The 72,089-nt window shown below is 38.6% G+C and overlaps 3 protein-coding genes across 3 annotated transcripts in view; all 3 read left to right on the top strand.

Moving 5' to 3' along the window:
- Positions 1 to 388: 388 nt before the first annotated feature.
- LOC109239397 lies at positions 389 to 8,295 on the top strand. Its single transcript, XM_019405955.1, has 10 exons — positions 389 to 834; positions 3,179 to 3,276; positions 3,356 to 3,401; positions 4,072 to 4,154; positions 4,281 to 4,345; positions 5,212 to 5,273; positions 6,407 to 6,466; positions 6,672 to 6,704; positions 7,515 to 7,580; positions 7,656 to 8,295. The coding sequence occupies exons 1-10, from the start codon at positions 442 to 444 to the stop codon at positions 7,698 to 7,700; spliced, it is 951 nt and encodes a 316-aa protein (XP_019261500.1). The 5' UTR covers positions 389 to 441; the 3' UTR covers positions 7,701 to 8,295.
- Positions 8,296 to 53,521: 45,226 nt separating this feature from the next.
- Positions 53,522 to 64,874, top strand: LOC109239396 (acetolactate synthase small subunit 1, chloroplastic). The gene is made up of 12 exons (XM_019405954.1): positions 53,522 to 53,835; positions 55,052 to 55,265; positions 55,930 to 56,013; positions 56,565 to 56,633; positions 59,042 to 59,125; positions 59,535 to 59,687; positions 60,767 to 60,850; positions 61,288 to 61,392; positions 61,486 to 61,608; positions 62,242 to 62,394; positions 62,995 to 63,060; positions 64,448 to 64,874. The coding sequence occupies exons 1-12, from the start codon at positions 53,588 to 53,590 to the stop codon at positions 64,529 to 64,531; spliced, it is 1,467 nt and encodes a 488-aa protein (XP_019261499.1). The 5' UTR covers positions 53,522 to 53,587; the 3' UTR covers positions 64,532 to 64,874.
- A 5,410-nt stretch (positions 64,875 to 70,284) lies between these two features.
- The window catches only part of LOC109239395 (protein arv1 homolog), a 5,208-nt gene continuing 3,403 nt past the window's right edge, over positions 70,285 to 72,089 (top strand). The window contains exons 1-6 of the mRNA XM_019405953.1: positions 70,285 to 70,445; positions 70,543 to 70,681; positions 70,920 to 70,967; positions 71,079 to 71,168; positions 71,285 to 71,330; positions 71,906 to 71,988. Of these exons, the coding sequence (XP_019261498.1) occupies positions 70,559 to 70,681; positions 70,920 to 70,967; positions 71,079 to 71,168; positions 71,285 to 71,330; positions 71,906 to 71,988 (390 nt within the window). The 5' untranslated portion in view covers positions 70,285 to 70,445; positions 70,543 to 70,558. The remainder of the gene's footprint in view (positions 70,446 to 70,542; positions 70,682 to 70,919; positions 70,968 to 71,078; positions 71,169 to 71,284; positions 71,331 to 71,905; positions 71,989 to 72,089) is intronic.

Here is a 72,089-nt window from a genome sequence, read left to right as displayed (position 1 = left end):
CGAGCTTCCAACATAATGTGCTGGAGTTCCAATATAATATGCGTGGAAGTTTATACGTAGGAGCTCCATAATCCAACATATTATGCTGGAACTTTTCGTGTGCTGGAGTTCCAACATAATATGCTGGAAGTTTATACGCAGGAGCTCCATAATCCCGCATATTATATTGGAATTTTTCGTGTTTAAGCAATATAGTAGCTATTTTTCACGATTTTACAATCGCCGACCATTATTCAATTATCACTTCAAAAAGTGGCTAGTCCGTACTATTTTCTCGATTAAAGTGTATCACTGGAATAATACTAGACCAAAAGTGAGTGTTAATTTCAAGGGCAAATCTGACAATTTAATTTCCAATTCCCTTAGACCTCCAAACTTTTGGTAATAAAATATCTTCCCCAGTGTTATCATCTGTCTACGAAGAAACAAACACACAAAACAATGGCTTCCCTCTTTGTATGCACTCCTTCTTCTTCTACTTCTTCTCCTTCAAATCTCTCTGCAATTTTCCCAAATTCCTCATCTTTCAATCCCCAAACTCCACCTCTCTTCCCAATTCCAACTTCTTACTTCAACAGAAAAAATACACACACATTATTTTGCTCCGCAGCAAAGCAACAAACAGGGCCTGTGAAAAAACAACGTACCTCTCCAAATAATACCAAAAAGAAAAAGAAAAATGTTTCAAATTTCGAAGATGAAGTGGATGTTGAAGTTGAAGATAAAGAGGCAGAGCGTTACGTTCCTTTGCCGCTACCTAAACCGCCAGCTGGGTTTGTTTTAGATGAGCAGGGTAGAGTTCTCATGGCTTCCAATAAGCGTATTGCTACAATTGTGAGTTTATTCTTACTGCTAATATTTTTTGTATAATGTATGCTAAAGCTGCTATAGTGCTATACTTTGGAGTTTAAGTTTTATGCATTGACAGTTATAAAAAAAACTGTGTTTACAAAATTAGGTCATTTAAAATCGAATTTCGTAACATGGGTCAGTAACTATTACTCTATTTGTTTCAATTTATATGAGTTAGTTTGACTCAACACATAATTAAGAAAAAAAAAGTGACATTTGAAGCTTGTGGTCTTAAAAGCTTAAAGGTAAAAGATTTGTGGGGTCGTGTGGCTATAAAAGTTTCTCATTAAGGTTAAAATGGAAAGCTTAAAGTTAAATTGTTTTCAAATATAGGGACGTGTCATTCTTTTTGGAACAAGCTAATAAAGAAAATGTATCATATGAATTAAAACGAAGGGAGTCAAAGAGGAATGCACTTCGAATTTTTTTGATAACCGAAAAATCCCGGCTAGTGGAAACGGTTCGAAACTCAGGTGGATAATGGACCTTTCTCCACTTAGATACCAGTCTTTTATCTGTAGTAACAGCAAGGTTTGAACCCTGTTGTGCGCTTAACCCACACATCACTGCGCTCTTACCACTAGACCAAAGCCCTGGGGCTCGAGCAGGTTGAATTGCAATGATACTGTAAGGATTTACATTGTCCGTGCACATAATTTGCAAATGGCCAAAGTACGTGATACATTATTTAATACAAGAAGGACAATTCTGCCCGTAAATGCCAGCATAGGGAATTTGTGGAATTCTTTTTCAGTTCTGTTTTCCACATCTGTTTTACTTATAAATTTTGGGATCTCGGGATTAGCATTCTGCCGTTTTCAAGAAGTGATGTATTGCACATCCTTATCTAGAAAAAGGAGAAGTGAAGGTGATGTATGTCGCATGAGAAGCAAGAACCACTTAAACGGAGGAATCGATTGTATTTCGTCCTTTGTTCCCCATAGCAACTGGGGATCAAAAAGCACTTGATGACTTATTAAGGGAAAGACGAAGTAAGAGCGACCCAATACCTGCTGAATGGGAATTGTTTGACGCTTGTGGTCGAAATTCTTCCACAGAGAAAAAAAGGAACACATTAGAGCAAACCAAAAATGTGATATTGAAGTTGTCTAAATGGAATGTGATTTCTAGTTGCAGTCTCGTAGAAAAGCAGCATATTAGGAACTTAGACAATTTGCAGCTACAACTAAACACTCAAGGCACACTCCTACTACAGAAACTTGACGGATGTTGACTGATATATTCATTTTTTATTCTCACGTACATTGGAAATTTGGTATGTCAAATGCACACTGGATAATTTTTCCTTCGCCAGAGAACAAAAAGGGAAGAATAAATCTCAACAAGGCAACCTGTCTATGAGCCTAAATTTGAGAACTTTTACCATTGTTATATCAATTCATACTTTCCATAATCGTTGCTTTTCATGTTGCAACATGTTGCAGAAATTCCTTTCTGCAAGTTGAACTTTTGGATACCTTTTTACTAAAACCTCATACAGTGGCTAGGAAAACATATTTAATTGATCTAAAATCTTACCTTGTCGAAAAAACATATTGAATTGATCTATTCTCAAAAAAACATATTTAACTGATCTAACAAGATAAGGGCAATTTCTAGATAACAATCAAGTAAAGTCATTGTAGTAGCCTTGGAGTCTTCAATTAAACTGAAAAAGGGATATAATACACCTTGAATCTGGAGAAAACTCAGCATGCAATTGCTACAGTACATACCTTTGACACTCCATGTCAATATGAGGAATGCAAGAGTTTATTCAGGGAGAAAACTGATGAAAGAAAGCAAAAAGATCATCCTCTCTTTTATCTCTTGCTTCCTTTTGTTTTTTCTTTTGAAGTAAGAAAAGTAAGAGAGCTGGCCAGGTCAATTTCAATTTACCGAAGGTTTAGCAGAGTTCTAGGGATTTGCCCAACTTTAGTGTGCTGGAACATCATGTAGGACAGTATCACATTGAAAACAGCTCATCTTTTCTGAGGTCCATGTCCGGTTTCTTATAGGATTTAGTAGCTTCTCACAAAAAGGAGGAGAAAATGTATGTATAGAGTGCTTGGTTTTTAATTTCCTGAAAGTTGAAAGCGACTTTGCAGACACATAACAACATCTCTGTTACCTCTTAATCAGATTTCACGTGTGCAACTACCTAAGTTGACGTTTCATAGGTGCAAAATCATCTCCTCAAATTTGACTTGTATGATCAACTTGTTCAGTCACTTCTAAATTAGTTCATCTACTTGTGTATTTTCTTTTGTATTTTTCGTTCTCTTTTATATCTGCCAATTTAGTTATCTAAAGGGCTCAGCAACAGGTTGATTCTACCAACAATTTTCCACTGGAATGCATCATCAGGAGGGTTTTTAGAAGTTCACGAGAAGATGAATGTTTACTACTCTGCCCTGTTGATATGTAAGTGAAGTTTATAGTTATCATTTGATATCTTATCCTTTTCTGGCGGTGCATTAAATAGATGTATTTGTCTCTGCAGGCCTGTTCAGATTTTAAAGAGCACAAATGTCGAGGGATGGTCTGCTGTATGTCTGAACTAAACTTGATTTTCTGTTATGTTTGTGGAGACTTGCCAAGAGAGTCTTGATTGTCTATCTCATTTCTCTTTCTTAACCAATGATCATATTCAAATGGATCTAGAATATATTAATTTTTCAACTTACCTGCTTCCTTCCGTTTGAGAACTCAGGAATTGCTTGCTTGAGGATCCCATTGAAAAATTTTGGGCTGTCTTGTAATGTTACCCGTTGTTGATAGTGTTCATTTGGCCCCCCTTCTCTCTCTCTCTCCCTTTTCTTTTTTGTTCTTTTCACTACTAAGGTGTTGGGATGAGAGCAGATTACTTTGAAACCCTATGGTTTTCTGTCAGTCATTGACATTTGGAAAATGCATATTGTAACCAATTAACTTATAAGAAGCAAGGAACACCGGTACGCCATTGTCAGTGTCCTCTTATTCTTGCATCTTTTCTGTACCCTTTATTCTGTTGCATAATACTAGTAATTACTAGTATGAATAATGTTTTCCTAAGTAAGTCAGTCACCTTTAATTTTTTCATATGAGGAATTTTGACCTGCTTTTCTCCCTTCATGCACCCACTTGTTAGAAATTGTGAAAGAGAAAGAGGGAATAAATAGTTTTTACATATTATAAATCATATCGCAATATATTATTAATTTATACGCCTGTTTGTAGGTAAGCGATGAAGAAGTGGAAGCTATCCTACCAACTGCAGCCTATGCTCTAGCCAAGATACACATGCATCTTGTGTACAGTGGGTACAATCTCTAGACCTTTGATTTTAAAGTATGGTTGTTCTTTATTTCAATTATCCTCCTCCCTGCATGTATCAAAACTGATTTCATTTTTATATGTTCTGATGTTGTCTAGCAATTTTCTATCAGATTCTGTTACACAGCACGAGGAGGATTTTGCTACACGGAGGACGACATATTTGAATTCAGAACAGGCAATGCTCTCGTCTTTATAAAGCTGCGTCTTACTGCAGTCAATATTGTTACTACCTCCGATCCATCTTAATGTTGTTTTAGCCTTTTAAATCTGGTCGAAAATAAGTGGTTTTCAAAATTGGATCTGATTCATTAGCTTTTCCTTTTATCCTTTAGCTATTAGTTTCCTAGTTGGTTTAAAAAAACTTAGGTCATTATATCCTCTTTTGATTTGGTAGCACTTTGTAACAAGTCTTTATAGTCTAAGTTAGACGAGGATTTATGTTTTTCTTGTTCTTATACAGGACGAGATGCTAGCAATAACGTAATAATTTCTTGTCACTTGTGAAGTTTTGCCTTTGACTTTTAAGATCTAGTGAAGGACTTTACAGTCTATCTTGGATCAACAATAGTCTGTAGGTGTTTCTTGAAATAGTTCATTGGATGTTGTATAGGTGGCAGAATAATCTATTTCAGGACAACTGTGGGGAACTATGGATGTACTTACAGCTGAAATAAGTTCTTCAGGTTTCAAAGGACCATAGTCCAAGGCTTGAGTTCTTTGTGGCCTGTCTTTTTTCCCCCTACTGATTTGGGCGTTCTCCAATTCTTTTTGGGGATGGTAGATGGTGTGGAAGGAATTAGGGTCCATGCAATATGAGCTAATGCCTTATCCCCATGGATTTTTGATTTTCAAGTCATTGCATTGTGGACTTTCACCTGATCAATTCTTTGTATTCTTATCTGGATCTGTCAAGATGGGTCATAGTTCATTGTATGTTAGAATGAAGCTTGTTTGTTTATGTCCACAATGTCTCTTTTGTAGTTCATAATCTCTTTTCTGGATAATATCCAACAGAATTCAACTGTTTCTAAACTTTTTCAGATGATGGTGACGATGTAGATGGGTTGCCAAGTGAAGGCATAGAAATCACATGCTTCCACACGGTAAATAATCATTTGTCCATTGTGTTAAATGATCATTATCAAACTGGGATAATAATTAAACAATAATGTGTTCTCTTGGTGTAACTTATGCACTTCAACTTGTGGACAACTACTGCTCCTTTTTATCTGTCTTGATTGCTGGTAAAAGCTCATTTTTATCCCTTTGCTATATGTTATCTTCAATTTGATTCTGTATTAACTGATTGCATAAGAACCTTCAAGTTTTTGAAGTTGCTCTTTTGTTCAAATTGATAATGGAAATTTGCAACTCAATCTATTGGTTCTAATGATTTATCAGTTGGCCAATTTTTTTCTATTTTTTTGAAAACCATGTTAAGGGGCATTAAAGATTAGAATACAGTTTGATTTTGTCTTTGGGAATATTGTGTGCTTAAACTTGGTCTTGGAAATAATGTGTGATTGAGTGAAACTTGGTTCTTTGTTCCGATTCTTTTTTTTCACAATAGTAATTCTTGTAAATGACACTATGTGATGTTCTCATGGCTACTAATAATAGATAAAAAATGACGCAAACTACTGGTTAATTTACCTCGCTCTTTACTAGTATAATGCATTTATATCAAAGAATAGCTGTCAGTGTTGTCGTCATCATGTCAAAATAGTATCCCTTATCCTCATTGTATTTTTTTTTGGATAAGGTAAATCATTTTATTAATAAATGGAAAAAGCTCCCGTATACAATAGGTATACCAAAAAGTAGAGAATCTACATCAATACATGATTCTCTACCAAAGATACCCAATCATCTATACAAATAGGAATCTCATGGGTGCAAAACATCTAAGACAATAAGCTATCCTTATGGTACATTTCTCCATGTTTGACACTCTATTATTGGAGTAAAATTATCTATGTTGTTAATATTTATTTTACATTGGAAATTATGAAAATTTTCTGCTTGTAAGATCTCCATGTTCTAGCTTCTTTCCTCCAAGTTAGTTCTTATTTTTATTATCAGTGTTCATGGTTTTCAATGAAGTTCTTATTTTTATTATCAGTGTTCATGGTTTTCAATGAATTTCTTAAACAGCTCAAAAACTGTCTTTGTGTGCCTCATTTTAAGCAGCCCAAATGTTGTCTCATGTATCTTGATATTGATTTCCTCTCCACAGGATGGTTCCCACTACATGATTTATACACCTTCGGACCCACTTCTCTTTGTTGCAGTGAAGGTAAAGAGTCATCTCTCATTTGTATATAGAAGCTCTGGTTTTCAGCTCTCATGGTAAAAGCTAATTCATTTTTTGCTATGTCCAGTATGCTTTGCTGGTTTCCCCTTCTGTTATTTCCATTTGTTTTAATTTTGATAATTTTCATTTTGTTTCACCTCGTTCTAATAATTTTATGAGAATTCCATTGTGTAACTTATTATTGCAGGGCAAAGATGGTCTATTGCAGATAGCTGACGATGTAAGCATTGAAATTCCCCTCATGGCCTATTTATATCTTTTCAATTGCAATTTGTGCTATAAATTTGATTTTCTTGCTAAGTAGAGATATACATATATGAGTTATCTTATGTTCACTCTTATTGGACTTCATCACACTCCGATAACGAGCTCCGTTAGTTCTCTACTAAAATACCAGAAAAAGGTTAACCATCTCTATTAATCTAAACATTTCTTTAGAGGATTTTATATCAGAAAGTTCTGGGTTTCTGTTACTACAGAGTTTGTTGAAGAATTGTGATTTCTCTTTTGGAAAGAGTCTCGTCTTTTTTGCTCATTCATTAAAAAGGTTTGTCATATCTTAAGTTGCTAAATTGGGTTAAGGTATATCAAGGTCAGTGGCGAGATATATTTTGTGTTCCCTTTTCGAACAACGCTATTGTCAACCTGGCTCCTTTGGGAGTCTCTTTGCTAAAGATATGTGGAGAACAAGGAAGTCCTCACTCTCTCTATCCGTCATAATAAGCAAAAGCTATATTTTCAGATGGCCCAAGTTTTGGGAGTCTACTGTTTCAACAGTCACGGCTTTATTGCACCTGATCAATTTGGCATATAGTTGGGGGACTTGGCAGAATACTATGGTGGTAAAAGTTGAATGTCAGAAACTCATGCTTTTACTGCATATGAGCGCATATGAACAATCTTTGTTTCTTGGTGCAGCTTATTTCTATCAGCTAATTGCTGCCATTGTTTCTTGTTCGTGCACTTTTCTCTTAGCTTGATTTTCCAGTTAGGGTGTATGTTACAGCGTCTGTGCACTTTCCTGCAACAGGAACTCTTGGAAGACCCAGCCATCATCAGCGCCATAGATGAGGAGACTGAATTTAATGCCTTAGTGGTATGTACATTATACTTCAGTTAGCATATAAATTTTCAACTACTGAATGCTCTAATTCGATCTCTCATTTTGCAGGAAGAAGAGGCTGCTCTTCTTGAATCATTGTTGGGGGAAAGATGATCAGCTCTCTATATTTCTTTAGGTTTTGAGATTTTGCAAATTCTCTTGGTATTGTTTTTCGATTTGTGTATAGTAGTAATGTAGATCTTTAAACTGTTAGATGGCCTATTATGTCCCTTGATGCCCTCTGTTCTTTTGTGAAAATTTATACTTGCTCTGGTGCTCTCCTTTTCCGGTAGTTACAGTGCCAAGAGAAGTATCATATTGGAGCAATTTATGCAGAGTATTTTACTGTGCGCTTTGTGCATTACTTATGATGCATTAGAATTGCTCTACTGAGATGATTTTGGCCACGAGAATATTCCCGATTAGTTCTCCTTTTATTGAAGGGACATTACATTGTTGATCAGTCTTATTGGGTGGAGAATCACATTCGCTAATAGAGCTTCCTACTATCGCACCCTACAAGAGTGCAAACTTCAAGTTGAATGGTCTGGTTTCATTCAGTAGTTCAAATCAGCAAGACTAGCAGTCGGGGTTACCATTATATCATCACAAAAGTTTGTAACTGCACTTATACAGAGTTTGTATAAGATCTGTAATGAAAAAAGTCAGCATTGAAAGAAAGATAGAATAAAATTGTGGAATTTTTTTCTGATTGTATTCACTATTCAGACCCCTATTTATACAAGTAATTTCTGTAACAATATAAATGAAAAATAAAAAGGAAAAGAATATTCCTATACACTTGTACTATTTCTATTGCATACTTGTATAACCTCCTAACAGATTTTATTCTCCTACATGTGCTCAGCTTTTTATTATTTGCCAATTCGGCTTTTCTCTTTATGCATTAAACAGCTGAGTTTTATTCTTCAATAATGACTCTTGTGCTGTGTGATGTTGACACGTGTAGATACTTATCTACACATTTAGAGGCATAAGGATTCTGACATAGTAATGTCCAAAATCTCTAACTCAAAATCAAACTTCGACCTTTTTCCTTTCTCTCAGAGATTGCTTCTTCCTCATCTTTCTTCTGTAAATTGATATGGGGCTTTTTATCTTCAACATCCCCCTTCAAGTTGGAGGGCAGAGAATGGACCCCCAACTTGTTCAGAATGTGTCGGTGTGAAGCCCCAGATAAGGCTTTAGTGAACAGATCTGCTAGTTGACGCTCCGATGGAAGGAACGAGAGAATGATTAGCCTAAAAAGGAACTGCTGATGAACGAAATGGCAGTCCTGCTCGACGTGCTTAGTCCGTTCATGGAAGACGGGATTGCGAGCAATATGAATGGCGGCTTGGCTATCTGAGTGAACAAGCACATGTGAAGTAGGGGGTGCTGATAGATCGACAAGCAAGTGGACTAACCAAGTTATTTCTGCAGTTACTCTCCTCATAGACCTGTATTCCGCTTCTGCTAAGGATAGAGGAATGGAAATTTGTTTCTTTGATTTCCAAGATATTGGAGCTCCACCAAGAGTGATGAAGAATCCGCTCACTAAACGACGGGAATCTCTGCACGCCGCCCAATCGGCATCACAAAAAACAATCAAATCGAAGGAAGGATTTGCAAATAAGAAAATTCCTTGGGAAGGGTCTGTTCTCAGATATCTCAAGACACGCAAAGAAACTGTATAATGTGAAAGGCATGGTCTTTGCATGTACTGACTTAAACACAAGACAGCAAAGCAAAGATCTGGTCTTGTGTTGGTCAGGTAGTTCAATTTACCAACCAAATGTCGATAAATAATTGGATCCTCTAGTGGTGGCCCTTGGTCTGCCTGTAATTTGGAGTATGGATCCAGAGGAGAAGACACTGCTGCTCCTGAGCAATCAAATTTCTGCAGCAACTCTGAGGTAAATTGCCTCTGACTGATGATGAAACCCTGCTTTTCCCTTAGAATTTTCATGCCCAAAAAATAGTGTATATCACCTAAATGCTTGACTTTGAATTCTGTGTTCAGAAAAATGCAAATGTGATCAATTTCTGTTGTGTCGTTGTCTGTAAGTAGTATATCATCAACATAAACAGTTAAAATGGAAATTAGTCCATCTTTCTGTTTGTAGAACAGGGAGTAGTCATTGAGAGAGCTAGAGTATCCTTTGAAACTTAGAGCCCCGGCAAGCCTAGAATACCACTGTCTTGAGGCCTGCTTCAAACCATAGAGAGACTTCCTTAACACACAGACTTAATTAGGCTTAGGGGGAAGAAGACCTGTAGGGAATCTCATGTACACTTCTTGCTGTAAGTCCCCATGTAAGAAAGCATTGCTAACATCTAGTTGAGATACTTTCCAACCTTTCTTTACCGCCACTGTTAAAAGACATCAGATGGTAGTCATTTTTACCACTGGTGAAAATGTTTCAAAGTAATCTATGCCTTCCCTTTGAATGCCCCCCCTCACAACTAACCTAGCTTTTAATCTCTACACAGTTTCAGAATTGCGTTTTACTTTATATACCCACTTGCAAGGTAAGGCTCTCTTTCCCTGTGGCAAGTCCATTATATCCCAAGTGTGGTTAAGTTCAAGAGCAACAATCTCTGCATCCATAGCTTTCCTCTAACCTGGATGTGTAGATGCTTGAGCATAACTGTTGGGTTCTGAAATAGTAAACAATGACTGAATGATCTTTTGGTTGTTGAGGGAAAGAGCACCAAAAGAAAACACACTAGGCTTGGAGGGTTGAGTGAAGCAAGAAGAGGTAAGATCAGAAAGATTGATAGTATTGCAGACATAGTTATTCAAGTATATAGGCTTCTGAGTAATCCTTTCGGACTTCCTGATTGGAGGAGGTGGAATGGGAATAGAGCTGTTAGGCAAACTTGGGACTGGAGTATGAACATGTGCCTGTCTATCAGTGGGGAAGGGAATAGCACTACTGTGTGAGTAAGGAGAGTCTGAGTGAGTAGTACTAGGTGACTGAGTGATAGGAGTGGCAGGAGAGTCTGAGTGAGTATTACTAGGTGACTGAGTGAAATTAGTGGGTGGTGGTGCTGTGGGAGAAACATGTAATAACTTGTCTATTGAATTTGCTTAGTCAACAGGTGTAGGATAAAAAGGAAGCTCAGATGGTAAGTCTGATGTGGTGAAAGGGAAGTAATGCTCATGAAATTTTACATCTATGAAAACAAAAACTTTCCTGCTGTCCATATCTAAAACTTTATACCCTTTTTGGTTGTGAGGATAACCTAGAAACACACAACTCTTAGCTCTTGGTTCAAACTTCCCTCTGTAGTGAGCTAGAGTGGAAGCACAACATAAGCATCCAAAGGATCTTAGACATTTATACTTGGGTGGCTTGCCAAACAGTACCTCATATGGTGTTTTCTCTTTCAGAACCTTTCAGGGAAATCTATTGATTAGATAGGTGGCAGTTGTCACAACCCAAAATCCATCAAAGGTCGTGATGGCGCCGGACACCTCGGTCAGACAAGCCAACATTGAGTAATTAATTAAACTCTCATTTTAATATTTTAGGAACCATAATTTCCTTTAATTTAACTAGTAAAAAGGTAATGAATAAATAAAAACGTTTACAACTTTTAACATTAAATATTCCATAATCATCCCAGAACCCTGTGTCACAAGTGCATGAGTAATCACTAGGAAATCAAATGAAGTACAATAGCTGTCCGGAATACAGATTTGGGCAGAAAGTAAATACAATACACTGAAAGAGACTATGCTGGCTGCGGATCGCCTCGAGAGATGCAGCTCGCCTAAATCTCTGTATCATCCATGCTGCTACGCTCATTAGGCCGTTAGAGGTACATGTGCCTGTGCAACAAAAATACACAGCAAGTGTAGCATGAGTACAAAAATAACGTGTACTCAGTAAGTATCCCGTCTAATCTATGGGTGTTAAACAGGTAGGCCGGGCCAGGCTGGGTTGGGATTTATTGGACCCGTACGGGTTATGGTCCGGGCCGGTTACGGGTTCATCCGGGTAAAAATTGAACCGTAAAGGTTACGGGTTGAGGGGGCCGGGCCGGGCCGGGCCGGGTTTAGTGTATTTTTTTTTGTATTTTGTATAACTATTGTAAGTTATATTAATATAAAGTAAAAATATAAAGTATCCAATGAAGATGGGAAAAATTGCACTTATAAATTGCAAGTGCTACATTTATTTCAAAATTCAAACTTACAAATTGAAAGGTTTACATTTAACAACAAGTAAATTAACCAAAAAAGAGTAAATTCAAACTTTCAAAGGTTTTGCATTGCCTTAGTAAGTTCGTCATAATCAATATGAACTGAGAGGCCTTCTTCTGGAGTGTTAAATTCGGATGGGTTACCATGTGTTAATATATCTCCAAGTTCCTTGTCTTCTTGTCTATCAACATCTTCACGTCCTTGATTTCTTCGTTCCGATCTAATCCAATCTCTGAAACATACTAAAACTTCCAAAGCATTGCTTCCCAATGAGTGACGGGTGTCTCCAAGTTGTTGTCTTGCTTGGCTAAATGCACTCTCTGATGCAACAGTTGAAATTGGCACATTCAGCACGTCCCGAGCCATAGCGGAAAGAACAGAAAATTGCTTTCCATTCTCATGCCACCATCCCAATGGTGAAAATTCCTTTGTGCGAGGCTCTTTTTGCTTCTGCAAGTAAAATTGAAGTTCATCAATGTTCCTGCTACTGGTTTGAGTGTTAGAAAATGTAGAAAAAAATATTACAACTATCAAGGCCTTCTTCATCATCAACAGTAGTAGAAGTGGTACATTGCATAGTGGGATTAAGATTGCCTACATTAAGCGCAACTTTATCAATTATATTTGCATATTAAACATATAATTGCTGTAAATAATCATTTAGCTTGTTCATAGAAACATATATATTTGGGGTTTCAGTTGGTCCAATCTCCATATAAGTATATAAAGCATTCATTAATTGGTGAAGAATGAAGATTGAAGAATGAGAGAATATTAGAATTGAGATTGAGAATTGAGAGAAGAGTGAAAAAATGAGGAAGGGGGGGGGGGAGGGAGGTATTTATAGTTTTTGAAGGGGTGGGGGGGGTTAATTTTTTAAAAAAAAACCCAAAATTGGGCTAAATTGTGCAATTCACCTGTTGGGCAACGACCATTTTCTGAAATGGACCGTTGCCAACGGTCAGATCTGGGCCTATAGAAAAAATAAAATAAAATTTATTTTTTTTTACCATTATACCGGTCCGGGCCGGGCCGGTTAACCGGTTTACGAACACTGTTCACCTAGGGGGTTGGACCGGTCCGGGTAACCGGTATTCCAAACGTAAACGGAGCAACCCGCGCGTCCCCCCTAACCCAGTCCAACCCAGCCTCCTTTAACCAGTCCGGGACAGTTCCGGTTTTAACCGGTTTGGGACGGTCCGGAACCGGGCTGACCCAGCCCGTTAAACACCCTTAGTCTAATCTCAAAGGAATAGAGACGAGAGGTCGACTTCGACACTTACTAGTGATCCAATAATAATATACCAATAATTTAGTAAATCGAGGATTTTCATAAAAATGACTGTAACTCAAATGGCATGAGGCAAGCAAACAATTCTTTCGTTTGTAGGAAATTCCCAAATTCATTTTCATCATTTATACATTTATCTCAGGCCAGGGAGAAACAATTATCAACATCTATGAATTTCAAGGCAAGCAATACAAGCATGCGCAGATCATGCCGATGTCGTACGGCCTGATCCAACAAATATTTAAACTGTGCACTGCCAGAGGGTCGAATAGCGCGAACCATAGATGCATCTATTTAATCTAACGAGGCGTTCGGACCGTTCCACAATAGATAAACACATTCAAACAGTCAAATCAAGAATTCATCAAGGAGCAATTATTCAGGAAAAGGCAAGCTTCTCTTTTAAAAGTAAAGAAATGATGTCTAGCCTTTTAGAAATTTATTTATACGTTCGATATGTTTAAAACATTTTTTAAGTTGACAACAAGGTTGCAAATATTACAAGTAAAGCATGCTTTTGGGCCCTAGACTACCCGGTCTTAAGCATAATAGTAGCTACGCACGGACTCTCGTCACCTCGTGCGTACGTAGCCCCCACAAATAGGAGCACATATCCAATTAATTCACCTATGGGGACAATTCCCTCTTACAAGGTTAGAAAGGAGACTCACCTCGGTCCGAAGTTCCATAACTGGCATTCCACACCCTTCCGAAGACTCAAATCGATGCATAACGCTCTAAAACTAGCCAATAATTATGCAAACCCATTAATATATGCTCAATTACTCACGATAATCCAATTTATAAAAATTCCTTACCCCGATCGAAAAGTTGACAAAATCGCCCTCGGGCCCACGTGCCCGGATTTCAAAATTTTTCTAAGATAAACTTTACCCATAACCTCACGAACTCAAATATATAATTTACTCTCAATTTCATGCCCAAATTCGTGGTCAAAATTCAAAAATACCAATTTCTAGGTTTTCTACCAAAACCCTAAGTTTTCATTAATTTTCCATGAATTTCCATGTTAAAAAATATATATAATCCAAGTATTTAACTTGCAATATGTGGGAATCACTTACCTTGACATGGGTTATGAAGATGGAGCTCCAAAATCGCTCCTACATAGGCTCCCATGGAGGAAATGAGATGAAATGAGCCAAACCCATTTTTGCAAACTTATACACTGCCCACGCGATCGGTCGTCGCGTTCGCGAGCCCCCCCATCGCGTTCGCGATGAACAAAATTCTCAAAAGTCATTTCCAAACTATTCTCAGACAGCCACTAGTATAATGGCCATAACCTTTTATACAAAACTCCAAATGACAAATGGTTTAGTGTTTTGAAAACTAGACACCAAGATCTACAATTTTCGTATTTCGATCATCTCCCAATTCCTTATAGATTTTGAGATATAAGGTGCCAAAGTCAGCCCTGTGCAACACAAATTTCTTCTTCATCTTCCCGGACAGCCTGTAATGTACCAGCCATAATTTTTGTACAGAAATGCAAATGATAAATGGTTTAACTTTCTGAAAACTAGACACAAAGGACTACAACTTTTATTTTTGGATCATCCCCAATTTTTTTTATAGATTGTGAGATATGAGCCTCCGAAGTCAGACCTGGTAACAGAGATTTTCTTCTTCGCGAACACGAAGAACAAAATCCTTGAAGCCAAATTCTTCTTCGCGAACGCGGGAGGATCCTCGCGAACATGAAGAACAACACCAGACACCAGCATCAGCTATAACAAAACAACCCGAAATGATCCGAAACCACCCCGAAACACATCCGAGGCCCTTGGGACCCCATCCAATCACACCACCAGTCCCATAACATAACACGGACCTGCTCGAGGCCTCAAATCACATCAAACAACACTAAAACCATGAATCGCACTCCAATTCAAGCTTAATGAACTTTAGAATTTCAAACTTCTACACTCGATGCCGAGACCTATCAAATTACGTCCGATTGACCTTAAATTTTGCACAGAAGTCATATTCGACATTACGGACCTACTCCAACTTCCGGAATCGGAATCCGACCCCGATATCAAAAAGTCCACTTCCAGTCAAACTTCTCAAAAACCTTCAAATTTCTAACTTCAGCCAAATGACTCCAAAATGACCTACAGACCTCCAAATCCACTTCCAATCCCGCTTCCAATACCAAAATCACCATACGGAGCTATTCCTAGACTCGGAATCCCAAACGGACATCGTTAACACTGAAATGCACTTCATCCCAAATTTATGAAATTCTCCCAATAATGCTAACTTCCATAATAGGCGCCGAAACACTCCTGGGTCATCCAAAACCCGATCCAGACATACGCCCAAGTCCAAAATAATCCTACAAACCTGCTGGAACCTTCAAATCCCGATTCCGAGGTCGTTTACTCAAAAATCCAATCTTAGCCAATTCTTCCAACTTCAAGCTTTTGAAATGAGAATTTTCTTTCCAAATCCAATCCGAACTTCCGGAATTTCGATTCCGACCATACATACAAGTCATAATATCTGAAGTGAAGCTACTCATGGCCTCAAACCGCCGAATGACGCGCTAGAGCTCAAAACGACCGATCGGGTCATTATATTCTCTCCCACTTAAACATACGTTCGTCCTCGAACGTGCTGAGAATTGCGCTGGAGTAGTCTGAAGTTACTGTTTAACACCTCTTTGCACCTACCCGTGCTACCACAACTCAATTGAGCACATTAGCTCGATCAAATCTGAAGGTATTCTCTTTTATTTGGGCAAATAAGCCTTAGAGCCCAGTTCTAACATCCGAAATTCTTTGCCAGGCCTGCTTCAAACATACGAACACCGTATCAATCACCACATGATGTGCCAGAACATGAATGCATACCTTTGATGAATTCACACCATGCACCACATCATTCACAGGCCCATAATAACACTCTCTGATCATAATAGCCGACATTCCCCGAGTTTGATGCTCACAATGCACCCCATGACATATATGAGTCCTGTTCTAACTCTTACAATACCGCCACGACAGAAGAGGTGTGTAGAAGTTCATAACCAATTGACGAGTCGACAAATCATTGAGTCTATACTCCTGACAAGAACCATTACCTTATTCTGAACCAAATAGTGGTATTTGCTCTTTGATATACTTCACACAATCCGATTGCACTGACCCTAGATCCAATAATCTCGTCTCATCCAGTACGAACTGTTCAGGCAATAATGCACCCAAGACATGACCAAAAGTCTCATGTGATGCCACAACGTGCCAATAAGCTACAAACTTGAACGTGATACATAAGAAAAACGAACCCTGGAGGGGACTACTCAACTCACGCAACTAATATGAACTTTCCTCAGAAAATGGGAAGCAAAACACACAAAAATACAATATAGGGGACTGTACTCAACATCACACTGTTGCGGCTAGGGGTGGGCATAGTTTGGGCAAACCCAAAATCCAAACCGAAATCCGAATTTTTTAGATTTTTGGTTTGGATTTTCGGATTACGGATTGGATTTTGGATTTAATTTTTAAATTTTTTTGGATTTTGGATTGGATGTTGGATTTGGTACTTTTGATTTTTGGATATCCGAAAATCCGAAAAGTTTATACTTTATATGTAATCCATTATCTATATGTCAATAATAATAAGTTAAATACCCTATCCATTAGATATTATTTCATATATGCAATATTAATTACTAAGTTACTGTCAGAATACTTTCTATTTGGACATGGTTTTACTATTACTACTTCTTATCGGCCGTATTAATGTCTCTGTTGCATTTTCTTGATAGTAATTTCATTACTTGAATGCTTTATTTGGATGATTGCGATGAGAATGAGTAACTTTTCAGGCAATTTAATATGAATACTTCATTTGGATATTCATTTTTGTAAAAAGAAGAAACATGTCAACTTATAAGCTCCAAATCGAAAATCCAAAATATCCAACCCGATTAATCCGAAACCGAACTTAAAAAATCCGATCCAATCTGAGCTTATTTGGATTGGATTTGGATTGTCATTTCTTCAATCCGAAAACCAAAAATCCAAACCGAAATTCTATATTTAATCTGAACTGCCAGAACGCCCACCCCTAGTTGCGGCGTGCAAACCGATCTATACAACATAATCAATAAGGAATTACTTACCGAGCAAAAATGCTCATACTTGTAAAATATCTGAATATCGGCCACAAGCCCCCAAGTGCATAATACCATCCCTGGGGAGACAGATAGCGCCATACGATACAAAACTCAAGCACAACTAAGGAGCGATATATGATATGAATCTCGCGAGCCATCCTGCTCACATAACACCATTGCTACGCGGAACCTCAACACCTAGGAAGATTATCAAGCCGTCTCACAACTCATATGACACAATATAGTATTACATGAAATAGTCGACGACGAGGTAACATCCAATGTCCGAATACTCCTCCATAAGGAGTGCTATGCTGAAATGAACACATCTGGCCTGATATAGAGCCCATATTCATATTTAAATCCACCCACCGACCTCGAGCCGATTCTGACCGCACCGTACTAGGCTAGCCTTTCAAGGGTCCATAATAACCCCTTTTTCCCATGACTCACAAGAACAATCCTCATATCCGGAGTAAACCTCCACAGTCCACAACCCAATAAACCGAGTGCCCTCCAGGCATAAATTCTCAAATTAGTGATATTACCACAATCTTCATGCTTGGTTTAAATCTTCAATCAATCAAGTGACTACATGTCACACTTATACAATCTTCCCGTGAGATACGCTCCCACGACCTCCCGCACCAGGTAACAAGTCTGCACATCCTCACCACCGGCCATACAATGCTTTAAAGCAATCAAGAATCCATAACCAGGATGCAAAGCCTCTTACACAAACACCAATCTCAGGTGACGCTGAAGACAATACCAAATTACTCTAAACATCCAAGCCCCTTTCCTGCTCATCCGAGCTCGTGACATTCTTGCCAACACCGAACCGCAACCTTGATCCTCACTTTCAAATTTCATACCGCTCACTACACTTAACATGCCAATGTGCGATAGTACAAGAATTTTATCATAACTCCTGAACCACTAATAGGGTGAACACTTCATCATACATAAACTTTTTACTTAACTCGTTCCAAGAGAACCATAGCAACACTCGAGTGAATCCTCATAACCGTAGAACATGCAAATCCTCAAGTAGTGGTATAAACCACTATAACCCTTCCGGGATCCGCCTACACATAACATGCCATAATACTTAAGTACTTCCAAATAAAACCAGTTACGACGGCCGTCGAGCCTCGCACGTACCGCACCACTATGCCATTCAACCATGACTAACCAATCTAACTTCTTCTAATTCATCCTTAACTTTCCTTACAGATAATAATATCTCCATTCTTTATATCACAAATCTAAATCCACACTCATCCTGAGTGACCCCATTCCACGAGACCACATTGTCTCCAAACCCATGGACCAATTCATACCCTTCTTGCACGCACATTCGCGTCTTCAACTGATACACCCACTCCGATAATTCCCCTACGAAAGTCATTTCCTCTTTTTCCTCCCAATGCTACACCGCAAGTTGAAAATATCATAGAACCTTCTGAGCCTCCTATCATAATCTATCACAAAAGCTCGATTCTTAATCATACTGCGGGCTTGAATCCTTAGGCACCGAGTAACCTTTGAATTTACTAGGACCATTGTTCAGAGCTACCCGCTTTGGCTTGGTCCTGAATATAATCAACTTCAAGGCTCTGCTGGCACATGAACACCGATTTTAATGAAGCACCCGATTGAATCACTTTCCAAAGCCTGAATATGAGTCAGTAAGGCCAACTATAACACACTTTTATCAATTTGTTTGCTCAAATTACCATTTTTTGTTCTTTTCCCTTAGCTGGAATGACTCAGTAATATGTCGATAACCCGAACCTCACAAGTAGATAACCATGAAACCCAATCGTAAGCGGTGGGACTCTCCCACTTAGCTTGAAGCCACTATTACACAACTCTAGAACCCACCAAGATTCTTTCTTCATTGTTGACCTGATCTTGCACAACTAACCCACCAAATTCCTCGAAAGCTTCTTGTGAACCATTCTATGAACACTCTGAATCACTAGCCGCGTTTACATATTCTACCTCTCACCGGATAGCCAGTAGAATTATTTGTAGAAACTTTGTCAACCACGCGGCCGCTGACCTGCTCACAGGAGATAACCCACCTGGGAAAATTACATGCCGATATCTTCCAACGTCGCTGCACTGGGTACACTTACTGCAAAATCAGTAACCCATCCAAAGTCATGTTTTAACCTTCTTCATATCATGCAACTCCTCTCTATTGCACCCAATTTCCCGCCGTATGACAACTAATATTTCAAATCAAGCCTGTTGACCCAGTCACTGACCAACGTGAATCCCAATTCACTCTAAACTCCTCCCAAGGCGTGTAGTCATCCTACCACAGAACCCATGTGCTACTCTGCCACTCTCCCACTTTGGTCAAGCTTACTCCTTTAAGCAACTACTCAACTCTTGTCTCCTACACTTGGCCTTCCAGGAGTTTAATCACCACAAGACACTTCCCACATGTCCATCCCTATCTTTCGCTGCCCAGCCATTGCCTTAACTCAAAATATCTCTCTGTAGCACTTGAACTAATAGATCGTTACTCCATCAACCCAAACCTGAACATTCATGGTCCGATTGTCTTTTCTCCGCCAGAATAAAACACTGAATCTCTGAATCATGCATTGAGTAAACCGCCTTCCAAGTCAACCACTGCTCCAACACATAGACAAACATCCTACCATTACATCAATACTGTGCGGTAACAACCCATGAGCATCATAGTAACCTGTGCATATCCTCAAAGCTCTCAGAAGTAGAGCTACTGAGCTGAAATAACAGAATATACTTCCACACGACGACGACAATAGTCTAACCACATCTATAGTACCATTACAATTCCTTAAATTCCCGATTTATAATAAGCGCTTCGCATCGCATTAGATTGAGTAGGAAAGAAACAAAGGCATAAGCCTCAAGGGAATCAAACCGCACAATGAGGAGTCAAGAAGGGAAGTGCTCCTAACACTCCTGTACCTCTCGAAGATAAGTACAAACGTCTCCGTACCGATCCGCAAGACTCTACTAGACTTGCTCATGACTAGAGAGACCTACGTGAACCTAATGCTCTGATACCATGTTGTCACGATCCAAAATCCATCAAAGGTCGTGATGGCGCCGGGCACCTCGGTCAGACAAGCCAACATTGGGTAGTTAATTACAATCTCATTTTAATATTTTAGGAACCATAATTTCCTTTAATTTAACTAGTAAAAAGGTAATCATCATTGAATAAATAAATTTTTTTACAACTTTTAATATTAAATATCCCATAATCATCCAGAACCCTGTGTCACAAGTGCATGAGCAATCACTAGGAAATCAAATAAAGTACAATAACTGACCGAAATACGGATTTGGACAGAAAATAAATACAATACACTGAAAGAGACTATGCTGGCTGCGGGTTGCCTCGAAAGATACAGCTCGCCTAAATCTCCGTATCATCCATGCTGCTACGCTCATTAGGCCGTTAGAGGTACATGTGCCTGTGCAACAAAAATGCACAACAAGTGTAGCATGAGTACAAAAAAACATGTATTCAGTAAGTATCCCGTCTAATCTCGAAGAAGTAGAGACGATAGGTCGACTTCGACACTTACTAGTGGTCCAATGATAATATACCAATAATTTAGTAAATCGAGGATTTTCATAAAAATGACTGTAACTCAAACGGCATGAGGCAAGTAAACAATTCTTTTGTTTATAGGAAATTCCCAAATTCATTTTCATCATTTATACATTTATCTCAGGCCAGGGAGAAACAAATATCAACATCTATGAATTTCAAGGCAAGTAATACAAGCATGCGCAAATCATGCCGAGGTCGTACGGCCCGATCCAACAAATATTTGAACTGTGCACTGCCAGAGGGTTGAATGGCGCGAACCATAGCTGTATCTATTTAATCTAACAAGGTGTTCGGCCCGTTCCACAATAGATAAACACATTCAAACAGTCAAATCAAGAATTCATCAAGGTGCAATTATTCAGGAAAAGGCAAGCTTCTCTTTTAAAAGTCAAGAAATGATGTCTAGCCTTTTAGAAATTTATTTATACGTTCGATATGTTTTAAGCATTTTTTAAGTTGACAACAAGGTTGCAAATATTACAAGTAAAGCATGCGTTTGGACCCTAGACTACCCGAACTTAAGCATAATAGTAGCTACGCACGGACTCTCGTCACCTCCTGCGTACGTAGCCCCCACAAATAGGAGCACATATCCAATTAATTCATTTGGGGACAATTCCCTCTTACAAGGTTAGAAACGAGACTCACCTTGGTCCGAAGTTCCATAACCGGCATTCCACGCCCTATTGAAGACTCAAATCGATGCATAACGCTCCAAAACTACCCAAAAATTATGCAAACCCATTAAACATGATAATCCAATTTATTAAAATTCCTAACCCTGATCGAAAAGTTGACAAAATCGCTCTCGGGCCCACGTGCCCAGATTCTGAAATTTTTCTAAGATAAACTTTACCCATAACCTCACGAACTCAAATATATAATTTACTGTCAATTTCATGCCCAAATTCGTGGTCAAAATTAAAAAATACCAATTTCTTGGTTTTCTACAAAAATCCCAAGTTTTCACTAATTTTCCATGAATTGCCATGTTAAAAAATATATGTAATCCAAGTATTTAACATGCAATATGTGGGAATCACTTACCTTGACATGGGTGATGAAGACGGAGCTCCAAAATCGCTCCTAGGTCGGCTCCCAAGGAGGAAATGAGATGAAATGAGCCTCCCTTTTTGCAAACTTATACACTGCCCAGGCGATCCTTCTTCGCGTTCGCGAGCCCCCCATCGCGTTCACGATGAACAAAATTCTCAAAAGTCATTTTCAAACTATTCTCAGACAGCCTCTATTATAATGGCGACAAATTTTTGTACAAAACTTCAAATGACAAATGGTTTAACGTTTGAAAACTAGACACCAAGATCTACAACTTTTATGTTTCGGTCATCTCCCAATTCCTTATAGATTTTGAGATATAAGCTTCCAAAGTCAGCCCTGTGCAACACAAATTTTTTCCTCATCTTCCCGGACAACCTGTAGTGTACTAGCCACAACTTTTTGTACGCAACTCCAAATGATAAACAATTTAACTTTCTGAAAACTAGACACAAAGGACTACATCTTTTATTTTTGGATCATCCCCAAATTCCTTATAGATTGTGAGATATTAGCCTCTGAAGTCAGACTTGCGTAACATAGATTTTCTTCTTCGCGAACACAAAAACATCTTCGCGAACGCGAAGAACAAAATTCTTGAAGCCAAATTCTTCTTCGCGAACGCGAAGAACAACACCAGACACCAACATCAGCTATAGCAAAACAGCCCGAAATGATCCGAAACCACCCCGAAACACACTCGAGGTCCTCGGGACCCCACTAATCACACCAACCAGTTCCATAACGTAACACGGACCTGCTCGAGGCCTTAAATCACATCAAACAACGCTAAAATCATGAATCGCACTCCAATTCAAGCTTAATGAACTTTAGAATTTCAAACTTCTACATTTGATGCCAAAACCTATTAAATTACGTCCGATTGACCTCAAATTTTGCACACAAGTCATATTCGACATTACAACCCTACTCCAACTTCCGGAATCGAAATCCGACCCCGATATCAAAAAGTCCACTTCCGGTCAAACTTCTCAAAAATCTTCAAATTTCTAACTGCAGCCGAATGACTCCAAAATGACCTACAGACCTCCCAATCCACTTCCGATCGTGCTCCCAATACCAGAATCACTATACGGAGCTATAACCAGACTCGGTATCCCAAACGGACATCGTTGACACTGATATGCACTTCATCCCAAATTTATGAATTTCACCCAAAAATGCTAACTTCCATAATAGGCGCCGAAATGCTCTCGAGTAATCCGAAACCCGATTCGGACATACGCCCAAGTCCAAAATCATCATACGATCCTGCCGGAACCTTCAAATCCCGATTCCGAGGTCATTTACTCAAAAATTCAATCTTAGTCAATTCTTCCAACTTCAAGCTTTTGAAATGAGAATTTTGTTTCCAAATCCAATCCGAACTTCCTGAATTTCGATTCTTACCATACATACAAGTCTTAATACTTGAAGTGAAGCTACTCATGGCCTCAAATCGCCGGATGATGCGCTAGAGATCAAAACGACCGATCGGGTCATTACAGCAGTCAAGACACATTCTCCTCAATATTGAATAGGAACTCTTGATTGAAATAATAGACCCCTGGCAATTTCAAAAAGATGCCTATGGTTCCTCTCTACAACACCATTTTGTTGTGGAGTGCCAACACAGGATGTTTCATGTAATATACCATGTGAATCCAGAAATATAGATTCTTGTGTCCCCTTCCCAATTCCAAAGCATTATCAGATCTTAGCTTCTTGACCTTCTTGTTAAATTGTCTCTCCACTATAGTAAGAAAGGACTTCAAAACTGAGAATGCACTAATTTTTGTACTTAACAAGAAAGTCCAGGTTGCTCTACTGAAATCATCAACTATGGTTAGAAAATATTTGTATCCATTGTATCTAGTGGTCTTAAAAGGTCCCCAAGTATCTATGATAGGTTATGCGTCTTTTGTTTTGATGATTTGACAAACTTCATGAGGGAACCAGATAAGGAACCTAATACAATTAGTTCCCTTGCATTCAAAGTAACTAGTTAGATGTCTGGTTCAATTCTCAATGAAATCAAATAAGGGAACATCAGAGGGAACATATATGGATCAGTTTTCCTGGTCGTCGTACAGCCAACTCTACAGTTGTAAAAGCTGCTGCACTGTACTGTCTAGCAGCAGTACAGTAGCACAGTTGTAGCTTGCTAAGGCCAACCTAAAGGACACTTTATTGAATCATCCTTGATGACATCACACACATATATTATCAACATGAGGCAAGGGATTTCATCTCTCCAACACTTGAAAATCAAAAGACAATATTCTCTCAAGTGCTAGCCACCACATCTCTCAAGAACAAAGCTACTGCAACTCAAGGACCAGATCCAAAGATTGACGATATCTTAAGTCCTTAGGTTTGTTGAGTCTTTGTTATTTTGTTTTTCATTTGTGATTCCTACTTAGCTTAGTTAGAAGCACTGTGTAGGAAACCTTTATAAATCATAAACCTTTGTGTTTGTGTCTTGGCTAGAGTTAGTCGAGTTGTAAAACCTTTGTGATAGAGTTATTACAAAGTGGCTTGTAATAGAGTTGTTACAAGTTAGTGAGGGATTACGAGGTTAATTCCTAGGTTACAATAGGTTGTAATCTAAAGATTGCTCAGTAGTGAAGTTGAAATCCTACAAGGGTAGGTCGTGGTTTTTAATCCCGTAAGCTGGGAGTTTACCACGTAAAACTCCATTGTGTTATTTATTTACTGCCGATTTACTGTGGGAACAGATAGAGAACCTGGTTCCCTATACTGTTGGGTTTTACAGTCTATTGCTTACTGTGGGAACTAATAGAGAACCTGGTTCTCTATACAGTTTGGTGGGCTCTTAGTTTCTATCAATTGGTATCAGAGCCACTTTCTTTCTAAAAGGTTAACACCTAGAAAGGATCTACATGGCTGCTCCACCAAACTTCGAGGAAGGACAATCAACGTACAGACCACCAAGATTCAACGGCCAATACTATGGTTGGTGGAAAACAATAATGCATGACTTCATCATGGTTGAGGACTCAGACTTGTGGGATGTAATCTGTGATAGACCTTTTGTTCCCATGAAAACTGTAGGCGAGGGAACAATTATAGTCCCAAAAACAAGAAAAGAGTACAACGATGCTGATAGAAAGGCTATTGAAAAGAATTTCAGCGCAAAGAAGATTGTTTGTGGCATCGGACTAGATGAATACAACCGCATCTCAGCTTGTCAGTCTGCTAAGGAGATCTAGGAAGCTCTTCAAACTACCCATGAGGGAACTACTCAGGTTAAGCAGTCCAAAATTGATATGTGTCACACCTAATTTTTACAACCCCCGGAAGGGTATAAGGGAGTTTTTTCCAACTTAAAGTGACAATCGAAACGAGATTCATTTTATTAAAAATTCAGAGTCGCCACATGGAAGATTTATGGTGTCCCAAGTCACCGGTTTAAATCCCGAATCGAGGAAAAGATTGACTCTGTTACACAGTCTGCGAACACAGAAATCTGGGTAAGGAATTCTGTTAACCCGGGAGAAGGTGTTAGGCACTCCCGAGTTCCGTGGTTCTAGCACGGTCACTTTGATCATACTTGGCTTATTAAATTGTTTAATTACTGATTTTAGAACCTATGCATTTTCCGCTTTTAATTAAAATTATCTTGAAACGGGTTACGCGTACGTATACCCATTTGTTTGGCACGTCAAAATCGTGTCACGCGAACGTGTCCACAATTAATAATGCTTTATTATTATTAAGAAAATTTGGCCGAAGTTGCGCGAACGCATACTCCGGTTTTGTTTTTAAAATCGTAATTGTGTTACGCGGACGTATACACAATCATAATTGTGTTTTAAACGGCCCTAAAGGCTTTTCTACGAATATTAATCATTTTTAATATCTAGGTTATGAAATTAATACGAGGGCCACGCAGTTATTATTTTGTTTGGCATGGCGCACCTTGACTATGTAAAGATGTTTCTAGACTTAACCTTTGAGGGCCATAGATTATAATTGCCGAATATGGCCCGCTTCAAACCTAAACCAAAGTCCAACTGACTAGCTAAGGCTTGACATGATTCGAATTTTAAAATAAACAGACGCATAAGCCTGCCTTGAGAACCAAAAATAAGCGTGAACTCAACAGTGGGCTGTGCGAGAAGCCCAACTGCCATGAAAAGGTCCCAATTGACATGTTCACTAGCCTGTTCGCCTAGAACCCCCAAAAATCCAGGCCTGAAAAGAGCCTGTAACTGGATCATCAAAATAGCACTGGGCCAAGGCTATAGGGCCCAGTTTTGTGATCTAACTGGCCTACCATACAATAAACCAACTGCTGACCACACATAGCACATATCAACAAGGATTACCATTGCTAGCTTTTTTTTGGCTTAATACGACTATAGCAGTTGAAGGCCAAACATTGTTATATTAATTTGAGATTCCTTGATTAATATCAACAAATTTAACCCTGAATTTGATTACTTAAACACAGAACAAACCAAAGAAACCAATCTGTATAGAAATTAACACCTGGCAAACAAATCAACTTGTGGCTATCATGAATGTATGAATGAACCCTTCCTAAAGACCAACTTGCATTTAACAAAATACCACAACACTTTTAAAACATAATAAGCTATCATTATGACAATTGCTCTAATACAGAATACCATTCAAACGAAATACCTATTTTACCAATCTTAAAGCTAAAGTCGCATATTGAAGAAATGACATGCTGAAGTTCTTGACAGTCCCAAATGTCACGACCCCAATTCACCCTCCATGAACATGTCGTGATGGCACCTAGTTCCTACTACTAGGTAAGCCTAACAGTGCGGAATAACAAATTAACATTTGCGGAATAATTAATTAAAACTGAGCATACGGAAATAACAACTGTATATAAGGCCACTCGGCCTATACAACTCAAAAATATGCGGAAGTCCACAACTAAATCCCAAACCCGGAAACTCACGGGAAACACAGGCTAATAGAGTGTAGTAATCTTCTCTACGCCAGAATGTCAACACAACATGAAAGGAAAGAAAGGAACTATCTGCTAAAGCCGGAATAGAGTAGAGACTCCTGGTCTGCGGACGTAGCAGATATACCTCAAGTCTCAGCTAGGACTCTCCACCACGAGGATGATACGCCTGGGAGGAAGTACCTGGATCTGCACATGAAAAACATGCGCAGAAGAGGCATGAGTACACCACAGCGGTACTCAGTAAGTGCCAAGCCTAACCTCGGTTGGGTAGTGACGAGGAAGGTCAGGGCCCTACTGAGATAAAATATAATAAATAATGAGATAACGGAAGCAGTTTAAATAAAGTCTACAGCGAGAATCTAAGCCAGGTAAATAAGGAAGAACAATAATAGAAAGCAAAGGTAACAATACAAGGAAAACTACCCTCAACAAGGAATAATAGCCGGGGGATCTCTTGGTATCCGAGGATCTCTTGGTATCCTCAATAAGTAAGTCGGGGATCTCTTGGTATCCCGAGGATCTCTGGGTATCCTTAATAAGTAAGTCGGGGATCTCTTGGTATCCCGAGGATCTCTGGGTATCCTCAATAAGTAAGCCGGGGATCTTTTGGTATCCCAATATATATAGAAACACATGTGCCAGGGATCTCTTGGTATCCCGCACCCTCGGTCCAGAATATCTCAAGTACAGGGGATCTCCCGGGAAGCCGTCCCGTAGTCCCAAATTAAACACACAACAACAACAACCCATAATCTCAGAATAAATGCTAAAATCAAGACAAGTAATAGTAAATTCTAACCTAACATGCTTCACAGAGTACAAATAGTACAGCTAAACAAATAAGCAAGTAAGCCAGCTAAACATGCGTCTCTAAGCTAGCACAGGTATAAACTTACTGTCTAAAATGAACAAGTAAACAGGAAATCTCAATTTAAATACTTCAAGTAGAAACGGGTTTACAACAATTCGCTCAAGTACGCGCTCGTCACCTCACGTACGAGGCATTCAAATATTCAAAGATCATGTCCTAAGAGGAAAGGTCCCCCACACAAGGTTAGACAAGCCACTTACCTCGAACCGGCTCAATATCAACTAGAAACCACGCTCTTGCCACGAGTATCCGACACCAAATGGCCCAAATCTATTCAATTCAATTACACATTGTAAATAACATCGCAAACACCTGGTTTTGCTATTAAATTCAAAGCTACAGCGTGAAATTAGGTGAAATGACCAAAATGCCCTTCAGGCCAATGCCTCGGAATATAATAATTTTCATATTTCCAGAACCCTCGTACTCTCACGAGTCTAACCATATAAAAATATCCCAAATCGGAGGTCAAATGCTCACTCAAAACCCAATAGTTTCTCCTAAGAAGTTTTAACTAAATTCTTCAAATTTTAATCCCAAATTCGAATTTTAATGATGGATTTAACTACAAAATGATGAAATATAACTAGAAGGGATTAAGAAAACGTTACCCAATGATCTTCACTTCAAAAACCCACTCAAAATCGACCCTCTCCCGAGCTCTCAATTGATTTTTCCAACTTTTGAAACTCAACCCTCGAAATTCCCTTTTCTGAACAGGTATTTCCGCTTCTGCGGACAAGGGACCGCTTCTGCGGTNGATAAACCAACCTAAAACTAATTCCTCCTTCTAAAATTATGTACAATTATAATACAAAAATATAAAACTAATTTTAATTAATTGAACTAAACTATATATATTTTTTTATTTTCAAGATTATATAAAAATAATGATAAGGTACTATTTTTGTATTTTTTTAATTTAAATCTACGAAAGATACGTAAACTAAAATATTTTTGTAATTTTCATTTTTCTTGTAATAAAATAAAGTAAAAGAGTAAAAATGAGTTGAAATAGCTATATTAGGCCTAAATTAAATATTTACGTGCTAAAATACGAAAAATCTTGGGGAGGGTCAAAAATCACATGTCTACAGCTGCCCCTCTTTGACTGGAAACGCGAAGAGTTTTCAGACAAAGAACGACTAGACAGGTTTTTTGACCCGGCCCTTATTTGGAAGAGACTAACACTGAGAAAAGGGGAATGTGACTGAGCCCTGGTATTTGAGCTGCCTACATATCCTTGGCTATAAAGGAATCAGGCCACGTGTAGTTAAGAAGTGAGTGAGATGATGAAGTGTGTAAAGAGGATGAGGGTCGAGTGAGGTTCCGTCCGAGGCTCCGGTCCACTGTCCCGTTATTACATCAAAATATAAAATGAAAAAGACTAACTAAGCCTATCAGCTACGAGTTACAAGATTCTTATCTATGAGTCTTCTGAAGCTTGGTCTTGAGTCTTGGTTGGTTCTTCATGCGGACCCTGATCTGAATCTTGATGCTTGTTAGACGCAGGTGCTAGTTCATTCTTCTTCAGATTTTCAAACCAAGACGGGACATGCAGAGCTTGTGACATCAGCCCTGTCTTTAGCAACTCACATCTTTCATTAACTACTGCATTTGGATTCACTTCTTGTTTTTCTTTTTTGTTTTTTTTTCTTTCTTTTTATTCTGGATTGTGACTAACTTCTGTTGATCATATCCGACTGTTGACTCGCATTTTTGCTGCGAGCTTCTTTTGTTGCTGCCTTACATTGCATTCTGAAGTGAATTCCCTTTTCTCCAGGTAGGCGCATGATCGCTGAACCCGAACGTCTTCTCTTGTTACTTGACATTGTTTTCCCTTGCACCATGAACCATTTTCCCTTGAAACTTGAATTGTCTTCCTTCAAAATTGCTTTCCTTTGAAACTTGAGTTGTCTTCTTTCGAAACTGCTTTCCCTTGAAACTTGGGTTGTCTTCCCTTGTTCTCCAGGTGGGTGCCTGATTACGACAAAAACACAAAACAAAAGAAAGTTTTTTCTTCCCCAGTTTGCATTAGGAAGATTTGTGAGTTGTTAGCAAAATGTAAACCACTTATACCATTAATGCAATGATGAAAGTAAACTAAAGAACAGACGAGGAAAACTATAAACTAATCTTGACTAAAATAAAGACTGACCCTATTCTCCAGGCGGGGACCCCTGATTTCAAGAAAACTAAAAATTGACCCTCTTTTTTTTTAAAACTCCAGACTTCCCTTTTTCCTTTTTTTTCGAATTCAGACTTCCTTTTTTCAAATTATCCTAGGAGAAAATTAGTCAGACTAGGTTTTCTATCTTAGGAGAAAGATTTATCAGATTAAGACATTTATCCTAGGAGAAAATTCATCAGACTAGGTCCCCCTTTTTTCTCTTTTTTTTTTCTTTTTTTTTGATTTTGTTTTTGGTATCTTAGGAGAAAGATTCATCCGACTAAGACGTTTATCCTAGGAGAAAATTCATCAGACTAGGTTTTCTATCTTGGGAGAAAAATTCATCAGACTAAGATTTCTATCCTAGGAGAAAGTTCATCAGACTAGGTCTTTTTTTTTTGTTATCTTAGGAGGAAAATTCATCAGACTAAGATTTTTATCCTAGGAGAAAATTCATCAGACTAGGTCTTCTATCTTAGGAAAATAATTCATCAGACCAAGATTTAGATCCTTGGAGAAAGTTCATCAGACTAGGTTTTCTATCTTAGGAGAAAGATTCATCAGACTAAGATTTTGATCCTAGGAGAAAATTCATCAGACTAGGTTGTCTATCTTAGGAGAACAATTCATCAGACTAAGATTTAGATCCTAGGAGAAAATTCATTAGACTAGGATAAAATGTGAAAAACAATGGCAGCATTTGTGCATGCTAACAAGCCAGGCAAGGGCGAAGATTTGAGAAACTTCCCTTTTGTCGGTTGTCCTCTTCTTCCTTTTCTTTTCTTTCTTTTTGTTCTTATTGTTGAACCAACTTTCTTGCACTGCTTTGTTCCTGTTTCAAATAAAGGAAACTTGTGAGTTTAAAATGTGGTGGTTAGTTTGTGTCCTTGAACTTTGAAGGCGGCTGCTTCCTCATTTGCCAAGATGACTGATTTCCACTCGAAGACCTTGCTTGTTCCCGATATTCTCTACTTGTTGCATTGCATGAACTGGCGTTCCCCCAACCCTTATGTCTCATATGAATCCCAAAGCACGTCTATTGCTTCCACTTCGTGTACATGATGTTCTTTCTTGACTTAACCACTGGCCTCGGCCTTGAAGTTTATTGTTGCTTCACCCGCCTTGATAACTGATTCTCACTTGGAGACCTTGCTAACCACTTCCTTTGTTACCCTTAACGCAGAAAATACCTCTGATCCGTCCACCAAACACCCTCCATCTGATATGTACCAAACCTTTCGTGTTTTACCGAAAATACCTTTGATCCGTTCACCCCAAACACTTCATTTGTTGCGTTGTTCATGAATTGACAAATACCAAGCCCTTGCATTTCACAAGGATCCCAAGGCATGTAGATTGTTTCCAACTCAGTGTGCCTGCTGTTTTTTCCTCACTTATGACGATTTGATATGCTGGCCAGATCATGTTTTGTTCAATTGGAAAGCTTGATGGCAGATTTTGAAGTCATTTCTCACTTTTTATGACCAAGCAGACTCAGGAGGAGGAAGTAAACAAGACAAAAGGAACATAGTAGAAGGAAAATGGAAAGAGATGATTCCTAACAAGAAAACTACAAGAGAAACCTATCGGATGTGGATACCGACTTTGATGACCTTGACATGCACCTGCAGCCTATTCTATTAAGCAAATCTGATGTTCAGCTCTTGTTGCACCTTTTCACCGTGAAACTGGGCTTTAATGCTCTGCTTATTCTATTTAAATCACAATCCTCTTTCGACTTGTCGTGCCCGAAGGGTTTTCACCATCAAGCCTCTCTCATTTTGGTCTTTCTCTCACCTCACTATCGCCTTATGGTGCCTGTGAAGGTTTTCACCAATAAGACTCTCTCCTTTTGGTCTTTCTCTCACCTCACTATCGCTTTATGGTGCCTGTGAAGGTTTTCACCAATAAGACTCTCTCATTTTTGATCTCTCTCAGCTTTCATCGCCTTGTGGTACCCGTGAGGGTTTTTATCATCAAGACTCTCTCATTCTTCATTTCCCTTGTTTGGACCGGAGTGTTATTCATAGCATAAATCTCCTCTTCTTGCTCGACTTGGCATTCTATGAAGACTGATCGGAAGGTCTTTCTTTGGACCGTAGTGCAGGCTTTTGGATGGGGTTAGAAAGGAAGGGTATAAAGGCTCTAAAACAATTCAATATGGGTTCACAACTACAACTTTCGGAATCAACTTTTCTTGCACAACCATAACTGTTGCCCCAGTTTTTCGTGGGGACTTTTGGACTTTTATTTTGGTGTGACTGAACCTCAGAGAGAGGCTGCCTACGTACCCTTTCGGGATCAAGTCAAACGTAGTTCAGGTCATAGGCATTACTTTGTTGTTGCAATCTTTCCTTTTCTTCTACTTTCTTTTCTTTCTTTTCATTTCTTTTTCTTTCTTTTCTTTTCATTTTTCTTCTTTTTTTTCTTTTTCTTTCTTCTTTTTGCCTTCTTTTTCTTTTTCTTTTTCTTTTTCTTTTTTTTTCTTTTCCTTTTCTTTCTGTTGGACTGTGTTTTCTTGCTTCTTCACTGATTTTCCTTGCTCGAGCTTCCGAGTTGTTATTGATTCCGAAAGAGGGGTACGAAAGAAAGTAAATGAGGCTCAAAGGGATGACAAAGGATAAAGTGTTTGGATAGCAGAACAAAATGCCTTCATCATTTCAATCTCAAAAATATGCCAAATACAATAAAGTACAAATAAACCAAGAAATCATACATAGTATCGCTTGACTGCATCAGAGTTGATAGCCATTTATACATATTTTCCTTCCACATCTGTCAAATATAATGCGCCATTGGACAACACTCTGGTTACAACAAATGGCCCCTGCCAGTTCGGGGCGAACTTTCCTTTTGCCTCAGCCCAATGAGGTAAGATACGCCTCAACACCAATTGCCCTACTTCGAATTTCCGCGGACGCACTTTCTTGTTATATGCTCTTGCCATTCTCTGTTGGTACAACTGACCATGACATACTGCTGCCAATCTCTTTTCATCAATCAAACTTAGTTGTTCCAGGCGGGCTTTAACCCATTCAACATCATCAATTTCCGCCTCGGCAATAATCCAAAGGGACGGGATTTCAACCTCTGCGGGTATTACTGCCTCAGTGCCATACACCAGTGAATAAGGAGTCGCCCCTACTGAAGTGTGGATAGTAGTGCGATAGCCTAAAAGGGCGAAAGGTAACTTTTCATGCCATTGCCTGGACCCCTCTACCATTTTCCGAAGTATTTTCTTGATGTTCTTGTTAGCTGCTTCGACCGTTCCATTCGCCTTAGGACGATATGGGGTGGAATTGCGGTGCGTGATCTTAAACTGCGGACATGTCTCTACCATCAAATGACTGTTGAGATTGGCCCCATTGTCCGTGATGATTACCTTTGGGATCCCAAACCGACAGATGATATTCGAATGCACAAAATCGACCACTGCCTTCTTGGTCACAGATTTGAAGGTTTTTGCTTCAACCCACTTAGTGAAATAATCAATAGCTACCAGAATGAACCTGTGCCCATTTGATGCCGCTGGCTCGATCGGCCCAATGACATCCATTCCCCAAGCAACGAACGGCCATGGTGCCGACATTGTATGCAATTCAGATGGTGGAGAATGAATCAAATCTCCATGTACCTGACATTGATGACACTTGCGCACGAAGCTGATGCAATCCCGTTCCATAGTAAGCCAATAATAACCCGCTCGGAGAATCTTCTTTGCCAATACATATCCACTCATATGAGTTGCGCAAACTCCCGCATGTACCTCAGCCATGATAACTGTAGCCTGTTTAGCATCCATGCATCTCAATAATCCAAGATCTGGGGTTCTCTTGTACAACACCCCTCCGCTGAAGAAAAAGCCGCTTGCCAAGCGTCGAATTGCTCTTTTTTGATCCCCCGTAGCCTGTGCTGGATACACTCCCATCCGGAGGTATTCTTTGATATCATGGAACCACGGCTCACCATCAAGCTCTTCTTCCACCACGTTACAATAGGCATGCTGATCTCGGACCTGAATCTGTAACGGGTCCACATAAGCCTTGTCTGGATGATGCAACATTGACGCCAAAGTGGCCAAAGCGTCAGCAACCTCATTGTGAATCCTTAGAATATGCCTGAAATCTATTGATTGAAACCGTTGACAAAGTTCATGCAAATACTGCCGGTACGGTATGAGCTTCAAATCTCGCGTCTCCCATTCACCCTGAATCTGATGTACCAGAAGATCCGAGTCACCCATGACCAAGATTTCCTGGACACCTATGTCTATGGCCAACATCAAACCCATGATACACGCCTCGTATTCAGCCATGTTATTGGTACAATAGAAATGAAGTTGAGTAGTGACAGGGTAGTGTTGCCCTGTCTCGGAAATCAGTACTGCTCCTATCCCGACGCCTTTGGCGTTGGCAGCCCCGTCAAAGAACAGTCTCCATCCTGGCTTCTCGACTCGTTCTAATTCTTCAACATGCATTATCTCCTCATCGGGGAAGTATGTTTTCAAAGGTTCATATTCATCATCAACTGGATTTTCGGCCAAATGATCAGCCAGCGCTTGTGCTTTCATGGCAGTCCGGGTCACGTAGACAATATCAAACTCCATAAGCAAGATTTGCCATTTCGCCAGCCTCCCTGTGGGTATGGGTTTCTGAAAAATGTACTTCAACGGGTCCAACCGAGAGATGAGATAGGTGGTATATGCTGACAAGTAATGTTTCAACTTCTGCGCTACCCAGGTTAAGGCACAACACGTCCTCTCGAGTTGAGTGTACTTCACCTCATATGATGTGAACTTCTTGCTGAGGTAGTAAATTGCCTGCTCTTTCCTTCCTGTGATGTCATGCTGCCCCAGTACACAACCAAAAGAATTATTCAAAACGGTCAGATAAAGGATCAAGGGTCTTCCCGGCTCCAGCGGGACCAACACGGGTGGACTAGCCAAATACTCCTTAATCTTGTCAAATGCTGCTTGACATTCATCCGTCCATCTGACCGCAGCATCTTTCTTTAGCAGCTTAAAGATGGGCTCGCAAGTCGTTGTGAGCTGGGCAATGAACCTGCTGATGTAATTCAACCTGCCAAGCAAACTCATCACCTCTTTCTTGTTCCTTGGCGGCGGTAGCTCCTGAATGGCTTTGATCTTGGACGGGTCTAACTCAATACCGTGCCGACTTACCACAAATCCCAATAACTTCCCAGATGGGACTCCAAACGCACACTTTGCTGGATTAAGTTTGAGGTTGTACCTGCGGAGTCTCTGGAAGAATTTCCTCAAGTCCTTGACATGGTCACATTGTTTCCTCGACTTTATGATCACGTCGTCTACATAGACCTCAATTTCCCGATGTATCATGTCATGGAACATGGTGGTCATCGCCCTCATATACGTTGCCCCTGCGTTCTTCAACCCAAATGGCATGACCCTATAACAATACGTTCCCCAAGGCGTGATGAATGTCGTTTTTTCCGCATCCTCCTCATCCATCAAAATCTGGTGATAGCCCGCATAACAATCCACGAAGGAACCAATCTCATGTTTGGCACAATTGTCGATCAATATGTGGATGTTTGGTAGTGGGAAGTTGTCTTTTGGACTTGCCTTATTGAGGTCACGGTAATCTACGCACACTCTGGTCTTTCCATCCTTCTTTGGCACAGGCACAACATTGGCTAACCAGGTGGGATACCGCGTGACCCGGATGACCTTTGCCTCAAACTGCTTGGTGACCTCTTCTTTGATTTTCACACCAATGTCTGTTTTAAATTTCCTTAGCTTTGTTTGATAGGAAGGCATGCTGGGTCAGTGGGCAATTTGTGGACCACCAAATCAGTGCTTAAACCTGGCATGTCGTCATATGACCATGCAAAAACATCTTTGTACTCAAACAGTAATTTAATTATCTCTTCTCTGGGCTGTGGTTCCAAATGGACACTTATTTTCGTTTCCCGCACATTCTCCTGATCCCCTAAATTGATTGCCTCTGTGTCATTCAGATTAGGTTTGGGTTTTTCTTCAAAATGGCTTAATTCTTTACTGATTTCCTCAAAAGCTTCCTCATCATCATATTCTATTTCGTCATCACACTCAATTTCTTGAATTATTATGTCTGAGTTAGATTGGCATTTAAGACTGGGCTGGAGACTCCTTATGCATGACATATCACTGAAACCAGCGTAAAAGGGACTGTACAAGAAAGAAAAGAAAGACAAAAATAAAAACTATCAGGAATGAAACGGAGGGAAATTGCATTTCATTAATATTCAAGATAACAAGGTTTAACTCATCCAAACGGACGGAACATAGCATCCGAATTACAACCTTGGAAATAATCCAGATTAAACTGAAAGGAAATCAAAACTAACTACCAAGACTCCCTCCGGGTAGGAAGGGGAGTTGCTTCCCAATTGTTAAGCTTTGCCTGGGGCCCCACGAACTGAACATCTGCCTTGCTTGGACCTTCTCCGGCCTCCAATACATTCACTTCATAAAACAGCTTTTCAAACCTCTCAATTAGCTCCTTGTCGGGATCAACCACACCACTGGGTATTGCTGTTGCTAGGCGCTTCTTCGTACCAGGCCTGACAAAGGAACGGGAAAGGCGAGGGATAGGTTTTGGAAGGGTCCATGCTTTCTTTTTCATTTTTCTAGCTCGCCTTATGTCTGCAGCAATGGGCCTAAAACCTAAACCAAAAGTATCCAGGTTTGCAGGAAGAGATACTGGCTGTACGATGCCTTGTAAAGAAGCACCCAAGCCCTTTCCAGGTACAAATCCGTTTTTCAGCATTTCCGACGCAACCATGACAGATGCAGCAGCTACCTTTGGCACAGGAATACACTTCCCTTCCGGGATCTTTTCAACCGACACAGTATCAAAGACTTGATAAACCCATGGACCTTTGTCATCCTCAGCTTCTATGAAAGGCACAATGGCACCACCCAGAGTACATGAACTATCTTCCCCATGCACAACAATCTCTTGCCTGTCCCACTCGAATTTAACCATCTGGTGCAAAGTAGATGGCACTGCCTTTGCTGCATGGATCCAGGGTCGGCCTAACAAGAGATTGTAAGAGACGGCCACGTCGAGCACTTGGAACTCCATAGTGAATTCAACCGGACCTATTGTCAGTTCCAACACTATATCCCCAACTGTATCCTTGCCTCCTCCATCAAATCCTCGCACGCAAATACTATTCTTGTGGATTCTCTCACTGTCCACCTTTAACTTTTCCAGGGTGGAGAGAGGGCAAATGTTTGCACTGGACCCGTTATCAACTAGCACCCGGGTGACCACAGAGTCTTCACATTTCACCGCGAGGTAGAGTGCTCTATTATGTTCAGTGCCTTCCAAAGGCAGCTCATCATCAGAAAACGTAACCCTGTTGACCTCGAAAATCTTGTTTGCTATTTTCTCTAAGTGGTTCACAGAAATCTTATCAGGAACATGGGCCTCATTCAAAATTTTCATCAATGCCTAGCGGTGCTCATCTGAGTGGATCAGTAGTGATAGCAAAGAGATTTGTGCCGGGGTCTTTCTCAACTGTTCTACAATGGAATAATCTTGTGCCTTCATCTTCTTCAAGAATTCTTCTGCCTCTTCTTCAGTTACAGCTTTCTTTACTGATACTGGATTATCTTTGGTGAGTTTAGCCTTTCTCAGCTCATCAGGAGCAAAGCATCTTCCTGAGCGAGTCAGTCCATGGGTTTCACACACTTCTTCCTTAACTTCCTTTCCCTGATACATCACTGTCACTCGGCCGTAATTCCATGGGACGGCCTTTTCACTGATTACTGGTAGCTGAGTCACTGGCTTGATGACAACCGGCTCTGTGCAAGCCCCTTTCACAATCACAACGGGCTTGACAGCTGCCCCTGACACTACCACTTTAGCTGGTTCTTGTTTTTCTACAACACTGCTCGAAAGCTCTTTCTTCATCACTACAACTGGTTTGCTAACTGTTTCTCCTACCTTGATCATTGCTCTCCCCTTTGTTAGTTTCTCATTTGATCTATCCTCACTAGCCCTGATCATCATTACGGTTTGTGACGGCTTCTTATGCTCTCCCTTTTGGACTAGCTCGATCATATGGGTCTCGTGATGGGTTGGTAATGGATTTTGGGTGATGTTAGGCGTTTCTGGGGCTTGCACTTCAATTCGGCGGGTATCAATGAGCTCATGGATGGCCGTTTTCAAGTGCCAACACTTTTCTGTGTCATGCCCTGGCTCACCTGAGCAATATTCACAGCTCACGGAGTTGTCCAGATTCCTTGGGGGAGGATTTGGCAATTTGGGTTCAATCGGACTCAGCATGCCCAACTGTCTTAATCTGTGGTACAAGCTAGTGTAAGATTCACCCAAGGGAGTGAAAGTTTTCTTCTTTTGCAGCCTATCATTCTTAAATGCGGGGTTAGGTCGAAAATCGGTTCCAGCGGGATTTCTGTTGGTTCTTGGGGGTGGGTAGGTGTTTTGAGCTGAGTAAGTATTTTGTGGGGTGGGTGCGCGCCATTGTGCATGGGTAGGAGGTTGGGGGTATATCTGGGCATGGTGGACAGAGAAATTGGGGACAGGAGGTGGGTAATAGTGCTGCGGTGGGCCATATGGGGTGTGTGGGTAGGTTTGGGGGTGAGGGCGAAGTTGGTGATAATATGGCGATGGACCTCTGGACCAAGCTCTCGATTCCACTACTGCAACCTCTTCTTTCTTCTTCTTTCCCAATATTCCTCCAGTGCCGCTTTGAATAGCCTGAGTAGTTGCTTTGATTGCGGAATAGCTCATAATCTTGTTAAACTTGAGACCCTCTTCCACCATACTTCCCATTTTCACGACCTCGTTGAAAATTTTTCCCACTGCTGATACCAGATGACCATAATAGGTTGGCTCCAAAGCCTGTAGGAAATAATCAACCATCTTGTTCTCTTTCATTGGAGGATTGAATCTTGCCGCCTGCTGTCTCCACCGAAAACCATACTCTCTGAAGCTTTCTCCGGGCTTCTTCTCAATTTTGGTTAGTGACAGACGGTCCGGGACAATTTCGAGATTGTACTGAAAATGACATGCAAATGCTTGGGCCAGGTCGTCCCAAGTGTACCATCGAGCATGATCCTATCGTGTGTACCACTCCAAAGCTGCTCCACTTAGACTTTGACTAAAGTAAGCCATCAATAACTCGTCCCTTCCTCCCGCTCCTCTCATCTTGCTACAGAACCCCCTTAAGTGGGCCACCGGATCACCATGTCCATCATATAGGTCAAACTTGGGTAACTTGAATCCTGCTGGCAACTGGACATCAGGAAACAGGCACAGGTCCTTGTAGGCTACGCTCACTTGTCCTCCGAGCCCCTGCATATTTCGGAATGACTGTTCTAAGCTCTTAACCTTCCGTATCATCTCTTCTTGCTCAGGGTTTTTGGGAGGCTTTTCTTCTTTAGCTGAGAGATCAAGGCGGGGAGTGTAAGGGCATGGCTCTGGTGGTTTGAAAGTGGCTTCGGGTGGGTAATATTGGTTATCATGGGTTTGGAACAAAGGTTCGCTAGAAGACCTGTGTAGTGCGACAGGTGGAGGAGCCACAAACACATGAGTAGTTGGTGGTGGAGGGCATGGAATTTGTTTGGGTGGTGGAGGTGGTGGTGTTTTAGAGGTGGTTCCGTAGTACTGCTGGTAAGTAGGGAAAACAGGAGATGAGTTTACTGTGAGAGGATCTTGAGGCTGAGCTAGTGGTGGGAGGTAGGTCGGGTTAGCAGGATAGGCTGGTGGTGGATGTCCCTTCGACCAGGCCTGGTACATCTCGGCCATTTGTTGCTTCAGTTTATACATCTCCTCCTTCATTGCATTAACGTCCACTACTTCCTCCTCCCTAGATGGGTCGACAATGCTTGCTTCCAATTCCTGGTTGACCATGTTTGACTTATCCTTAGAGCGGGTGTTGTAGGGATGGGTTGCCAGAATGCCAGTCAACTTAACCACTTGCCTGAACTCATCAACAACAACTTTGTTAGCGGTTAGGGCATTAACAGATAGATGACCGCACATTGGGGAGTGAATGCACCTAAGCAGTTAACCATATCTATTATGCCTTTGCTTGGTTACATGCGTCATCCCGGCTTTTCCTCATTTCTATGTGCCACTTCCTTTTTTTTTATTTTCCATTGTTTCTTGCCGCTCTCTCTTTTGCATTTTCTCTCCTATTTTATTATTTGGTTATGGTCGAATCCTATGGAGATTGCCTACGTATCACGACCCCGCGTGAATCAGACCAAGCGTAGTTCGTGAAGAATAAATGTAAAATAGAAGCAAAATATTTTTGGGAATTTCAATTTTATTGATAGCAACCACGTCTATTACAAAGACTCAAAGCGGACAGATTAAACAACTAACAGACTCTAGTGCAGAAAAGAACTACAGACTCCGCCATCCCTATTCTAGTTCAAACAAAAATACAGACTCAATCAACTGACTGACTTTAACGAAAGGAAATACAGACTCCAGTAGAAAAGGAAATACAGACTCAAATGACCAACTCTTGTAGAAAAGGAAATACAGACTCAAAAGACAACTCTGGTAGAAAAGGAAATACAGACTCAAAAGACAATCATGAATACATTAAAGCTCCTGGTGCCCGCGGGACATCGTTCGGTCTCACCGCGGGCCTATATGCAAGTTCCCCTTATTTTGAATCGTGCTCATCCTGCACATTTATTAAGGTGATTTAATCACTTATTTTGACCTCAAAGGAAAAAAAACTGACACTATTTTTGTTCAAATTTCCAATTTTAAAACAAACGTCCGGTTTTGCAGTTACGGCCTTTCAGCACTTCCGGGAGGGAGATTTTAAGGTTGTGCCTGCTAACCGTTGAAATTGACTCAGGGTGGTTGTTCTTGCAAAACCAGCCTTCCGGCGCCCTTTTTGGGGACATTCGGCTTATTTTAAACAAGAATGGCGGCACTCGACTTATTCATGACGAAATTAAAATTTTTTGGCATTTTTGGCTATTTTTGAAAAAAGGGGAGGTTGGACCCGATGGGGGTTGCCTACGTATCTCACACCCGGTGAGAATCAAACCTGCGTAGTTCGGGCAAATAAACCTAACTATTTTTGAAAATAAGACTCTTTTTTTATGTTTTTGTTGGCACTATTTCTGAAAGCATGACTCTTTTTTTATATTTTCATTTTCCAGTGGCAAATAAACAAACTAATTTGAAAACAAAACCCCTTTTTTATTTTCATTTTCATTGGTAAACAAAACAAACTAAAAAAAAACTACTTTTCTTCTTTTTCTTTCATTTTCTCAAAAATCCGGCAGCATTTCGGCACTACTTGGACATTGGTTTTTCTAATATAGGTAATTAACTTTCCACACTGCTATTTTCTCTTTTCCCTTTTCGCTTTTCAATTTTCGAGATATTCAAAGCCGGTCAGCATGCGAATCCAAAACAGATAAATGCACAAATAGGATGCATCAGGATGATCCATTATTCCGGGTACACCTGTCCTAGACGGACCCAACCCCTGTGTTGAGTCCCCTAAGTCAAAATGCACGTGATGCAAATAAGCGTTCCTACTAGGGATCCGGCATGAGGTCAAGTTATTGTAAGTTCAAAACCTGGGTATAGGTTCTAGACTGTGTACCCGAGCGGACAACTCGAGTCGAGGAGGGGGCTACGTACCGGGGACCCGCGGGATCGTCCGACTTAGTAACTTGTCCGGCCTCTTTCTTATTTCAAGGTATGACGCTAACAGAATAGGGAGTCAACCAGTAAGCACATCCCTGGAGGTGAGAAGAGAAGGGTTTCGGCACAGTTTATATATACAGTTCAAATAATATCAAAGCGGTAAAGCATTTAGCACATTTAGCATGAAACATGTAGGAAAATCAGATAAAGCCAAACATAACAATTATTCTAAGCTCGAATTCTTAAACCCTGAACCGAAGTTCTGGGTTTGTATCCCCAGCAGAGTCGCCAGAGCTGTCACACCTCCTTTTTACCTACACCCGCAGGGGCGTCAATGAGTTTTTCCACTTAAAGGACAATCGGAACAGGATTTATTATCAAGATTTCAGAGTCTCCACTTGGGAGATTAATGGTGTCCCAAGTCACCGGTTGAATCTCGAACCGAGGAATTATGACTCTGTTTAACAGTCCGCGATCCAGAAATTCGAGTAAGGAATTCTGTTAACCCGGGAGAAGGTGTTAGGCATTCCCGGGCTCCGTGGTTCTAGCACGGTCGCTCAACTGTCATATCTGGCTAAATTTCTGATTTTAGTACATGTCTTGATCTACGTGCTTTTAACTTTTAACCGCTTTTATTATTATTATTCTATAAGAATTGCAACGTCGTGAAAACACGTCTCGAACCGCGTCACATAAATGCACCTGCGATTTTTGATACATTTCGACTTCGTTGGGATTTGGATTTGGGTCACATAAATGTACACCCGAGTCTAGGAAAGTAGATTATTAAAATACGCGCCTAAAGCAACTAACTCACTATTATCTTTGGGGAAGGCCGTGAAATTCGCTAAACGACCCGTCCCGAATTCTAAGTATTTTGTATAAACATTTACCGAGGGCCCCGCAATTTGCTTATTTGTTTAGCGAGGCTCATCTCGTTTTATTGTTAAAGGGCAAACCTCAAGGAACTATGATTTTCTTATCTTTTGTTTATCTTTAATACTAAAGAAAATTCCTAATCATTTAATATTACCTAGCAATTATTGCGCTTGCATCCGGGGCTCATATATATTCAAGTCTTAAATTATTTTGGGCTTGAATGCAGCCCGCATGGCAGGGCCATAAGAAGGGAAGGTCTGCAGTTTATTTGGGCCCAGGTCTTTGGGCCACCTGTTAAAATGCCAAAACCAAGTGGCCTGAAGACAGGTCAAGGGCAGAAACCAACGGACTAGGGCCAAGGGATCCAAATGTTGTTAACAATTTTTACAAAAGAAGACGATACACAGATATTCAAACTAATGAGATGTTGATCATTTGAATTTTCGATTTCATGCTCAAATTATTTCATCTGCTCGTCGTCTAATGAGTTCCCAGATAGAGCTAAAATAAAAACAAACCAGTTGGAGAGGTGATACTATTAATACAAGGCATGCCAACTACTTTGATTTAATTCAAGCTCGCATTACTAACTCAACACTCAAGTGATTCATGATTTCAAAAATGAACTACTGCAATCAATGTGGAGACTCAACATGAACAGGGCCTATGCGTTAATTCTCAGCTCACTTGCTAACGTGTTAATACACCTAAGGATCACAGACTTCGGAATCATTTCCTGTTTCAACTATCTCTCTACTTCAGTAGCTAGCTTACACAGTAATACAACTATACTATGTCAAGGTGAATGAATGAATATCAGTCCATCAGTCCAAATTTAATTACAAAACTCAATTAAGGAAACAGTAATTGAATAAACTAAACTATGACTAAACACGGAAAATAAGACAGGTTCAGCAGGGGAAGAACATGGGATTCCATTCCAACGTCTGAAAATTACAACACCAAGGTTCAAAATATGTACCTGGAAAATAGAAGGTGAGACAAGTGATGATCAGCAGCAATGAGCAGGCAGTCAAAACAGTAGATCGAAATTGAGATCACAACTCAATGTATAACATCAAATCACTCCAGGATTGAATTTTGAAAATACAGGCTACAATATTCAACATTCAGTCCAACAAACTTGAATAAACTCAACCAATGAGCAATTGAACCCAGGACTCAAATACAAACAACCAGCTGAACCACTAGCTCAGACCAGTCAAATTCGAACTCGATTGATTCCAAACACAGCCAGATTCCAGGTACAAAACGGCAATAAAGGAGTGCAAGTTGTTTCTGAACCTAGATGAGCTAAAGAGCTGAATTCATGGCTCAAAATCACTCGAAGTGAACCCCTGAAATTTCACAACCCACAAAGTCCACTCGAAAGTAAACAATTCATGGAGATTAATTATCAGAACTCACAATACTCGATGTAACAGTGATTTTTGGTATTTTTTGAAGAGTTTTTGTTGTGTTTTGTTTTTCTGTAGAAAGCTTAAGACTCTAAAAGAAAATTTCAAATTCTAGATCTCATTTTTATCTGAAACTAGAGAGTATTTTGGGAGGGAAGTTTTAGGCTGCCAAAAACTTCTTCAACAAGGCAGTATCTGCTGCCTTTTATAGGCAAGAGTGAGGGCAACCCTCAGATTTTCAGTTTTCTTTTTAGTCCCCCTTTTATTTTCAGATTAGTCCTTTATTTATTGACTTGTTTCTCAAGTTATCTCACTTATATTCTGAAATTTACCTTAAAATCCAAATCTAGAAGCTTCTAGGAAGTTCTTACTAGATTCCCTACCCTTGAATTGCCTATCTTACCCTTATCTTGGTTCTAAAATTACTAACCTTTAACAATCCAACCCATTTTGTATGCCTAAACTACCCTTGATTGCTTTCAAAATTACTAGCCCAACCAAACCCCTTCACCTTATTTACAAAACCAACTATGGTTAACTAAAGAGTGATTTATTCAGCTATATCCAATCAACCTAACTTAAAAAAAAATGAACTAATCAATACTAATTAACCTAAATGCTTTAGTTAACACTAACATTGAATTAACAATTAACAAACTAAAGTAACTAACAATTAACAATCAACATAAATACTGAACAAGATAACACACGAACTAATAACAAATAAACACTGAAATCAAAATCATGAACTGAAATCATGAACACGAATTGAAACAAATAAAAATTGAAACTAAAGTATAACAAAATTACGAACTGAAACTAAACTAAATCAAAATTAATTCAAATAAAACAAAAATAAACAAAACTGAACTAAAACAATAGGAACAGATATAGAACCAAAAAGAACAAAATCAACTTGAAAAGGAACTTACTAATCTTAGTCTTTGATTGGACTGACTCCGAGTTGGTCCGAGTCTTGGGATTCAAAGTTTTTGAGGAACCAACAGATTGCTCGAAATTCCCAAGACGCGTTGAAATTCGAAAACCCTAGATCTAAAATTGAAGAGATTTCGTTGAGATTTGAAAGGTTTTGGTTTGAGATTATAGATGAGGAGGGTTAGGAGAGTACGGGGTATGAAGTTGGTTAGATTTGGATGAGTTTGCATTTTGGCCGAAAATTTAATCCAAGATTCGAGAAGATTGGTTATGATTTGAGGGATATGGTTTTGGGGGTTGAAAAGAGGAAGAGAAGGAGAGTTTGTGGTGAAATTTTGAGGTCGTTTGGTGGCCGGCCGCCGCCGTGAGGCGATTTCCGATGGCTGTCCGGGGCGGTAGACGATGGGGGACGGGAGTGATCTCTGAAGGGTGAATGAGAGAGGTGAAAGGGGGGGGGGTATGGGATTCAGACAATTTTATACCAAATGATACCCACTTCCCAACCGTTGGATCAAGAGACCTCGACGGCTGAGATGGGTCTTCAATGAAACGAAGTCGTTTTAGGTGGTAAGGGGATTGGACCAGGTTGGACGGGTATGGGCTAGGTCTGGAATGGGTTTGGGGAAGAGTCCGTTTGGGCTGGGTGTTTATAACCAAAATTTGGCCCAATTTAAACCCTCTCTCTTTTTAATTCCTTTTCTCTTAATTTTTTAAAAATTGTTTTCTCTTTTCTTTTATTTATTTTTCTGATTTTTTGAAATGCTAAATCAAAACTCAAAAACCAAATTGACACTAAAAAAATTATATTTTCTACTTTCCAAGTACCCTAATTTCTAATTAAACACAAATGAAGACAAACTAAAACTAAAAAATGCAAAAAGACCATTTTTGTTGTTTTCTTTATTTTTTCCCTTAACTACTAATTAATCCTAAAATATGAAATTAAATCCTAAAAAAATGTCAAGTGTATTTTTATATTTTTCATATGAATTAAAATGCACAAATAAAATGCAAACAATTAACATAAAATGTCACAAAATTGCAAAATAATGAAAGAAATTATTTTGTTTGAATTTTTGGAAATAATTCATATAGGGCAAAAATCACGTGCTCACAACATTCTCATCGTGCCATCCTTCTTCTTCACAAAAAGAACCGGCGCACCCTACTGTGACACACTAGGACGAATGAACCCCTTGTCAAGGAGTTCCTGAAGCTGCTCCTTTAACTCCTTCAACTCCGCTGGTGCCATTCGATACGGAGGAACATAAATGGGCTGAGTACCCGGCACCAGATCAATACCAAAATCAATATCCCTGTCCGGTGGCATGCCTGGCAGGTCTACTTGGCATGCCTGGCAGGTCTACGGAAAACACATCGGGAAAATCCCTCACGGCTGGAACAGAGTCAATACTGGGAGTCTCTGCACTAACATCCCTCACAAATGCTATGAAAGACAACCTTTCCCAACCATATGTTGGGCCTTCAAGAAAGAAATCACCCTGCTGGGGACATAATCGGTTGAACCTCGCCACTCAATCCGTGGCACACCAAGCATAGCCAAAGTCATTGTCTTGGCATGACAGTCTAGAATAGTCCGACACGGAGATAACCAATCCATGACCAATAACATCAAAGTCCACCATACATAACAACAATAGATCCACTCGGGTCTCCAGACCCCCAATAGACACAACACATGACCGGTACACACGGTCTACCACAACAGTATCGCCCACCGGCGTAGAGACATGAACAGAAGAAACGAGGGACTCGCAGGGCATATCCAAATAATGGGCAAAATAAGACGACACATAAGAGAAAGTAGAACCAGGGTCAAATAACACAGAAGCATCCCTGCGGCAGACTGAGATAATACCTGTAATCACCGCATCTGAAGCAATCGCATCAGGCCTAGCTGGAAGTGCATAGAAGTGGGCCTGACCGCCACCGGATCGACCTTTCCCTCTGGGGCGACCCCTAGATGATTGTCCTCCACCCCTAGCTGGCTGGGTGGGTGGTGAAATGGCTGGGGCTGAAGCTGATGGCTGACCCCTCTGCTGAGATGAACCCACAAGATGACGAGGACACTGCCTCCACATGTGACCCATCTCTCCACACTCATAGCAACTCCCTGGTGCTGGAGACGGGGACTGAAGGGAACCCCTAGCACCAGAATGACTAGCAGACGCACCTGGCGTAGAAGAATCCTGAACTGATGGAGCACGGGACGAACCCTGGGCTGGAAGTGCACTGAGTGAGGAATGACCCTACTGAGAACCGTAAGAACCATGGCCCGATGACGCCCCAGGATAACCTGTGCGAGCTGACTGTGCATGCCTGAACTGACGGCCTCTGCCATGCTGAAACTGGCCCCTCGAAGGAGCACCCCCAAAACTACCATGTCCTCGAGGCCTCTTAGCCTCCCTCTCCTCGCGCCCCTGGCGACGAACTGACTCAATCTCACGAGCAATATCCACAACCTCCTCAAACGTAGCACCTGACACTCTCTCCCTAGTCATGAGAACCCGAAGCTGGTAGGTGATGCCATCAACAAACCTCCTGATCCTCTCTCTCTCTCTCTCCGTAGCAACCAGCCAAATAGCATGTCGAGCTAACTCTGAGAACCTCATCTCATACTGAGTAACATTCATATCCCCATGTCTCAACTTCTCGAACTGCCTACGCAGCTCCTCCCTACGGGACTGTGGAACATACTTCTCCAAAAATAGAGCGGAGAACTGCTGCCAAGTGAGAGGTGCCGAACCAACAAGCCTACGCCTCTCATATGCCTCCCACCAAGTGAAGGCAGCTCCGGTAAACTGAAAGGTCGTGAATGTAACCCCGCTAGTCTCCAAAATACCCGCGGTGCGAAGAATCCTCTACATCTGTCTAAGAAACCCTGGGCATCCTCGCCCTCTGCACCATTGAAAGTAGGAGGCTGAAGTCTGCCAAACCTCTCCAATCTACGTTGCTCGTCCTCTAGCATAACTGGAGCTACATAACCCTGAGCAGCTGCCACCGGCTGGGCTAGTGGTGCCTCCGGTGTCTGCAATCCCTGAACCACCTGATCGGGTGTGCGGGCGGCGGGAGTCTGAGAGCCTCCCCCTGCCTGAGAAGTGGCTGCAGTAGTAGAAACCGCGACAGCCTGAGCAAGACTCGTACATACCGTCAAAATCTGGGCCAAAGTCTCCTGAAGACCCGGAATCACAATGGGCACAGCTGGCGCCTGAGCTGGTGCTGCTGGAGTGTCCACAACTGGGACCTGCTCCTGAACTGGGGCGGCTGGTGGATCTGCAGGTGCTGCCCCAACTGCTGTGTGGGCTGCGCCTCTGCCCCTACCACGGCCTCGACCGCGTCCTCGGCCTCTAGTGGCTCCAGCTGGTGGTACTGGTGGTCGTCCATCCTGACCGGTCGCTCGTGTCCTCACCATCTGCGAGAGAATAGAATAACAGGAGATTAGTACTCGGATCAACAGATTCGCACGACAAGAATTTCAAGAATATGGACTTTTCCTAAAGGTTCTGCAGCCTCTCGAGGATAAATACAGACGTCTTCGTACCGATTGGCGAGACTCTACTAAACCTGCTCATGACTCGTGAGACCTATGTAACCTAGGCTCTGATACCAACTTGTCACGACCCTAAACCCGGACCCGATTGTGATGGCGCCTCTCGTAAAGACAAGGTCAGCCGACATACTTCCAACTCACTTTAAGCAATTAAAATAATAAATACTAAATCTATAAGAGAAGTAAAATCCCAAAATAAACAGTGAACAGTGCAATTTGCGGAAAACAAAACCAACACAGCCCGCCATCAGGGTGTCACCAGGCATGAGCATCTAAAACAATACTACAAGTCTGAAAGTCTACTCCACTACTACATAACTGAATCAGAAAGGAAATAAAATGGAGGAAGAATGCATTGGGCTGCGAATCGTCGGGCAGCTACCTAGTGAATCTCCGGAAATCTGCTGGACAGCTCTCAACCCTCGCTAGCAGGACCTGTAGCGCACGAATCTGCACACAGGGGTGCAGGGAGTAAAGTGAGTACTCCAACTCAGTGAGTAATAACAATAAATGAAGACCGAGCGATATAAAATCACGTTAAACACAACAATAAGCTATAAGAGGCAGATCAAAATCAGTAAACACAATTAAAAGTAAAGTCTCGGAAAAATCCTTTTAAACAGTTAAACAAATAAAAGAAAAGCAGCTAGAAAGGTAAACACACAAGAACCGCCCCTCAGGCTCAATAACAACAACAAAATCAGCCCCTCGGGCAATATCATAGAATAATACCAGCCCCTCGGGCTATATCTTATATCACAATGGGTACTCGCGCTCATTGGGGGTATACAGACTCCGGGAGGGGCCCCTTACGACCCAAGCGCAATATCAAGCCATCTCGTTGCATCATAAACATGCTCTCGGCCTCATATCAATCACCAGCCACCTCGTGGCATATAATATCAGGCCCTCGGCCTCATTCTCATAATCAGTATATCACCGCTGCGGCGTGCAGCCCGAACCAAAAGTATCCTCACAACACAGGCCCTCGGCCTTACTCAGTCAGAATCTCATAAGCCCCTCGGCAACAGTAAAACATGATACTCAGCTCAAAATATCTCTTTTAAAAAAAATATCATTTAAAGTGTTAAAACAGAGTAACATGGCTGAGTTTGAAACCAGTAAAATATGGCATGACTGAGCACAAGTATGAAATCAATAGTGAGGAAAAATATCAGTAAAGATCCCCTAAGGGTCCAAACAGTTGGCACGAAGCCCAAACATGGCATTTAGCCCAAAACATAATAATATCAAACAATTAGCTATCAAATACGCAGTAAAACAGTCATTCGGGATGGACTAAGTCACAAGCCCCAATGGTGCACGACCCCACGCTCGTCATCTAGCGTGTGCGTCACCTCAACATACCTGGACACTGTAAAATCCGGGGTTTCATACCCTCAGGATAGCATTTAAAATCATTACTCACCTCAATCCGGCCCAAACTCTAGCTCGCGATGCCTTTGCCCCTCGAATCGGCCTCCGGATGCTCCGAATCTGCTAAAATCAGAACGTAACCATCAAATTATGCTAAAGGGACAAAGCCCACTCGAAAACAATCGAAAAATAATGAAATTCCCGAAATTAACCAAAATCCGAACCCCGGGCCCATGTCTCGAAATTCGATAAATTTTACGTCATTAGATTCCTTATCTCCCCACGAGTTCGTACATATCAAAAGTTCTAAAATCCGACCACAAATGGTCTTTCAAATTCTCAACTAAAGGCCTAAGTTTCCAAGCCCTAGTTCCTCAAAGTCTACCTTAATTACAGCTCTAATCCCTGAATTAATACCATAGAAACGAGTTTTCATAGTCCATGACCTTACCTCAATGAAGTCTCCTTGAATTCCCTCTCCAAAATAGCCCAAAGCTCCAAAATTTGTGTTTAAAAATGGTGAAACCCTCTGAAAATCGCGAAGGAAGAAATATAAATTCTGACCCAGACTTTTCGCACCTGCGGTCAAGATGTCGCACCCGCGTGACCGCTTCTGCAGTCCCAAGCGCCGCACCTGCGGTTTTCACTTACTCGTCCATTTCCATCTGCGGTTGAAACATCGCACCTACGCCATTGCAGGTGCGCCTCATCGACCGCTCCTGCGGTCCCAGCCTACCTTCCACTTGGCCGCATCTGCGGCTCCCTCTGCGCTTCTGCGAGCCCGCACATGCGGTCCCCCAGCCGCAGGTGCGGTTATGACAGCAGACTACAACTTCAGTTGCCAATCCAATTTCCATTCTTTCCGTCAACCACCAGAAATCAACCCGAGGCCCCCGAGACCTCAACCACAAGCACCAACAAGCTTTATACTACCATTCAAACTTATACCAACCTTCAAAACACCTCAAACAACATCCAAACAACCAAACACACATCGAATTCAAGCCTAAGGTTCTAAAATCTTCCGAATTCCGCTTTTGATCAAAAAATATACCAAACCACGTCTGAATGACCTGAAATTTTGCACATACATCCCAAATGACATAACGGAGCTACTGCAACTTTCAGAATTCCATTCCGACCCCTATATCAAAATCTCACCTATCAACCGGAAAACGCCAAAAACTCAATTTCGCCAATTCAAGCCTAAATCTACTTCGAACCTCCAAAACACATTCCGATCACGTTCATAAGTCCCAAATCATCTCTCGAAGCTATCCGAACCATCGGAACTCACATCCGAGCCCTCTAACACATAAGTCAACATCCGGTTGACTTTTCCAACTTAAGCTTTCTTAAAAGAGACTAAGTGTCTCAAACCTTCTCAAAACCTTTCTGAACCCGAGCCAACCAACCCGATCACCTATAGAACCGACAAACAAAGTAAATAGAAGCAGAAATAGGGAAAACGGAGCGGTAACTCATGAGACGACCGGCAGGGTCGTCACAGTGTGGATATTCACTACTATGATGACAAATATTACTTTCACAGAGTGAAGGATTATTTTGAGAATCCTTATTATTCTCATTCCACGATAATGATGATTATAATTTTGTCTATTACCACGTCCATATCCATTGATACCTTTATGGTAATAATTTTATCTTCTTTCAGACTTATTACATATTGCTATCACATTCTCTTAAGGGAATGAGAATGGAGCAAATTCAATGGGACGGGTTTTCAATTCTTTGCCCACAATCATACCTGAATTTGATCATGGCAAGACATAGAAATTTTACCACTTTGGGTGGTTATAATTTCTTTCAAACTCCATTAGAGTTAAAATCAAGATTTATTGTCTTTGCTTGTATTTAAAATCAAATTATAGAATGTCAAGAATCTAAAAGAGAAAAATAAAGTAAGATACTTACCTTAAATCCAGAATTTAATCATGAAGTAAGTTCATGGAACAATTGACAGTCATTATGCTCAATCCCAAAGCTTCCACTCAATTGGTTAGAGTCTCGTGCTGATAACGTGTTATGAAACAATAAAAGAAGAAAAATAGTATTGCAGAGAAAAGTAGGGAGAGAGAATTCTTATTGGTTTGGGATGAATTACAATAGAATAGAACCTTCTATTTATAGGGAAAGAGTGACTTAGCCACCAAGTAATAATCCCTAGAATCTCTCTAAATATAGACATTCACCATAAATAAAATTCTATTTATAACACCAATGTTTTACATTGTTTTGGAAAGGCTTCGTTAAATTAATCATCAATCATTAAACTTGTACTTAGATTTGAAGAGGGATCATAATGTAAATTTCATTAATTAAACAAGTTCCAATAATTGAAAATAAAAGTTTACCTAAATTTATCTTATTATAAAATCAAATTATATCTCATTTGTTCACTTTTAATCTGATAAACCTAAATACATACAAAAAATATATCTAATACTCCCTTGGGTCCACAATAAGTGATCAATTTATTTTTTTATTTTGGTCCAAAGTAAGTGTCCATTTATATAATCAAGAAAAAATTCAGTTCGTTTTTCCAAAATTACCCTTATGTACGTATCCCTAAAAAGTCATTTCCTCTTCACATTTGAGAAGAGAAGTAAGTGCTACTATAACTATGCTGCAACATTTAATTAAGGGTAGTTTAGTCACACTAACTATTTTTGTCTAGAATTTAGTATTTTCTTAATGGGTGTGTCCAAAGCAAATTGATTACTTATTGTGGACCGTAGGAAGTAAAATTTTGTTATTTTTTCCATTATTATAATCTTCGCATTATAATTGTAGCATAACTTCTTTGTAAACGAAATGATCCCATATTAACTATCTCCCGTCAAATATGTACAAGAACTGAAAGAGACAAATAATACAAGTGTCGGCTTTCAATGGTAAAAGAATATGTTTTAGTTTGTTGTAAACGCCGCCGTATAAGGCAGTCAATTGGTGGGACCCGTTTCCCGCACCCCTTTATTTAACAGTGGTATTTATTAATTGCGGTCCATACCATTATAGCCCTGCTTCCCCTACACACTACTAGTGCTCTTTTTCCCAAAGCTAAATCACCAGACCTACCCAATTACGGACACGTGTCAGTCAGGTTATCGGTGGCTTTCAATGATTTCATACTGACAATAGCTGTCACTGTTTTATCGGCATATGATAAGGAAAAATGACAAAAATGATCACTTATATTCCGGATTAGGTTCAAAATGGTCCTTAAATGTATTTTGCAGCAATTTTAATTCTTTAAATTTATTAAAAGTGAGCACTTTTAATTTTCATTAAGATATTTACCAAATTCTTGTTGATAAATCTAAAGGGAACTATGAAAGTAAAGATTTAATACGAACTCATGTTTTGAGATACACTTTTTGTTATTTTTGATATATTTTTAAAGTGTGTTGTAGTTTTTTTGAGGTATTATTTCTGCTATTCTTATTTATTTTTAGTGTTTTACACAGTTGTTTGTGTTACATTTTTAGGAATTGACAGGATTTTCCTCATATTCCTTATTAAATCTTTTCTTTCATTACCATTTTAGATTTGTAATATTTGACGGGATCAAAAGTGTTCACTATTAGTGAACTGAGAGAACCAAAATTGCTCAAAGTTATACGTGTGGGATAATTTTGAACTTTCCCAAACATAAGCTACCGAATATAACATTTTCTCTCATATAAAATGATTCGCAAATTACAAATTCTTCATTCATCCTTTCTTTTCATTTCACTGTGAAGCTGCAGCTAAGTTTTAGCAAAACAACCATGGCGGCGGCGGCGACGGCGACAGCGACGGGGCTGAGTAAGAAAAGTTTCCTACCAGCATTAAGTAAACCAACTCTTCCGTCTAAACTCGGTCGCCGGAATTTCAGTTTCGGTCTTAAAAAGCATTCGCCGGTTATAACTACGGCAAATGCTGCGGCGAGTAGTAGTGGAAGTGGTAGCACTGATAATGGTGCTGTTTCCGTGACACGTATGGCTCCGCCACTTCCTCCGTCGCCTTCTACCTCTCGGTAAGCTACAATTAGTATATTTAGTTCATTATTAGGTGCATGAGAAGTTGAGATTTGGTAATTTTGTGATTGTTGAGTTGTTTGGAGCTTAGTACGAGGGATTGCAAATATTTTATGTTAATGTATTACCGGAATAGCGCAATATACAATATTGTGTGCTTCAAAAAGGTTGTTCTTTGCTCATTCTATCGCTGATCATTTTCCATTCGGAATATAGTTCTATTTAATTACCTTTTATTTTTGCTTGTATAGATGTGTGTTTTGAAAATTGATTAATGAATGCGATTGTTTTAAATCATTAACGTGTTTTTTGATAGATTAGTAACTATTTGTCAATTTGAAATAAAATGAGCCAATGAGGAGATAAGTTTGTTTATCATCGCTTTGATGGTGACGCTAGTTTAGGGGAAAAAGACAAAAAAGAAAAAGGATTAATTTTTTAAATTTGGATTATTAAGCTTTTTTCCGTTTTGGATAAGTAAAAGTAGATAAGATTCCAATTATTTTGCCATTTCTCTCTACCCCTATCTCTATTTGCACGAGTCCATTTGATGTTCCATGCATGGATGACTGGTTCTTGATTGATTAAACTTTTGACTCCCCATCCGCCTACTTTGGTGGGCAAAGTTACTCGGTACCCGTGCTTGTGGAGGTAGCAGGTACTCGGTGGAATAGTCGGGGTGTGCTTCAGCTGACCCTGACACCACCATCATAAAAAAAGAAGAAAATTTTGACTCTTAGTCTCGTGATTCTGACGGAATATTAAGCCATGAAAAGGTGCTATATTGCTGGGGTAGCAGATTTCTTTATCCGAAAACCAGCTTTTTAACCAACTGATTTCATAGAAGGATAAAATCCTCTGGTTCTGAATATATAATGATTAATGAGCTTTTTTTTTTTCACATCACATTCTTCTAGAACTCTTTATATAGGTTATTCCCTTCCCCCTGTATTTGTTCTTTATTAACTTAACTCAAACTGGAAGAGGGCTGCCATGTGCATGGATATCATGGCAGATCCAGGATTGATTTGCAAGTGTTACAATCAACCAGATTTAGTTATTTGTTCGGAAAACTAGTACGTCACCTTCTTTACATTTTGATTGACTGATCAAAGAAATAATCTTCTTTACTTTTTGATTCACCATGAGTAATATAGAGTTTGTTTATATGTCTGCCCCTCGTGGAGTTGCAATTCACCGTTTATTTATTACCAGGGTAAAATGTCACACCATTTCAGTATTTGTTGGGGATGAAAGTGGTATAATAAACAGAATTGCTGGAGTTTTTGCTCGAAGGGGTTACAATATTGAGTCACTTGCTGTTGGTTTGAACAAGGATAAAGCTCTCTTTACCATAGTTGTCTCTGGAACTGAGAAGGTCTTGCAACAAGTTGTAGAGCAGCTCAACAAGCTTGTGAATGTCTTGAAGGTTAGTTTAATTTTCTGAAATATCAGGCTGTATTTCGTTGTTCAGCTTCTTAATAGTATTTCTCTCCAGGTTTCCTGAGGATATCTTTATAGTAGGAAGGTTACCAATTTGATAGCTTCTATAGGCTCTAGTGGGTGCAGTTGTGTGTTTGTGCCTATGGCATGACTAGCCGCACACGTCAGATACCCGCTTCTACATTTTTGTCAATCAGATCCCCTGTTAACTCGCATAACATCTTCCTGCCTGTGTGATATATTTCTCTAAAAGCATTTATGATTGCTATACTTGTAAGCAATCATCATTTGCAAAAGCTCTCTGAGGTATTTTGTAGAGGAAGCTGTGATTTATAATATAGCAGTAGGTTTGCGCATTTATTTTCCTTTGCCTTTGACATGCAGAATGATTAGTAATTGTCATTGGTTTCTAATTCTTCAACATCCTCTCCTGTGAAATCCATGGAATAGTTAAAGTAGTACCCGGATATGCATTATTTTAACCGGCATATGACTTGTTGTCAACTTCCCGTGCATAAGCATTGAATCGAGGTATATCCGTAAATTCTTCTGCAATGAAACAAAATTATATCAACCCTGTATTCAGCTAGTATTGGCTGTTGTCATAAAAAAGATCACACTTCCTAATTTGTATTGGTATGATATTTCAGGTAGAGGATCTGTCAAGAGAACCACAAGTAGAACGAGAATTGATGCTCATAAAGCTGAATGCAGATGCAAGCACAAAAGCTGAAGTATACAAGACACCTCTCACTTTTCGCGTTTGACTTTGTTCCTATATCAGCAATATTTCTAAATCAATGAGTTGGAACAATCTTCCTATTGATTGATCTTTAGGGGCCAAATTGTCATGGATGTAACTCTATCCAAATTTACCTCTCTGACATACTGCAGCTAGCATATTAATACTCTATCTGTGTGAAACAATCTAACTAAGTCTGTTTACGCGCTGAAGTAACTAAACTGATCAAATGGGAATATAAAAGCTGGAAATCCTTCATATCAATTTTTTAAAGGTGCTGGAAATTTATAAAGTAAAGAAGGATCTAATTCCATGAAGATCCATTATAAAACAGAAAACGGGGTCCTTTTCCTTTTAGGCAGTTATTTGATTGCATAGAAAAGAAATTGTCAAGGTTCCTTGGTCTTCAGCCTTTCAATCTTTCAGTTACAATGTATATAGAATGAACAGTGCGTAAATTGTTTAAGATATGGATTGGTGGCATGCCATTATTTTCTTTCTTAGTCTATGTACTAGCTCTTTATGTTTTACTTTGTTATTCAGATCATGTGGTTGGTGGACATCTTCAGAGGAAAAATTGTGGATATATCAGAGCACTTTTTGACTATCGAGGTGAGTCCACTCTTCTTTCCCTGCTTTTACATGTCATTTGAAGTGTTTTTGATATAACTCTTGCCTTGGGTTCTGATGTGTGGCTAGTACTTGATCAGTGATTGTTTAGAAACTTAATCGCACAACACCTTTAAAGATCTTAGATTCATCTCTCACACAAAGTTTTGCATATACTTATGTTGTTAGTTGTCGTGTAGCATGCAAAATAGGGAATATCAAACAAAACTGAGTTCACTGTTGTCTTCCATGCTTCCATATTGGAATCAAGTCACACTCTCTCCGCCAATTTTTAGTTGGCTTGCCTACTTCTTATTCAAGTCTATCGTAAAACTCTGAACGCTTGGCAAACATTTTCCTCCAAACAACTCAAATTAATACTGTAAATTAATAGTCCTTTTACAACTTATTAAAAAAAAGGTAACTTATGTTATTTCAAATTTAATGCAATGTTTTGTTTGTCCCCATTCAACAACAACATACCCTGTCTGTCCCCATTCTTAAATATAAATATAAAAATTTACAGCTTGTTTGGATTGTTGTTACAGGTCATTTCATAATGTGTCGTATTGTATTATACTGCATTGTATTGTATTGTTTGATGAATACAACGTTTTAATAGATTGTATTATTTGCCGCCGTTTCATGATGTCATGCACTAACAATATGAAGAATAAACTTGCAAAATCACTAAGGAAAAAGAGGATATTAAGTAAAATTATTATGTAAAAAAGTAGGGTAAAAGATAAAATATGATTATCTAATTATAAGGAAGGGCAAGATGAGAGAAAAAACAAGGAAACGACGCCACCACATCAAATCCGTCGTTCCATAAAGTGGCACTTTTCGTCGTTACGTAACGATAGATTTAGCGATACGATACAATAAAATTTAAGTAACAATCAAAACAAACATTGTATTTAAAGTAACAATACGAATACAATAGGTAACAACCATCCAAACAAAGTTGTTAGTATTTCAAACTTTTGTAAACCAATCTTAATAGAAAAATCAATTCACTATTTTAGACTTTTAGTATTGAACTATATGAAAATTAATGAATTAAAATGGGAAGAAAGAAGAACTTATTTTTAATTCTTTATTTCCTTTTTTTAAAATACCTATTCTCTTTGAATATGTAATCCTTGCTAACCGACTATGCAACCGTGTTCAATTGCTATTTGTTCGTGTTCATTTGCTATTTGTTTTTTTTTGTTTCATCTTCTATGGTGTTTGACAAAAAAATATAGATCTTGGTTCAACTAATTAAATTTATATTAATGAGGGTTAATCCTAGCTAACAATTATATCCCTAAGATGGAGTTCTCGAAAGTGCAACAAATATTACGTAGGTGTATTTGAATAACGGCGGCAATATGCAATAAATGTTCTAGAAATCAAAGGCAGTAATGTAGCATTCAATATCAATGAACAACAATAAATGGCATTTAAGTAAATAGAATGAATGAGTCACCCAAGAAAGGATGGGATGAGTGAATGTTCTTTCTGACAATGATGAGTGATGGACAATCCTTTGAATATCTGAGTTATTCTTGGATCTAGTGGAAAAGTGTAGACAAGAATCTTAGTCAAAGGGTGATGTTTGTATACTAGCAATGAGATCTGATTCTCTTTCGCAAGTCAAAGTGTATTCTTACAAATGAATATCACATGTCCCCTATAATTGTGTCTCTTTCTATTTATAGGGAACACGTTCCTAAAAACCCTAACAGTACAAGTGCAGAGAATATCCACTAGAATATTCTCTTTTAATGTCCTATCTTGAAACTAGCCGTTACAACTCTGTCAAAAGTACTCGACCTCGGCCTTGGTCCTTGTTGACTTCTCGACTTCAGCCCTTGTTAACTCCTCGACCACATACTTCGCCGTTTCTTAGATCTTTTCGACGAACGTCGACCTGGGAACGCTTCCCCCCGTATTACCTTGGCTTAAATATTCTAAGACATATTTTGACCCATACATATGGCTTGCTTTTCAGCCATTTTTCTGTGCTGCCAATCATGGCTGTTTACCCACAGTTCCCCATATTTTAGTGGATTAAGACATGATAATCTGAATCTAGAAGAAAAGAAACAAAATACTTGTCAATCTGCTTGGCTGCTTGACCTACTATGTTTAAACTTAAAATAAATAAAAAAAAGTAGAGGAAGAAAGCTAGTAACACTTTGGCTAGCCATTGACATCTGATTCTTCAGTGTTAAGTCTTTAACTCAAGTAGGATCTTTAGCGAGATTACCATTGCAAAGAGTTCAACTTTGCTGCAGGTTTATTTCTTTAATTTGTATAGTGATGTGTTTATAATCTAGAGTGGTGATGCATAATTTCATTTTAATCACGTTCTTGTGCTATTTTAAATAACAAACAGATTGGTTGTCTTGTGGTTGACTTAGGTAACTGGTGATCCAGGGAAAATGGCTGCCGTTTTGAGAAATTTAAGCAAGTTTGGGATCAAAGAACTAGCCCGAACTGGAAAGGTACATTTTCATGTTTGATATATTCTAATATTTACATATATGCCTAAATAGTTTTGATGATTTTAGTTACCATGTTCTCTGATTGCGTAGTTCTAGATTAATAAGTTTCCTTTGAATTTAAGCCAGTTATTTTTGGAGACCAGCTGTGGTGATCAAGGTTATGTGTGCTGTTTAAGGTTTGCGTCCATAAATGGGATAATAAATTGGATAATTAGCTAAAGTTTGAGGAGTCACAGTTTTCATAGTTTATCTGCTACAAGTCAGATGTTGGTATAATACCTCTAGACTCTAGTATAGAGGCCGACTCACTTTAATGCAATCAAGTAGTTATAAAGATAAAAGGAAGAATGCACTAGGAATGACGTGATGCTGTTATCTATTGATTGATCATTATCACCATTCACCACAGATCGCTTTGAGACGTGAAAAGATGGGTGAGGATGCTCCTTTTTGGAGGTTCTCTGCAGCTTCTTATCCAGATCTTGAGGAAAAAATTCCCAGTGTTGGTATCCTGAACAACAAAAGTCGATCAATTGCCAATGAAGCAAGCAATGATTCAAGGGTATATAATGTTCTCAAACCCACTTTCTGGTTGTAAGTTATTTTCATGCATTTTTGGTGTCTGATGGTACATATAAACCAGGTATTGGTTGTCATAGACATGCTTGAGAGTTCCATGAATTTCTTGTGGAAACTTGTAGAATCGTGCTATATGTTATGGGTCTAATTTCATTCAACTAGCTCATTAAGATTTTCTATTCTAGCTTCTATTCCCAACTTCTCCTGGCTTTTCCCTTTGGATGTGATTTTCATTGACTAAATGTTGATCTTAAGTCATCACCTATACCTAGCTTCCTGAAAGATTCAAAACATAGTAGTTCCAATTTGTAAAATAAATTTTGTGGTGTAAACAAAACAATATGTACAGTGTGAAAGCTATTCTCTTCCAAAGCCTTCAAGAAAAGGAAAAGACTAAAAAAGTAATGGGATCTATAAAAACATTGCATTTCCATTTCGCGAATTAAAACTTTGTGATGTTAGAAGAATCAATTTACGCAGTGAGAATGCTGGGATTTAAATAAAAGGAAAACGAGAAAAAAGTTATACAATTATCTAATCTTTCACTTCGAAATCTTTTGAAATTCCTAGAGGCAGAAGTGTGGGTATGGACTGGTCTTCTTATTACCACTTATCATTGCTGATAGTGAATTTAGAGGCCTTAGATTCTTGGATCATAATCATTGAGTTGCATGTTGCAAATGAACGATGTGCATTCTTGATTCTACTTTTCTCTTTCATGATGAAGGCATGATGCCTTGTCAAATCAAATTTCAAACTTGTTTCAGTTTACTTGTTAAATTTCAAGAGGTCATCCCATAATCTATTATAAGATTAGGTTATCAAGAAAAAAAATTATGGTTGTCCTTAGCTGTGTGAGCTGATGTCATTCAAATTAGGCTTGCATTTCTTCTGGCTCTCAGATTCTGCTTTATTTATGATGGTTTAATGTGTTGAATCTCAATAAGCGGAATTTGCATTCAGTTTTAGCCAATGTGTGAATTTCTTTTTGATTTTCTTGCTGTATTTCATTTAATCTAAAGTTGCAAATCTTTTTTTTTTTTTTTTTGTAAATTAATATAGGGTGATGTTTATCCCGTGGAGTCCAGTGATGATATCTCGGTTCAAGTTCTTGATGCCCACTGGGGATATCTGTATGATGGAGATGTAAGGACCCAATCTGCTTCTCAAGATCAATCTATTTATTTCTGTGATCCATGGAGAAACCTACATTACTCCGTATCTGTGTATCCTATTTTAGTCCCTGAACTATTGAGCCTTCTAATAGATGAAAAGTTGAATTTTCCTTTCCAAAATTGAGAATGATTGTCGGAAAAACACGGTGATTAAAAAAAAATTCATGCACATCCCTCCCAAATTCCACATTCTAAATTCACAGGACCTATTTGTTAAAGCAAGTATTAATTAGTCAAAGTGGAGCCATTGTTAGACAAGAACTCTAGTCTACCTTATCAAAAAAAGAAGAAGTCAAGAACTTTAGACTTAGCCGATAAAAGAAACTTATGGAGGCTATTCTGGTGGTTCTCTACTTCTCTTGATTCCCTCTACATGCTACAAGTCTGATGATCATTTTGATACTGCAGTTGAGTGGGCTTCGGTCGCACACAATAGCCATGCTTGTCAACAATGCTCCTGGGGTCCTCAATCTGATAACCGGTGTTATATCTCGACGAGGATATAACATTCAGGTTGTTTTTTCCACTGATTCTTGCTGTTTCCTTTACAATTTCTTTTCTGCTTGATTTTTTCGTCCGAGCTTCATTTCAATGATTATGTTGCAGAGTCTTGCTGTTGGCCCTGCAGAATCAGAGGGGCTTTCACGCATTACAACGGTGGTCCCCGGAACTGATGAAACTATAGGAAAATTGGTCAAGCAATTCTACAAGTTGGTAGATATTCATGAGGTAAGTGTACAAGCTGATAGATGTTCACGAGCTAGCTACAAGCTGATTTGAGATGAATAGGTGCTTGGGAAAAAGTTTACCTACCATGGAAACTCAATATACTATAAGAGGGAGCCAAACTAGTCTTAGTATTTGTTACTGTAATTGTTTTAAGGAATTGTTTAGTTTTCCGTCAATTTGACCGGTGAGAATCCTGGTCTTTATCTGGCCTAGCGATCTGATAATCATTTTGTCTTTGTTTTTTAAAGTTTCCCACCTATTCTTAGAGGTAGCGCTTTTCTGTTCAACCTTCCTGGTAGTGCGCTTAGCCTTGTTCATTTTCTAGACTCTTTGCGCTTTGCCACCTCTGTTTTAGTTTCACAAAAACTTATAAGGCAAGCAAGTATTGTACTTTCACCTCTCCCTCACCATTAAGGTCATAGTGATTAAAACCACACCTTCTCAATGAGCAAATAAAGCTTATAGAGCAAAAGAAAATTTTCATCTTGACTGAGATTTTTTTCCACTCTAGGAATATGGCTGTCACATTATTGGAGCTATTATAATAAATTTCAATCTTCACAGATATGTACTTAAATCTTGTTCGTTGTAGTTAGATCAGACGGATAATACAATTGTGCTCGGTGTTTTTAGGTTCAAGATATAACTCATTTACCATTTGCGGAGCGGGAGCTAATGCTCATTAAAGTAGCCGCCAATGCAACAGCAAGGAGGGATGTCCTTGATATTGCCAGTATTTTCCGCGCTAAACCTGTTGATGTGTCTGATCATACAGTAACATTGGAGGTGAAACTTTTTTTTTGGGGGTTAAGTAACATTCATAGTGAAAATTTAAATCTCTTTTTTTGGTGGTGTTTTCAGCTCTTTTTGTGCTGTTACTTGTTGTATGTATGCTCACATCTTATAGAAGATTATGTTTTTAATTGTCAATTATTTATATCTTTATTTATCATGTTCGTTCTAGCGATTTCTTACGTCAGTCAATCAGTTAATCATTAATGCACACATGTTAACGCCATTCTTTTAACATACTTGACCAGTGGCGCAGTTAAGATTTTGCACAAGCGGTGTGGGTCTATTGTCACGATTCCGCTTGTAAATGGGTTCAACTCTGGGAATGTTGTAGTTTAAATACTCTACTTCAAGTAGTGTGATAGTTATTTTTGTATTATTTTCAAGCAGTGTCAGTTTGTTCTATATATGCATATTGCTTTTGTAAAAGATATTTTTCTTAATTGGTGCTTCTGTAAAAGATATTAATATTTACTCACATGTACAAAGAAGTTCTTCGCAGATAATGAAAAGGACTGTTCGTGAATACCTGTGCCATTTGCCCAGATCCCTCATTGACTTCTCTCTGAATTTGATTGCGTGCACTTTTTGCAGTTGACTGGAGACTTTAACAAGTTGCTGGCATTGCAAAGATTACTGGAGCCTTATGGCATTTGTGAGGTTTGTTTTTCTAAGCTGCATTTTGATTTGTAAACGTATATAGGCCGGCATCTTGAAAGTGGTATCCTGCATTTGCACAATCTGAGTTTCTATGTTCCAAAGCTTTTTTCTTCCTTTCCTTTTCTCCAACCTTCGGCTCCTTGGAGAAGAGCAATCCATAGTTTAGCGCATGAAGTTAGAACGTGTCTTGTAACCAGAAGGATAACCGAACATTATTTGACTTGACAGGCTTGGTTAGCCTGACAAAGATTCGGAAAACTTGCATCCTTTTTTTATTATTTATAAATTTTATTTACATCAGGGGTGGGGGGAACTGGGAAGAGGAAGGGGATGTTATGCTACTGATGGGGTTTGACCCCTCCCCCCTCAAATGTGGAAGGCGGAAGCTCACCAAGTGAGGTAGCCCTTAACCCCGGCAAGAAAGCTTGCATCTAGTTTTTACTAATAATTTTTTTTTTTTTTTTTTTTTTTGTGTTCCAAAAGTTGACTGTTTTAGAATCGAACTTCAAGTACAGTTCTAAGTGATCTGAGGTTGTGACGTATGTGCATTTAAAGGCTCCAATGGTAATGCTTGTGCTTCTCTTATTCTAATGATGTGTGTGTTTCTACAACCGTAGTAGTGACTTAGTTATCTACGAAATAGATGAAGTTAACATCAAGCTTCAAACTTCCATTGTTAACTTTGAGTCTAGCTACATTTTTTATTCCGAGACATCCAAGCTCTTTGAGCAGGACTTCTCCTGATGTATCTTTGTCATGCAACATGGTTGATATATGATTCTTGCATGCGAATCTAAAGACATTAATAAGATATGTTTCAGACGTAGAAAGTTTCAAGAAGATACCACTAACGTACAGTCATCTGATCTGGAAACTGTTCCCTGGAAATACTTGACAAGTAGAACAATCATACATTATATGGCGTGATGCCCCTACGTCAATGTACTGTGATGATCTTGAATTATCTGCAGCATACCAATGAAGACATCCAGTCATGAAATGTAAATAATTCTTAACCACTGAAGTATGAAGAGTGAATGATTACTTTGGCAAATGCCTTACCTTTATTAGATGTTCTGGAGTCGTTAGGTTTTTGGTTTTCCACATCCATATGGAGCCTTGATACTTGCACTCTTTTGAGTCTTGAGCACTTGCGTTATAAGGAGTCCCACCATCTACTTGGAATTGTGTTCTGCTGCACTGTTGGGAAATTTACCAACGTGGTCTGTAAGATCTTAATTAACGGACAAGAAGTAAATTAGGGAGATGGATTTAGTGTTGAATCTTGTAAAATAATTAACTAGAGAATGCATTTTAAACAAGAACCTGTACTTCAAAGCCGTGTTACCCTCTTATCCACATCATCATTTTCTTCTTCTTGTTGTAGGTGGCTCGTACAGGGCGGGTAGCATTGGTGCGAGAATCAGGCGTGGATTCGACATCCCTCCGGGGTTATCCTCTTCCTTTATAGTGCTAGTTAAATGTCTAAGTGCATTTTAATATGGCCGAGTTCTTTTTCTTGCTGATTTCTACTAGTCTGAGAAAAGAGAGTTTTGTTGTATGCTATTTATAGTGCGAGCAGGTAAGTTTTGTTGTATGTCACTATCACATTAGTGACAGTTCTGTTGTATTATTTAGGCATTCAATCATAGAATTTTAATTGAAAAAAAGCTGATAGAACTCCAAAATGTGGATTAGAGCCTGTTAAGTTGAGCAATGTAGTATATTAACGCAGTTGGGAGAAGTGCATGTGAAATATCTATATACTATAGTTACTAGTGAATTCGTTTGCACTAAATAATCATCTTTTAATATCTGGCTCTCTTTTATCTATGTGTTTCTTATAATATCTGTAATTAACTGACTCCAAGGTAATGTTCATCTTTCAAGAATAAAAAAAAAAAAAAAAGAAGCTTTAGTATAACTATTAGTATCGTTGAATGTAATTAATAATAAAGTGTGATATGGTAGCTTGAAAAGTAGAACAATAACTTGTTATAGCGGGTTAAATTGCACTGATAGTGTAAATACTCTATACACTGTCACTGCATATACATTATACCCTTTGCATGCAGTACGTACATTTTTCACACTGTGAGAATATACCGGGTATGTTTATGTTGTTGTTATACTAAGTACATATTCTTTGGATATTCTTAATTAAGCTTTTCTAGCAGCTTTAATCTCATAAAGGCGGTAGACCACATCATCAACGATCAAAGATAAATCCTTGAGTTTGCTCTTAACCATAGTAGCAAAAACCAAATCTTCAACATCTTTAAGAGCATTGGCACACATCTTTCCATTCTTTTTTGTCTTCTTCAACACATGTTGCATAGACTGTGAATAATCATCAAATAAGAAATTATCTGATGATTTAAGATGCTTTACTAAATAAAGTGTATCCTTAAGCTCTTCCATATTCTCCATTACACCTTTAACACAACTAAAAACTTGAGAATTACTCTTAGTTTGTAAATACCTTAAGCTTTTAAGCTGAAGGAGAGAGTTTATAAACCCTTTTATTTCCTTAACTTCGCGAATGCCTTGAGCTATGGCGTCGTGTGCTAGTGTTTTTGCCTTTTCTATTTCGAACTCATTTGATGATCTCCTTGCACTTCCAAGAAGAGTAAAACTTGGTAGAAGAATTGTAAAAAGAAGACAAAGAATGATAAAGTTTTGATTGTTAGCCATTTCTGAGTTTTCCTCTTTTTGTTTTTCTTTCTGTTGTGTGGAGTTGTAATTTTCTGGATTGAATTTATAGTTTTGAAATTTAGAAGGAAATATGGGGAATTAAGCAAGTTCAGAGATTGTTGAGTATAGGGAAAGAGATATGGTTATTCTGTTACATGTGGCATGAATGGAAACATTAATTAATTAGGCTGATTATTAGGACCAATTTTTCTTGTAATGAAACCATGCATAATTTTGAGCCCTTTTGCAGGGCAATGCAGATTTGATGGGTTGAAGAAGGAATTTTAATAAGAGTTAATAAGAGTTGGATAAATTCTCTCATTACCTATCTATGTGCAAAAAGAAAAAAAAGAAAAAAAGAAAAAAAGGAAAAAGAAGAGGTGACATTAAGCAATCTTTATAAAATATCTTTATATTATTAATCATTGTATTTTTTTTTTTGGTAACTAAATAATTTTATTTATCAAGTAATATTTACACATTGGTTCTCTTCGTAGCTTGATCCGGACATAAGTTCCCGCTACTCCTATCTATTCATAACTGTCTTTTACATATCTATATGAACAATAGGATAGTAGTTCAGTTCTAGTAGCCTTCTCTTCAAACGTTGCTTCAAATTCCCTCTACAATGTATCTCCTGTGTTAACAGTCGAGTGATTGTTTCAGCATCCCTCTCTTGCCATATATAGTATATGCTTCCGGCTAGTGACATCCTGTAAATTTCAGCATTACAACTTCCGATCATCCCATTTCAATTCTTGATTCCATGTCATCGCCTGTCTATGAACCCTCTGCCATTCCAGCACTGTTGTCCAGATTTGTGTTGAAAATGGACATTTGAAAAATAGGTGATCAATAGTTTCTTCTTCTGTGTGACACAGTGGGCAGGTAGCATCTTCCACATAGCCCCATCTCCTCAATATGTCCCTTGTTTGTAGTCTTCTATGTGCAGCCAGGAATAAGATGAATATCCATTTAGGTAGCCCAGTATTGTTGCATATCAACCTTCTCCATGGAACCTTGCTAAACTCTTCTTGAAGCTTCAAGTACATAGCCTTGGTTGGGAGTTTATCCATTCTGAATACCTCGTGTTCTGAGTAGCCAGCTTCTTCAAAGTGTTTCTTTGCTTTAAATATCTTCTGGATCACCCATGATACTTGCTTTGGCTCAGCTCCCCACATTGAATTATATTTCTTATAGTATACATAATCCATTTAATCATTGTATTATATTGGCAAAAATTCTTTATAATATTATTCACGATATAACAATTATTACATTATAAATTTTGCATAACTAGACCGTCAACCAAATGACTTATAGTTTATAAGATCATTTTGCCATTTTTCCTGTATCCCCTTTTATGAAATAGCGATATAATAATTTTTCTTAACACTCCCTTTTCTAAGCTACCTTCATCAAATTAAAAATTTTCGATCTTTAGAAATAAATTGGTTTCAGATAAATTCCCTTTGCGAAAAATTATAAGTGAAAAATTAGTTATATAAGCATATAAAATACTTTTAAATCTCCCTAACATAAGATAAGCTATAGCTCAATATTGTTTAAAGTTCAAGATTTACCTCGGTAAGAGAAAAAACGACGGCGTCCTGACTCTTTTTAATAACTTATTTTCCCCTTAATGTATTACTAGTATTAGTACCCGCGCGATGCGCGGACACAAATCATGTCACATTGTGATGTAGGTTGTTCGAGTCATGTCCAAATAACCTTAAAATATAAACCTTTCAAATAAAAATTATATAACATTAGATATTAATTATAAAGCAGGATATGAAATTATTATTCAATTCTCGTAGTAGACAACTTTTTTTTTATTTGTAGTAACCTAACCCCTTGATTTTAGTACTTGCATTTCGTTTCGGTGTCAATACTAAAAAAATACTAAATATGTCATGTTGTGATCTATCTTGTTTGAGCATATTATATCACATTATTTTAACAAAATTCTTACTTATCACTTTGTTTTTGACTGAAAGTCAAATATGTCTTATTCATCACATCATTTTACGTAAATTCTTTTTTATTTTTGTTCTTTTCTTGTAGTTATTGTATTATTTATTTTTTAATATTATTATACTTTCATATAATTTTTTAGGCTTAATAATTAAATAAATATCTTGCTTATTATCCTTTTAATAGTCTTTAATAAATATAAATATTTTATTCTTGAAATTTGGTATATTTCTATGCTTGAAGCCTCTTANGGGGGGGGGGGGGGGGTTGTTCCAGGGAAATTAACTACGCGAATGCGTGAATTAGTTCGCGAACGCGAAGAAGGGGACCCGGCCAGCATCGCGATCGTGTAAGGGCGACCGCGAACGCGAAGAACAAACCTGGCCTGCAACAGCTGAAGGAAAACCTGCTATATTTCTAAGTGTAAAATCACCCCGAACCACCTCCAATTCGCTCCCGAGCCCTCGGGGCTCCTAACCAATCACATACACTAACTCAATAACATCCTACGAACTTACTCGAGCGATCAAATCGCCAAAATAACATCAAAATCCATGGATCAAGCCTCAAAATCATCATTTTCATTTCAAACCTCTTAAACTTCTAACTTTAGATATTTAGGTCCGAAACACGTCAAATGACATCCGATTTCGACCAAACTTTACAGAAAGCGCTTAACACCTATTTAAGACTTGTACCGGGCGTCGGAATCAAAATACGAGCCCCATACCATGGTCTTTTAATCAATTTTCATTTCCATTTTCCTTAAGAATTTCAGAAAAACAATTTCACAGAAAAATTCATTTCTCGGGCTCTCGACCTCGAAATTCGACTCCGGGCATATGCCCGAGTCTCATATTTTTCTACGGACCCTCCGGGACCGCCAAATCACGGGTCCGGGTCCGTTTACCAAAAATGTTGACCAAAGTCAACTTTAGCAATATTAATATCAAAATTCTTCAAATTTTTCACAAAGTTCACATATTTCAACATAAAAGCTTTCCGGCTTCGCACCCGGACTGCGCACGCAAATCGAAGCAACTAAAAGCGAGGTTTTCAAGGCCTCGGAAGCCCGGAAATAGGAAGAAGTCCGGTGATGACCCTTTGGGTCGTCACAATTTCTAATAGTAATTTTTTAATAATTTAACATAATTTTGCTATTTTTTAATCTAATATATAGTTTTATTATGTTTTATGTGGCTTTTCATTAACTTGTAACATTATTTCATATTATTATCACTACTATTCTTTATATAATATAGATAAATATATAATTTTTGTAATCATAAAATAAATATTTATTTTGTTTTAAATATTTCTCGAAAATTTTAAATTTTTTACATTTTAATAATATTTCTAAGTATTGTATATTTACATTTATTTTATTTTCTAAACTTATTATTTACAAATTTCCTCACATTATCTCTAATTTATTTTTATTATTCAATATTTTAGTTTTTGATTTTGTCTATTAGACTTGAATTATGTGGATTTATCCATATTATGACTTTTCTTATCATAATATAAAAAACTTTCTCATCTCAAATTTAAATAAGTTTTACCCTTTTTTCTATGATAAAAAATTTGAATTTTTATTTTTCTCTATTTATTCTTAATTTTTAATATTATATTATTCTATAACTAATATTATTACATTGTCATGTGGATTTTATTAGCTTGTTTGAATTTAATATCAATTTCTACCACACTTATTCTAATATAATATAGATAAAATTTAAAAACTTTCTCATCTCAAATTCAAATAATTTTTGTCATTCTATTTTCTAATTTGGACCGCATTTTCAAAAAAGCGTGTTGTGCTGTCAAATTTAAACTAATTGCACTCAATTCAAATATTAATCATAGAAAAATATTTTTTTAATTATTTGAACACATTATATCTAAATGTTGTAGTAATCTATACGTATAAAATATTCGTTTGCATGATTCATCAATATTAATATGACTTTATTATTCTTGTTAACAAAATATTTTTTACTGATTATTTAATTGTTTTTACCTTATAAATAATTTGTATACTTTATGTAAGATCTTAATTTGCTGCTTGAATATATTTAATTTTTAAACTCAATAAATCTTTAGTATCTTAAGTAAATTTTAGTTTTATTTTATAGCTCCAAAGTATAAATAGTCATAGCTTATCTCAATTTACGTCTTTCTGTATTTTTTATTTTTTTCTATTCTAGTTTTTTAATTAATTTTTACCTCCATATTTTTAGCTAATATAGAAGAAAATCTATGAGTGGATCAATATATAGATATAAATATAGATATAGATACACATATAAATATAAATATAAATATAAATACAAATATAAATATAAATATTGGATTTGTCTAAGATCTATTTGGATTATGTATAAGATTTATTAAACTACTTCCATTTCCATTAAGTATGTTTCCATTTATAATTCTTAATTATTAATGTTGTCTTAAAATTACCAAGTGGTTTTATTTTAGCTTGCCACTTGGCTTAACCCCACTGCATACTACTATTCTTTTGAATATAATATAGATTAATCTAAAGATTTTATTTAAAAAATTTGTATTTGAATTATTACAGAAATCTTAAAAGATCAAAAAAAATTGAGAAAGAAGAATACTTGACCTCCAGATCCGTCGCCGTTGCCGGTCGTCGGCCAGTTCCTATCCGTCGCCGTTGCCGGTCGCCGGCGCAATCCACGGCAGCCAAGGTAATTTATATGTTTGGACAAAAACCTCAGTAAGTTTAGCTGTTGAAATTGACCCTCGATATATAACTTTTTTTGTTTTTTAATTTTATTTCTACAGGAATTTTTTTTGCGAAATGGAGATAAAAGACGGTAGTGAAAGGGCAAAAGAGATCAGCTTTAAATGTGTTCAGTGTGGATTCTCAGTCACAACTCTATACATACAGTACTCTCCTGGCAATATCCGCCTCATGAAATGTGTACGTGATACTCTTTCCTTTTTGGTCTAAAGAATGAAACTTTTTTATATTTAGAAACATTTTACGTTATACTTTGTATATTGACATTGATTTATAGCTGCAGAAATGTCTAGCTTGTTTTAAACACATGTTTAAAAAATCTATTTCCTCTGTCCCAATTTATGTGATATACTTCTCTTGTTAGTACGAATTTTTATATTTAAAAACAATTTAATTTTAACCTTCCTATTTTGTGCAGGGAAATTGCAAAGCAATTGCTGATGAGTACATTGAATGTGAACTTATGGTAATTAAAATAGAAAAAAAATTGAAAAGGAAAAGTGAGGGAGAGAGAACGCGAGTTCTATTTATAGACTTCATTCTTGGTTTAGTTCCTAATTGTTTGTTTGGAATGTAGATATTGGTTATTGACTTGATTTTGCATAAAATTAGAGCCTACAGACACTTGTTCTATAATAGGTTCTCTCCAGAGACTTTGCATAATGAGGTACCTGATACTGTATTTCTAGTTCACTTTTTTTTCCAGTGTATGTTGACATGACATTACAAAATCATCTTGTTCTCATTTTCTTCTTTGATTTTGTTTTTTTTTCCTTTTTGCAGTGCTTGTTATGGAAATTATCGTTGGGCTTCTTGATATTAGATGCTTGTATCCTTGTAGTCTCTACTTCATATTCACCGATATCAAGCATTTATCTATAATTTGTGTATTCCAATATTTCAACAAATTATTACATATATATACTTCCGTGCATATATGGAAGGTTACTCTTTCTTCGTGAACTAGGTATTGCCAAAAGTAATTTTTCAATATTGTACTGTGAGCACACTGTTGATAGTTTAGTTCACACTTCATGCTAGGTTGTGACTACATGATAATTTGAAGAATTAACTATTTGTTTTTTCTTGTATGTTTCTGTAACCAACCATTTGCAATTACAAATCAGATATAAATTTTAATTCTAAAGTATTTCTCCTGACGTTGCGTTTGATCATTTTCAATTATTAGTGTTTTAATGTTTTCTCTTCTCTTTATCAACAAAAATATTTTCTCTTCTTGTGAGTGTAATGATTTTAATCTCGAGATAACGTATTAAACTATTAGTCTTTATTGAACTAAGAATCAGAACTCCAGTTCAGTGAAATAGAATTCAATGACAATTTTCTGTTCCTAAAAGGGCAATATTTAAGACATGCATTGTTTAATGGCCTTAACTAGTAAAGACCAAATGTTGGTAGTATGCACAACTCAAGATGAGAGGAGTTTGCCGGCAAGCTTTGCCTCATTTCTGGGGCTTTCTGGAAAGGTGCATACCGTGAAATTTGTTCTAAAGTCTTATTTCACCGCCTATCCGCTCCCCTGTGGATCTAGATCTTTGCTTCAAACATAATGTGATGGTTGCTGTTG

This window comes from Nicotiana attenuata, unplaced genomic scaffold (assembly GCF_001879085.1).
Source record: "Nicotiana attenuata strain UT unplaced genomic scaffold, NIATTr2, whole genome shotgun sequence".
Lineage (NCBI taxonomy): Eukaryota > Viridiplantae > Streptophyta > Magnoliopsida > Solanales > Solanaceae > Nicotiana > Nicotiana attenuata.
Note: the sequence above shows the minus strand (reverse complement) of the source record. Positions and strands in the feature narration are given on the sequence as shown.

Bases quoted from the DNA above. Each gene is read 5' to 3' on its own strand.
- LOC109239397 (XM_019405955.1), top strand. From the start codon at position 442: ATGGCTTCCCTCTTTGTATGCACTCCTTCTTCTTCTACTTCTTCTCCT. The intron at 835-3,178 runs GTGAGTTTATTC...GCTCAGCAACAG, and splicing joins ATAAGCGTATTGCTACAATT to GTTGATTCTACCAACAATTT. The intron at 7,581-7,655 runs GTATGTACATTA...CTCATTTTGCAG, and splicing joins CTGAATTTAATGCCTTAGTG to GAAGAAGAGGCTGCTCTTCT.
- LOC109239396 (XM_019405954.1), top strand. From the start codon at position 53,588: ATGGCGGCGGCGGCGACGGCGACAGCGACGGGGCTGAGTAAGAAAAGT. The intron at 53,836-55,051 runs GTAAGCTACAAT...ATTTATTACCAG, and splicing joins CCGTCGCCTTCTACCTCTCG to GGTAAAATGTCACACCATTT. The intron at 63,061-64,447 runs GTTTGTTTTTCT...TTCTTGTTGTAG, and splicing joins AGCCTTATGGCATTTGTGAG to GTGGCTCGTACAGGGCGGGT.